The sequence below is a fragment of the Rhinopithecus roxellana genome, chromosome 14, assembly GCF_007565055.1.
Source record: "Rhinopithecus roxellana isolate Shanxi Qingling chromosome 14, ASM756505v1, whole genome shotgun sequence".
NCBI classification, from domain to species: Eukaryota; Metazoa; Chordata; class Mammalia; order Primates; family Cercopithecidae; genus Rhinopithecus; species Rhinopithecus roxellana.
The window spans coordinates 116,835,426-116,907,514 of NC_044562.1; the positions used below are offsets into that span (position 1 = coordinate 116,835,426).

At 38.7% G+C, this 72,089-nt stretch overlaps 1 protein-coding gene across 1 annotated transcript; it reads right to left on the reverse strand.

The window, feature by feature from the left end:
* Positions 1-10,924: 10,924 nt before the first annotated feature.
* On the reverse strand, positions 10,925-30,543 carry RND3 (Rho family GTPase 3). Its single transcript, XM_010368586.1, has 5 exons — positions 30,103-30,543; positions 29,543-29,630; positions 17,701-17,810; positions 14,376-14,510; positions 10,925-12,994 (listed from the first exon to the last, which is right to left on the reverse strand). The coding sequence occupies exons 1-5, from the start codon at positions 30,250-30,252 to the stop codon at positions 12,743-12,745; spliced, it is 735 nt and encodes a 244-aa protein (XP_010366888.1). The 5' UTR covers positions 30,253-30,543; the 3' UTR covers positions 10,925-12,742.
* Between the last annotated feature and the right edge of the window lie 41,546 nt (positions 30,544-72,089).

Here is a 72,089-nt window from a genome sequence, read left to right on the forward strand (position 1 = left end):
AACCGTCTTCTTCACATGGCAGCAGGAACAAAAAGTGCAAAGCAAAATGGGGAAAAGCCCCTTCTAAAACCATCTCATATTGAGATATTTTACTCACTATCACAAGAATAGCATAAGGGCAACCACCTCCCTGATTAAATTACCTCTTACGGGGTCCCTCCCATGACACGTGGGGAATATGGGCACTGCAATTCAAGGTGAGATTTGGGTGGGTGCAAAGAGCCAAACCATATTATATGTAGTATAAATGATTTCCTTATCAATTACCTATAAGGTTTGAGATCAGATTATGATTCATTTGTAGGTTCCATTTGGTGGGAGTAGTGGTCTATGGACCATGAACGTTATAGATTTAGGAGAATTTAAAGAAACATTTTAAAGGTTGGAGCAAAGACCACAAGGAGATGAAGGGAAAGGATGAATGTGGTAAGAGATGAGGCTTGGCTGGTGAACAAGGAGCAGCTAGGGCTGAACCTTATAAGCCATGTGAATGGGTTTGAACATGATTATAAGAGTAATGGGAAGCCACAATTTTAAGCCAATTTCTGTTGTTTAATCTGGAAAAATAGCAGGGGTTGTATTCCTTTCATCCCTTCTTCTCTTATCAAGACCTTTTCTCTAACTTAAACTGTAAATAACAGCAATACAAATGAATTGACATGATATTTTCTCTTATCTCAGTTTTCCAGGGAATAGCCCTGTGATGGTTAATACTGAGTGTCAACTTGGTTGGACTGAAGGATACAAAGTATTGATCCTGAGTGTGTCTTTATGGGTGTTGCCAAAAGAGATTAACATTTGAGACAATGGGCTGGGGAAGGCAGATCCACCCTTAATCTGGGGGGCACAATCTAATCAGCTGCCAGCGATTATAAAGCAGGCAGAAAAACGTGAAAAGGAGAGAGACGGGCCTAGCCTCCCAGCCTACATCTTTCTCCTGTGCTGGATGCTTCCTGCCCTTGAACATAGGACTCCAAGTTCTTCAGTTTTGGGACTCGGACTAGCTCTCCTTTCTCCTCAGCTTTGCAGACAGCCTATTGTGTGTGATCATGTAAGTAAATAAACTCCCATATATATCCATATATATGTATATGGATATATATGTATACACACACACACACACACACACACACACATATATCCTATTAGTTCTGTCCCTTTAAGAGAACACTGACTAATATAAGCCCCATTGATGATTCTAGGTTGTTTAATTTAAACAAAACCATATTTAAATTATCATCAAAAAAATTTTATCAGTATCTAATTGTGGACAGCACTTAAGGGAATAACACATACAAAAACTATAACTATCTAGGGTCTACTATTTAAAAGCTCATCATTTATGGCCAGGTGTGATGGTTCACACCTGTAATCCCAATACTTTGGGAGGCCCAGGCAGGAGGATCACGACGTCAAGAGATCAAGACCATTCTGGACAACATGGTGAAACCCCGTCTCTACTAAAAATACAAAAAAATTAGCTGGGTGTGGTGGCGGGTGCCTGTAGTCCCAGCTACTCAGGAGGCTGAGGCAGGAGGATCACTTGAACCCTGGAGGTGGAGGTTGCAGTGAGCTGAGATCACACCACTGCACTCCAGCCTGGCAACAGAGTGAGACTCCGTAAAACAACAACAACAACAACAACAAAACAAACAAACAAACAAACAAAAAACCTGTGATCCCAGCACTTTGGGAGGCCGAGACGGGCGGATCATGAGGTCAGGAGATCGAGACCATCCTGGCTAACATGGTGAAACCCCGTCTCTACTGAAAAATACAAAAAACTAGCCGGGCGAGGTGGCGGGCGCCTGTAGTCCCAGCTACACGGGAGGCTGAGGCAGGAGAATGGCGTAAACCTGGGAGGCAGAGCTTGCAGTGAGCTGAGATCCAGCCACTTCACTCCAGCCTGGGCAACAGAGAGAGGCTCTGTCTCAAAAAAAAAAAAAAAAAAACAAAAACTTATCACTTACTGTTCTGCCTGTATCTTTCCCAAACTCCAAACTGACATAATTCCTCTGCCTTTCCTCAATCTGTTTTGTCTCATTAGGGAACTGGAAATGCAACCCAATTTTTCTCTTGAGTGATGTCAAGAGATGGCAAGGAAGCTGTTGCAACATTCTAGCCAGAAAGCTATTTTCTTCCCACTTTGGAAGGACCTCAGAGAATGACAGAAGTGGCCATGATATGAAAGGAACAACTGACAGGTTTTGATTTTTCTTGGCTGACAGCTTCATTTTAGGACTTTGTTTGCCAACCATATCAAGACCTTTGCAGCTAGAAGACTGACTTCAACAAATCTGAATGTCTCTTTAAGAGTCAAGGCAATTTATTCCTTTTTTCCCCAAATAACCATTTATCTATAATTAAGTCAGCATTAAAGGGATTTCCCACCAACTTCTATCTAAAGCTGCAGAAAGGACGAATAGCTACTGCCTGAAGTGGGTTTAACAGATCCTTGGGTGAACATTAGGAAAGCCTTCCACAGAAAAATGGCTGGATATGAAATGGGAAGAAAGACGTCATTCACATGGTCCCTCATTACTGAATTGATGATTTCAATTTGAATTTCTGAATCCTGTTCCTTCAGACAGCTCTGTTCCTTAGGATTCTGTTCCTTAGAATAGCAGGTGTTACTGCTATTATGCTCTTGAGGTTAACTGGTCCTACCATATACATACATATGTGTGTGTGTGTGTGTGTGTGTGTGTGTGTGTGTGTATCTCCTTCCTTCCTCACCAGTACACGCTCACACTACAGGGTTGATGTCTTTATTGAGAAAACACGTTACTCCTTTTATCACTAATTATGAAAAGTAATACCCTCCTGCTTCTGCACATGACATTAGGAGAACACCTGAACCTTCTCCCTTTGAATCCCAGGCAGAATGAGAGTTTGCACTTGGAGGACAAAGAAACACATTTTTTTCCATCAGCAGAATTGGACTGTTAATTATTCTCCATAGAATTACAGAGGGAAAAAAATCAACTGAGTGCAATCTCATCTCATCTTGTTCTTTAATCCTTCTAAGAATCTGTCTTTGACATTTAGGACATGAGCAGAGAACAGCAACAACAATAAAATCAGAGGGAGAAGAGGCTGTCTGTTTATACTCCCCCAACATTTCTTATCACTCCGAATTGTGATTTTATTTGTATTTGTCTTTCTCACCCTAGACAGGCCTCCATAGAACAAGGACAGGGTCTAATTCATCTCTCTGTATGCCCAGAACAGAACACAGAATCTGGCACATAGAAAGTACTCAGAGAGTATTTGTTGACTAAGTAAATGACTGGGTCTGCAAAAGCAAAAGGCATCACCCAAACAACTATTTCCATTGTATTATTTTCTAGTCTCAGAAAAATTCCGCTGCACTTGCCAGCAGTGCCACATCTGGATTTGGAGGAAACCACACATTCTAATCCCATCAAATGGCAAATACACAGTGACTGGGCCTCCGCAAGCAACAGCCTCCTCGTTGGCCAGGGCCTGGGAGAACAGAGATTGAGAATCTGAAGGCCTGATTTTAGTCTCTGCCATTAGCTTAGCAACCCTGGGCAAGTCCCTGAATGTAACTAAACTTCCAGGTTCTTCTTTGTAAAATAGAGAAGTTTGACACAGAAATATTTGATCTGGGAACTATAGGTTCATGGATGAATATCAAGGGAAGTCTGTGAACTTCCTGAAATTGTGTGTAAAATGTTATGGCTCTCTGAGTCATATGCATTTTTGCATTTTTAAGGAACAAAGGGTTTATAGCTGTCATTAAGTTTTTTAAAGGAAACTAACTTTTAAAAACAAGAGGTTAAGAAACTCCTGAATAGTTAATTTTGATATATTTTTCTATAAAATGTCTATACTTCTAAGAAAACTTCTAAAACTGCTTTAGCCCACAATATATATTTTTCCTCTGATTGTCATTCTCCCCATGATCAGTCACCACCTCAGGATACTTTAAACATTTATGCAAGACCAGGGTAAAGTTCATCTACCTTAGCTGAATCTGGAGATAGGTCTTTGACTTTTGCAAATTCCATGCAGGAATTACCGTAGTCATGCCCATAGTAAATATTGGATGAAAATTTTCACAGGTTTATTTTATCCCAGAACACTGACTCTTTTCCCTCCAATATTCTATGCCTTTCAGGACCAGGACCGTAATTATCATCTATCTCAAAGGTCCTCAGGAAGCAGATATTAGAGGGAATATTTACCATGAATGTTCTCATAAAAGGCCAACAGAGTGAGGTGATTGTCCAGGAGCTTTGAGGACATTAAGTGAAAGGAGAGTAATTTCTGATCTACCCAGGAATGGCAGGGAGGCCATGCGTGAAGGGAGTTCCCAGGGTCTGTGGTAGCAGCTCCATGAGTAAAAACCATTGCCACATCATCTAAAGAAGCCAAAAGCAAGGGCTGAAGGAAGAAAATAGTTTTGTTAGTGTACCTGTATTTGTTTCCTGTTGTTTCTGTAACTAATTACTACAAATGTAGTGGATTAAAACAATATAAATTAATTATCTTACAGTTCTTGAGGTCAGAAATCTAAACTAGGTCCGCAGGGCTGCAACTCTTCTGGAGGCTCTGGGGGAGAATTCCTTTCCTTGACCACTCCAGCTTCCAGAGGCCAACTGTATCCTTTGACTCATGGCCCCCTTCTTCTGTCTTCAAAGATAGCAGCATAAGTCAGGCATGGTGACTCACACCTGTAATCCCAGCACTATGAGAGGTGGAGGTAAGAGGATCACTTGAGACCAGGAGTTTGAGACCAGCCTGTATAACACAGCAAGAATTCATCTATACAAAAAAAAAAAAATTAAAAATTAGCCAGGTATGGTGACATATACCTGTAGTCTCAGCTATTCAGAAGGCTGAGGCAGGAGGGTCACTTGAGCTCAGGAGTTCAAGACTGCAGTGAGCTATGATCACACTACTGCACTCCAGCCTGAGTGACAGAGAGTGAGACCCTGCCAAAAACAAACAAACAAACAAACAAACAAACAAAAAAAGCCAGCAGCATAGCATCTTCAAATCTCTCTCTGTCCTCCTGCCTGACCCACTGTCATCTTTGTCATCACATTGCCACTGTCTGACTCTGACTCCTCCTACATAATTGTTATAAAGGTCTGTGATCACATGGGCCCTATCTGGATAATCCAGAATAATCTTTCCATCACAAGATCTTTAATTTGATCACATCTGCAAAGTCCTTTTTGCTATATAAGGCAACATTCACAGTTTCTGGGATTAGGAGGTGGACATGCTTGGGGAGCCATAATGCAGCCTACCACAATACCTTATGTTTGCTTGCATCTATTTATTTATATGCCATAGTTATGTAGAAAGAGTCATATTCATGGAGATTATGTTCAGGAAATGAGAAAACAGAAAGGGAATTTATGCAGCCAGTATATGAACAAGTGGTAAGAGGGAAAAACTATGTGCCCAGAGCTGAGAGGAACTTAAAGTTGTAAATAAGTTACCAATTGCCTCTAGGAGACATAAAGAATGAAGGAGCCTCCTCTCACTAGCAATCGATCATCTTCCACTTCTATACTTACGTGAAACACTGAAAAAAAATAGGAGCATTTTAAAACAATAGTAATAATGTAATACTATCACATTATAATATTATAATAATATATTAACTATGCATTGTAGCTAAATGTTTCATAACATTCTCATATGGCAATGTGTTAGTTTGTGCTACTGCAATGTAATACCTGAGACTGGGTAATGTATAAGGAATGGAAATTTATCACAGTTCCCGAGGCTGAGAAGCCCAAGATCAAGACACCAGCATCCAGTTAGTGTCTTCTCACTGTGTCCTCACATGGCAGAAGTCAGATGGGCAGGCAGGGGACAAATGCTGTGTCTTCACATGGCAGAAGAGTAGAGAGAGCAAACCCACTTTCACAAGCCCTTTTCATGATGGTGTTAGTCCAATTCATGAAAGCAGAGCCCTCAACACCTAAACACCTCTCAAAAGGCCCCACTTCCCAACACCACCCCACCATCCCACCACAGGGATCAAGTTTCCAAGACATGAATTTTGGGAGACATATTTAGACCACAGCAGCTCATGTTTTTCCGGGGCAGAGATGTGTTCTGTGCAGAGGGTGCAAAATATAGAGTGGTAGAGAGGACGTGCAAGTACATACGAGAGGAGAGTCACATGAACACAAACCTTTCCTGTGCGCTTGTACCTTCCCCTTAGGGAAATTCCAGGCCTAATAAGCTTCCTGGGGGCTGCTGAAATAGTTCTAAAAGCTCTACTTAATCCAAAGTGTTAGTGGTAATTCAAGTCAGGCTTAGCAATCCTAAGAGCATCTTTGCTTCTAATAGTTCAAGCCATTCATTAACTCACTAATTAACTCATTAATTCCTTAATTAACCTATTATCAACTATAGTAGCTTATGAGTATGTATTGGTAAATTAATTATAGTCCTTTTCTTGTGGAGCTAAGAGTTGGGGTGTTTCAAGACACCCTAGAGATTTCACTGTCTAGGAAGGAGGGGACCTAGATGTCCATACTCATAAATTGGGGAAAATGACCAAAAACATCCAAATCTTTTAAGACTTTTGGATAATGTTTAAAAGACCATAAAAGTTACATTTATGCGATTGCTTCTGGCCTTCTTTTCACAGAATATGTTTGAAGAAAGATGAACAAATGATTAGAAATGATCACTTGGCTCAGCTGGAAAATGAGGGGATGAAAGGCCGGGGCTAAACGGAGTAGGCACTGGATAAGCAAAAGCAATGAAATAAATTTCTTTTCCAGCTGTGTACAATGGCACTTCAAGAAAACACCATGCAGTCCTGAACACAGGTTGCATGTAGCACCTCTCTCAGCTCTGGTGACAGTTAAATCACCCTGATGACCATCAGTTGAATGAAAACCACCGCATTGTTTCAACTGAGTCAAGTTTTCCATGTGCTTCCCTGTTCTCTGGGACTGTGTCAGTCCTCTGCAAGGGAAAGTAACTCTTAGCTACTGTATTAGTCTGTTTTCACACTGCTATAAAGAACTTCCCTGAGATTCAGTAATTTACAAAAGAAAGAGGTTTAATTGACTCACAGTTCCCTCTGGTTGGGGAGGCCTCAGAAAACTTACAACCATGGCAGAAGCACCTTCTTCACAAGGCGGCAGGAGAGAGACGAGCCGGGGAAACCACCACTTATAAAACCATCAGATCTTGTGAGAACTCCCTCAGTATCACAAGAACATCATGGGAGAAATCACCCCCATGATTCAGTCACCTCCCTCCCTCCACATGTGGGGATTACAGTTCCCTCCCTTGACATGTGCAGATTACAAATTGAGATGAGATTTGGTTGGGGACACAGAGACAAACCATATCAGCTGCTCTTCAACACTTTAAACAGCAATTTGATGGTACATTTTGGGGAAACTAAGTGTAATGAAAAACCTCCCCTACCCCCTACAACTGGTTTCCTCAAAATAAGGAATCTGCAATCAGGAGACTGTGGCTAATGTAGCTGCTCATCTTTCATCAGTATTTACACTATCAACTTTACATCTGGCCCACCAAATATAAGACACAACTCACTAGCTGCTCTACAACCACAATGCCAAATCTCTTTCTCTTCTGCAGCTGACTGCTTTTAATGCGGGCATCTACAGCATCCATTTCAGGCTGAAGGTTCTTAAACTATTGCTGTGGAACCTCTTACTTCTAGCACAATTCAAGAGTCCCTGGATTGTGACAGGTCATGTGTGTCAACCATCATTGGTCCTTTCATTGTCCTCTCACAATGATCTCGCCACCCAAGAAGTAGAGCAAACACAGAGGTGAAGGCAGAGGGGAAAAGAGGAGACGGCGGAGTCACAGGATTCAGGAGAAGGTCAGAATCAAAGAAGGACAAGGAAGGTGCAGGGGAGACCAGGGGATGTGGCTACATGGGGGCTCAGACCGTAGGTGTATGGCCATAGAGTTTAGCTCTCATGTGCCTGGGGCACCATGCTACACAAGTGAAGTATTTGTGACAAGATGGTGTTGTGGTAGAGAGCTTGAAATTGCACAGCAGACTGCCTTGCTTGAGTTCCAATCTTTGTTCTTCCACATGACCTTGGAGAAAATATCTGTCTTCTCATCTGCAAAATTGGGAATTTAATGATACTTAACTTACTGCATATGTTTGTAGTGGGAAATATGAGAGTTATGTGAACCATTTAATGCAGTCCCTGGTGCATAATTTGTGCAATTTCAGTGTTAGCTCTTACTTTGACGGCAGGATTGACCATATACTGACCCAATTTCCATTTCTTATCATGGAATGTCTTTTTAAAAATTTAGTTGTTTTGTAGAGGCCCACTGTCAGTACGTCAGTGTTCATGGAGGAAAATCACTATTGATCCCTTAAAAAAAAAAAAAAAAAGTCCAAAAGTAAAGTCCTGAAGAGTGAATTGGCTTTGCCATTTCCGCACATTTTCATTCTGGGGTTCACAAGAATAAAAATTTCCCTGTATTCCCTGTGTTGCCAGTGGGGCAGAGACAAAGAGCCTTAGAATTTATTGCTAGCAAACACTTTTTAAGAGATCTTTTGGACTGCCAAAAATATGTATTTTCAACATTAGATAAATAACGGGTTCTCCATGTTTAACCAGAATGCTTACTTTGTCTTTTTATCATCTCGTAAGAATTAATTTTATTTTTATAACTGAATTTTATATCATTTATTTCAGACATTAGTTTAATTTCTCTTTTTTAATATACTCAGCAATTGAAGATATCACAGCAGAAAGAGAGTACGAATCTATAGTAATGCCAGCATATTTTAAAACAAAGAGATGACTGTTTAAGAGCTGTTCATGCTCTATTGTGGAGGAAAATTTTCTCCTACTGGACTTCTAACCAGCCACAAAAACCTATGCTCATTGTGCAAACACTGCCATGATGACTGGCTACCTTGTCATTCACATTGCCTTGCTACAATCACTATAAATGGGCCACAGGCATTAGGATGCACTAGAAAATTCCTGTTGCAATGATAGCATTACATATGTGGTGTAACATATTTGGCTATTGCATTAACGTGCCTGGCTATGTATTGGAATATTTAGTGCCTACCCATTTTCTATGATTCAGTTAATGTCAATGGAAATGACAACCAGATCTGGTGTACTATAGTTTGGTGGTGGTGACTGTCTTCCCACTACTACATTATAAATTCCCCATGTCAGAAATCGAATTTAATTCATGATAATGTGCCAAACGTAGAAAAGTGTCAGGCATGTAGTAAGCACTCAATAAATATTTGGTGAATAGAAAAATGATAAAAATAAAAACTTTGAGATTAGCAGAATGCTGGTGTCAAAATAACCTAGCAGAAAACGGATAAGCAGTTTTAAGAGTTTCAGGAGGGTTAGAAGATGAGGTCATTTAAAAAAATTCTTTCTAATAAAAATAACTCCCTGAGTTATTTCTAAGTCTGCACCTAAGACAGACTCCCTGCAAGACTAGATTCTGAGAAACTGTTCCTGTAAAAGATTAAAATGAGACACAGTGTAAGTCTTACTCAGAGTTTGAAAACCACCTTTTAGTATTTAAAAAGGCATTAACCAACATCATTAATCAATAGAAAGGAATGTTCACAGAATGCTTAGAAGAAATGTTTGCTAAGGCAAGAAGTCAGAGAAAAGGAAGGCATCCATGCCCAAGGCTGAAGACAAACGTTTTTCTTTCGCTTCAACAAATTAAAGCTCCTAGGAAAGAACAATTGACCAGAGGGGAACATTACTGTACAGCATATAAAATACTGCCAAGGTCAGCAAAACCTCAGCTTTTTACTTTTTTATTTTTCTATGCCAGTGATTGTTGAGAAATTAGTTTCTTGCAAGCCTGACTTAGACATTATGCTCAGAAGTTACTCAACACCAAGGATTTGGAAAGTACTTTTATTTCCTTTACTGTTTGATGACAACAAGAATGAGTTACAGACATTTTCAGTAAATCTCTGTGCTTAAAATTGTTTATAAGGCCATTTCATAATGTCAGTGTGCTTTAATTTGTTCACTCATGCTGGATTCTCTGCTTCCCCCTTTGCTTTGGGCTTCTGAGAATTATTTCCAAGCAAATAACTCTACCTCCAAGATTCCCAAAGCCACTCAGAAAAAAAGAAGCCACAAGGATGCATTTTTTTTTTTTTTTATATGAAGTGGTTTAGCTGTGTAGAAAGAAGCAGTTTTAAAAATCCCACATAGGGTATCTTTGGACACTTATGTAAAACTTATATGTAAGTATTTTAGCTGAAGACTGAGAATCAACTGGATTTATGGGGAGATAGTCCTCTATTTTACGGTAAGTTCCATGCTTACTGTATATCTCCCAGGTCAGTGGGGAAACTTGTATTATGTTGTACTGTGTTATTTAAAGATGCTACTGCCATATGCAAGACAGTTTCTGTTTTGCCTTTTTTAATCCTTCCAATTGTTGCAAAAGCTGTGTGCTGGGTCATCCCCACAACCGCTGTGAACAAGGACATGGACATGCCTTGCGAGGTGGCATGGGTTAAAGACCAAGGCTCAGGACCCCACAGGGCAGAGAGGCAAACTAGGCTCGTATTAGCATTAAACCTGTCACTTGAGACTGCATCATATTGCTTCATTCTTAAATACTTGAAGACTTCCATATTTTCTGCAAGTTAATCTTAGGCAGTATCAGGGCTCTTTTTTGTATATGATCAAATCACTTAATCTAATTATGCCCCATTTTTTTTTCTTGTGATTTGAAAGCATCATGAAAACCTTTTATATATGCAGGTTTATCTGTTACTACTATGAAGAATTAAAAAATTCAAAGCCTTCTCATTCAGAAAATGTTAGGCCAGATTCTGTAATCACCTATGTTAAAGAACAAAGCTAAACAGCGAAATCAGGAGGCAGGTAATAAAAGACAGATCACATTTAGACAAAGACATGGTTACTTTTTTATTTGAAGAAAAAAAAAGTATGTTTTAATAAATACTGCAGAAACATTGACCAAACAAACATACAAAGTGACTTCAACAGTTTAAAAAATGCAACAAAAGTTCTGCTTTATAACAGTTATAACTTATTTTCTTTTTACAATATTTAAATACAGAAAGCACTTGCCAGCTATTTTGTAATACTGCCCAAAGCATAATGCTGCATCAATCAAAGCATATTATGTTGGTAAAATGTCTGTATTTTATGGGAAATGACTGGAATCGTATTTTCTTGCAGAGACAAAACAAAGTGCTTGTAAGACATAGAACTGAGTGTTGTAATTACCTTAATCTCTCCTGCCACAATTTAAGGGGAGCACAGCTTCAACACTTCAAAAACGAAGCATTATCATGGGAAAGAAAGCTCGTTTTCAACAAGCGCCAACAATAAACAGGTCAGATCTGGTTTCTTCTCTGAAATAATCTCTAAAATGAACTGGTCAAAAATATCTGTAAACTATTTTAAATGCTTATTATTTTACGTAACAACAGCGACCAAGTGCTGAACATGGACCTTGGCTGCGTCTGTTCAGTGAGGTTTTAGCAATCATGCTCTAGAAATGCCCTGGTGTTGTGTCAGGACTGAAACTCTATCATATAATCTTCCACTAGGGATTCTCTAAACCTTGGGTAAGTGAGTTCTTCTCTCATCAATGTTCATTTAATGAAAGTGAAATAAACCAACAGATCATCAGATGCTGCCAGTTTTGGAGCTCCAACCCAAAATAATAGTCCTTTTGCTTTGTATTTTTGGTAGCTTAATTCCAGACAGCTTTACTCACAAACTGTGCTTTCCGCTACTATTCTTTCCTTCACTCATTACCTCTTCTGGTGAAAACAGTAACTACCTTTTTTCTCTCCTTGGATCATTCTATGACGTCAAACCAAGACACCTTTTATTTGACTTTGCATTTTTATCAACGATGGCAAAAAAATCACACAACTTCTTTTCTAAACAGCGCACAAAAATATTACATTGAGCAATTTACCACTTTTTAATGACAATCACAATGAAGAACAGAACCATCAGACTGAATAAAAATCAACACTTTTTTTTTCCTATTTGATCTATGCGATCTTTGTAGTGCTGGTCTACAAATCTTGCAAGATTGCAAAGGCTTTCCTTAGAACCATCCTACTCAGCTATCTTCAGGAAGGCAAGATTTCAACGCCTCATGAAGTTTTCCTCTGGATATATCCCCATGGGTCCTGATACAATTTCCATTTTAATGATGAGCTAGAAAGAAATTAGATCACATCCTCTAGAAAACTAAATGCTAAGGTCACAGTGCGAGTTCCCCAGTGAGGACGGTATATTAACATATACTTTTTGTAAAGGAGATTAAAACATTTAAAAATTAAATCAAAGTAGAGATCCATGAATAGATTGTAACAAAAACAAAAACAAACAAACAAAAAAAAACCAACAAAAATGCAAGCACCATTCAGAGTGTGATTTTTCTTCTTGGAGGTACTCGCATCTCCCCTCATCTTCCTCTAGCTCATTTGTATCTCCATTTTTTGGCATATTTTTCAAGTCACACTTCAAAACTCTTCCATGTATTCACTTCTCACCACTTGGTCTACATGCCGAATCTAAGGACAGGATTCCAAAAAGATGAGTATCCTCTCAAACGCCTCCGAAGCCTCTGGTATACATGACTTTAGCTGTGCACTTCATTTAGACTTCACCTTTTTGTTTGCTGTTGTCTTTTACACTAGATTCCTTTGTCCTCATTAAAGATAATGAAAGATTCACATCACAGTGCAGCTCTTCGCTTTGTCCTTTCGTAAGTCCGTAGCAACTGCCGAGAGTTCTGGTCTGCTAGGCATGTGTGAAATCCGCTTTGTGGCTCTCTGTGATTTGTTCCGCTTAACGCTTTTATTTGTCTTATTTACACATGCCAAGGTGGCAACGTGAAAAATGTCTCTGACACTATTTTCCGACTGTAAAGCTGAGCATTCGATATAAGTAGCTGCTCCAATCTGTTTGGCCATATTTGCCCCCTGAGAAGCAAAAGAAGGGATTTTAATCAGCAGTAAGACTTTGGGGGAAAGTTAGCTAGTGTCTTCTAATACTACAAAATAATGCATTGCAAAACGTTTACTGATATGTTAACAGAATTTTCCAAGTGTCACTGCAAAAATAAAAGTTGTTAAAATTTGAACTGCCTTATTTATTACTTCATAAATATTTGCAGTCAAGAGCCAATCGCTAAGATGTCCAACTCTCATGGCTCATTAGAGGTGTTAGAGCTCTGAATAAATGCTAAAGGCTGATCTTAACAAACGAGGACACTCATTATCAAACACTTAATATGAGGTGATTCAAAGAAGTGTAGAGTGGAGCTAACGAGGTGATTCATCTTCACTATCAACCGCAAGCAAGAGTTAACTGGTTACTCAGGCTTTCCAGGGTCACAGCAAGCATGGAATGGCCCAGAGAATCTTACTGGTGAAGTAAGTTAGCTGAAGGTCATGAACATGAACTCCACATTTTCCACACAGCTCTGGCTGTGGCGATGTGGCCTTGAGAACCTGTTCCAGCGTCTCCTGGGGGGACTCCATTTCTCTTTTCTTGAGGGTAAATGGCATTCAAGACTAGTGACTAGGTTGTACCAAAAACAGGCGCAATGAATGAAATTTAAAATCGATTTTGAAATGTACGTGATTGTGTCTTACTTAGGGCCAAAATAAGTTGAGGAAAGGAATAATACTATTGTGACATCTGTTATATCAAACACAAAATACATAATTTCTAAGTGTGAACCATACCACCAATATACGCAACAATAAACATCTGCACATCAACCAAAACTACTCATTTAAAATACCGAATTTTTGCTAATGAGAAATGGAAGACTAAGAAGACTGCAGTATTTAAAATGATGATTCTTAATACAATTTTGGTATTTCAACATGAACTCTCTTTAGATTCTGGTTGTAGGTTTTACGAGAATGAGCTTTTGAAATTGATTCTCATTTCTAAATACTTGGGGGAAATGCCTATATAAATGAAGACCCTCTGAAAGATGGTGTTATGGAGTGCTACAGTTTACTGGCAACAGCCTTATTATTGCGCTGCCGACTGTAAAATCAGATTACCTCTCTTAAAGAGTATTACTGATTTTGACCACATTCTCTGTTAAACCTTTTGAACTTTAAACCTACTGGGAGTTGCAGAAATATACAAGGTTAGCATATCAACTGTTTATATACCCAAATATCATGTAATTACACTAATAAATGACAGCATTTTAAATTTCACAACTGACCACTGGCTGAGCGTTTAGAAAAGAAGCTACTTTTTATTTTATTTATTGTGAGTGATAGTCCATTTCTTTCACTCTTTCTAAAATTCACGTTTGCACATGGGCAACATATATACCTGGTCATAGGACACTGGCGTCTGCCTGTGATTGGAGAGTTCTACTAATGTACTAACATCTGTCCGCAGATCAGACTTGCAGCCGACCAAGAGCATTTTGGTATTTGGACAAAATTCCTGGATTTCACCTTTCCACTATGACAGAAAAAAAAAAAAAAAGATTAAAAATGAACAAAGTAATGGCATCCATATCATAAAAACCATTTCTCCACTGACAGACATTGGAATGAAACTCAAAAAAGATGTTAAAAAAGGAGTGTCCCTTGAGGTGAAGAAGCAAACTTTGCATTTATATCCTGAATAGATGTGAAGTTTTACGAGTTTTTAAGCATTAGAGAATGATTATGTATATTATGATCCATTCTCCCTCTCTGTGACTCATCTGTTGCTACTGAAAGAGATTTGGTAGATGTTGTCCAAAGGTAGCTTCAACAATGTCTTAATTATTGGCATGTCTCTGAAAGATAAATGTGTCTTAAGAATAATTATATATCCTAACAAGTGACCACATCCTTCGATGTGTGGATCTGATCCTCCTTAACTAGAAGGCTGGGGATAAGGCAGAGGCAACACTAGCACAAGTATGCATTCCCTGATCCCATCATGAAACACTGAAGCATGCCACCGCGAGCTGAGGCTCTATTTAAGTACCTGAGATAGTTAATAAAACAGAACATCCTGCCTTGAAGGAGTTTCTGTTCACATGGTTCCATCAACACAGATCATGACATTTGCAAAGGAACATCTCTTGGGTGATTGGGAAGGCAGCCGGTCCTGTAGTTCATATGCCTTCGAATTAGTTTAAAACTATTTCAATCTATTCCAATTTGTCTAGTTGTTTCATGATCTAACAAGAATTATTAGCACCCTCAGCAATGCCTGGCTTGGAATTCCAACTGTCCTCTTTAAGAACAAGCAAGTGGCTTTTTGTGGCTTCATTTCCTCAAGCTTGAGCTCTGCAACAGCATGGGAGTCAAGGGTTCAGGGTGGTCACAGGAGAACTTTGGCCTTTGAGGGCAGGGCCTGGAGAGGCTGAGATGGGGAAGTGGCGCCCGACTCTTCCCACCCACGTTCACAAATATGTAAGTGTTCTACAAAGTACTGTGGCCATGACAATGATGATTAAGACATAGCTGTGTCTTCTGGAAAGAAATTCACAGAATACTGGGGGTGATGAAGTCATGTATTAAGTACAACACAAGATAAGAGGGACATCCTGAAAGAATAACTTAAAAGATCACTAGAGGAGACATCTCCAAATCTAGGGGTGTACTTTGGGTAATGAACTCTAGTGCAAAGTACACCAGTGGATTCAAAGGAGTAATATACTTTCCATAAGAGCCCATAGTGTCCACTTCTTCCTTTTGCCTGCCTGCCTGTCTGCCTGCCTGCCTGCCTGCCTGCCTTCCTTCCTTCCTTCCTTCCTTCCTTCCTTCCTTCCTTCCTTCCTTCCTTCCTTCCTTCCTTCCTTCCCTTCCTCCCTCCCTCCCTCCCTTCCTCCCTCCCTCCTTCCCTCTCTCCCTCACTCCTTTCAGAATTATGTAGGAACACCTACCATATGCTAGGTGGCACTAGCATTAGAAGTGGAAGGTGAACTGGAAAAAAAAAAAAAGAAATTCTTCCTACTTCAAGTCATTCTAACCTCCTCTTTGATAGTGAAGGACTTAAAGGCTTCCATTAATCAAGACAAACCACAGGGGTTATCATGAGCCTTAAACCTCACAGGAATGTAAAACATACTCATTAATATCTATAAGGCCAAAGTCACTATTCATTTGGTCTTAGAAGAAAAAAGCAAAATAAAACAGGAGAAAGGCTTTTCATCATAAATTATGCATAGCCTGATACTACATCAAATAAAATCTCCAGTAAATAAGCAACCCCTTTTATCTCCAGACAGAACTAGACATGTTGTTATGTTGCTCTTCAGCTGTGTAATGACTTTGGCCTCCCTCTGCATGTCTAGCAATTGTTTACAAGCATTAAAGACAGGAAAGGTGTATTCCTGCCTGGATTTGACAAGCATTAGCATTATTTGTGTTAGATATGTATTACTCAAAATTGAAAGGAGCTAAAAAGGGAAAAAGAGCCTTTGATCTATTAAGAAAGTCTTATTTTATTGAACTCTGTTTGTAATATTTAGTAGAGACAGAAGGATGATTATACTTCAAATCCTGCTTTCACAATGACACACAAGCCAAAAAATCAAATATAATAGAGGAATGTAAACTAATAAAAACACACAAAATACAAACAAATTCCACTAAAAATTAAAACCAAAAAAACAAAACCAACCTAGGCACACCTGCATGTTTGTCTTTCTTAAATCCATACCATACTCAGACTGGGCTGCATGGCTCACCCCTCAGCTGACATTGCCTTGCTCTCAGCCACATCCGGTGTCTAAGCCAGTGTTTGGAGGAGAGGGAGTGCTCCACCAAGGGTCTGATCCTGAAGCCCCACAGCACACAGGCCAGGTCTGAGAAAATAGCTAGTGGCTAATAAATGCTGATCCATGGACTTACATGGCACGTGCCTTCTACAACTACCTGGAGGCTTAGTCCCTGCTGCTGGAGGTCAAGAAATGCCCCTTCCTCCCACTGGCCTCCCTACTTCCTGTGACCCATCCTGTAACAGGTCCTCTTCCTCTTGATCTCCCTCTGGTTCCTTCCATCCATAGCTTCCTTAGTTAGGTTCCTTCTTCACCCGCAGAACATGACTAACCTTTGCCTCTATAAATCATGTGTACATTATAATATATAACATGTTTACAAGCACTGCTTCTACATTACTAGAAAGATACCTGATCATAATTACTAGACAGATACCTGATCATCAGACAATTCACATTGGACACATCCCTGGTCCTCCTATACTAGTTCCATTTCTGTTTCTAATAATACCATAACTAAAACACAGCTTATTAAAATAGCCATTATTGCATTCCTTTCACTAACTGACTTGAGGTCAAATGTAAATCTGTAAACTAAGGTGCAATCGGTTGAGTCACTGAAAGAAGGAAGGAAGACATGAATATGATAGTAATCAAATATAACTGTTTTCAGCTGTACCATTTTCTCCCGAAGGACAAACACGCAGGTCCTTGAAAGGTATTCTGTTTCAGAGCTTCATGAAATAAAATTTCAAGCATGTTCGTCATCAAAAAGTGGAAACTCCATTTTGGTGTGAAAGGGTTCTTTCTAGTGTTTAATTATAAATTGTAAGGCAGGGAATTGACTAGAGTCTTTGAGTTCCCCAGCAATCCCCATGTTTCTATTTATATATCACCTAGTACTGAAGTAAGTCATCATTCCCCAGCACTTGCCTTTTTGAGGACGCTGTCCAGGGTCTCTGGTCTACTGATGTCAAAGCAAATCAGCACGGCATCCGAATCAGGGTAAGAGAGGGGGCGGACATTGTCATAGTAAGGAGAACCTGAGAAGGAACAAAGATACACAAATTTTCAGATGAGAGTCCCCTTGTCTGTCATGCATTAACTCTACCCTTTCGGGCTAAGTCCTTTGACTGTCACATCATGACCCGACCCCCACTTCCCCTAATTCTTGGAAAAGAATTCAAACAGACACACAAAAGCCTGCTTAGAAGTATATGATGAATGAAGCCTCACATGTATCTGACATAAATTCAAGAGGAGGGCCTGGATCTTAAGGTGAAATCTGTATGGTTCAGAGACTAGGTCCTGAAGTTACCTGGGTGAAGTAGGGAAGCATCTGGGGCCAGGTGGTCTTGAGTGTAAACCTGCCTCCACCACTAAAGAGGGAGCGGGCAAGGTAGCTTTAGGACTCTGTGCCTCTGATTCTTCACTCATAAAATGAAGATGCTGACAACATACGTATCTGAGATTAAGTAAACCCAGGCAGTGCCTGGCTTTTAGTAAGGGATCAATATGTATTCACTATGGGTATTATGGTTGTATTACCGCTACTGTTAAAAGCTGAGTGGTAAAAAGAATCAGAAACTGAACTACTTCTTGGGAAAGAGACCTAAACTCAAGATAAATCGGACAGCAGGATGGGGGTGAATGAGGGAGAGTGGAAGAGGGAGGGTTCAACTACGCAAAGAGAAACCACAGTGTTACCCCATCTCCAAGTTGTAAGTTTAGATAGGCTATTGACCTTTGAGCTTGCTTATTTTAACTTATTGCCAAACCCTATACAGATTTTCTTCCTGTTACAACCAAGAATGTAATAAATGTCATATAGGATCATGTCACTTTTTTACAGAGTCCCATCTCTGAGAGTGACGCTAAGGCACGATCCAAGGATCTTAACCTGAATTAAATCCAGGGTACCCTAAACATTCAAGGCACCAGCCAATTACGTTAACCATAGAACTCTCTAGTCAATCAAGGACGTTTTTCTATTTCTTTAAGAATTCCAAAGGATGGGCAATTACATGAGGCCAATAGTTATGAAGTGACTGACTAGAAAACTAAATACAGCCTGGCAAATACTGCTTGTTGAAGAAATCGTTTTCCGTATACTGACATTTCACAAGCCTCACATGAAAATGAGTTTACTAGGCAAATATATACACACGTATGTATCTGACTCCAGAGTAGAAAAAGAAAATCTAAACCACCAAACTCTTTTTAAAAGTCTATTTCAATTTGACATCACTTTCCATTTTGAGCAGAAAAACAGGACATGTTGTCCCCTGATAAATCAAAACCTCAACAGGCAAAGTCAGGAAGAGAGACTTAAAAAGCAGCTTTAAAAAATATCACTGTTTATATTTCTATCAAAACAACATTTGCTTGGAAGCTGTTCTTGTGATCTAAAAGGCACTGCAGTCAGGGGGCATCACCCTCTATTCACACAGTACACTCTGGGTCCCTGGCATCCGCTGTGGAACCCCAGGCAACAGTGCAGCTTTTTCTCTAGCTGCTTTATGATGGACAGTGACAACTTCAAGCCACGTGTGTCTGCTAAGCAAGGAAGAAAAGAAAGTTACAAGAATCAGGAAGAAAAGTGTGAATAAATAGAGAATTAAGTCAGAGCTGTTCAAGAGCTGCAGCAGCTGCCTACCCACATCTGGAACCAGAACCCTGGTAGCGCAGAGGCTGACAGCTGAAAGATATTTCTCAAAAGCTTAAAGGGTTTAGAGTTTAAAAAGTCAAGTCATTTTAAGTATGAAGGTATATTAGAATGAGGCTGTCTCTGAAAATGACAAGCTGTGGCTGCCTTTTCAGTCGCTGAAAGAACTCTGAGGTGAAGAGAGTAATTCACAAATAGTTCACTCATTTGAACATTCGAGAGGCATCAGAAACTAGATGGTTGAACACTATTTATGGCTACATTAGTATTTCTGTATTAGCTCTGAGAAGTTCACACTTTTTCAACTAGAACCTTTCCTGTTTCTGTGTCCAAAGTCTAACCCTAGCACAGCGCCTGCTGTAAACATTTGAATGACTCTTTCCAAACAGGGAGTCAGAAAATTATGGATCATAGAGTGGAGCTCCAAATACTGGACACATATATGAGAGTTTCCTCTGCTCCTCAAAGTCAGCAAGAGACGACCTGATCCCAGACCCAGGAAGGCAAAGCTGCCAACAGTTAGGATTGTCAGAAACCTAACGAGGCTTCAGAGATCTCTTTTCCCAGAAGTCACTCACAATAGGAAAAACCGCTCTCTCCCTGTGGAGAGCTTCCAGTATAAGCAGACCTGGTATCTTTAGAGGACATTTTCAGGTACCTACCAGCTCCTTTCAGGATACGATTTGTATGATGTGAGAGTACTCACTGCTAATTCCAGATGTAAGACTACTCTATGACAATGGAGACCATCTTTTCCAAATACAAAAATTAGGAAAAGCGACTGAAGAAATACAAAGAGGATGAAAGAGTTTAATTGAAATTGAGACTGCCAGGAAAATCCTGAGGAATGGTTTCAACATTCAGGTCACCAAGTGACTGCTGGGAATACCACTCCCTTTGTAGACTATGTTTCCCGTCCCCCACCCATTTTATGGCCACAAAGGAGATCTGGCTTTGTGCTCAGCCCTGTGTCACCTGCAGGAGACTGCTACCTACTAAAATCCAGTGGGGCTGGCTTCTGTGCTTAGTGCATATATCCAAGTATTTCCAAAATTTAGATCTCTGGCCTGGTTTTAAAATGAAACAGAGTTCTCCAGTTAAACCAGATTATCAGGGAAGTTTGTATCTGCTTTTGTTTTTACCTGGTTAACAGTACGAGTGAAAATACGTATGTAGTGCAAAGGTTTATAAGAAATAAACCACCATGCTTGTGGAGGTAGACAGGTAATTTTTAAGAGCTTTAACATGATCTAATTAGGGATGACACTTTGATCCCGTTCTATTACTTTTGCTAATGAACAGTGCTGCTTTTAGATCAACACGAGTGTCCAAAGGTAAAACTGATTCCCATATTTTTTAGTTATAAGCATAATTTGACTGGCAATGACAAGAGTAATTTATTTAAAATAACAAGACCATTTATTCACTATATTTTCGATAGGTTAAGTTTATCCTGTCATAGATAGCAGTGTCTATTGTCTCTATTTTTTCATAGTGAAAAATATTTATATAGAATTATCAAAGAACTGTCCCACCAGGAAAGATGTAATTCATCAACTCAGCAGGACTTTCAGGATAAAAAAAAAAACAAAGCAAAACAAAAAACAAACACGCACGCGCACACATGCGCGCACACACACACACACACACACACACCCCTCCTGTGTAACATTACAGTGTTTACTCTGTGTTTAAGCACTTGGAATTCTTCCTTTTCTTCCCCAGAAAGTCCAAGAAACTGCACAAAGGAAGTAAGGCAAGCAAAGCTGGAGAGGGCATGGTGGAATCACAGGCATGCGTGAGATAACACAAGCCAAAAGAAAAGGAAGAGGAATTCCAGAAATGATTCTGTGACGTGAGAAGCAATATAGAGGGGCAGAAAGGACACCAAAGGAAGCAGCTGAAAGTAAGTGGGTAAAGCAGGAACAATACCTGCCCCTAACTCCTATATCCCTCCAGGAAAGTCTTACAACACCCTGTGAAGCCAAACAGGAAAAAAAAAAAAAAAAAAAAAAAAAAAAAAAAAATTAACTTCTATAGGTGTTTCTTAAAGATGCACATGAAAAACTCCCAAGGTGCTAACTACAGAACTAAACACAACACAAGCAGGAGGGCTCAACATTTTTTACTAAGTAAAAAGTATGAAAGTATTCAACTTTCAGTGCAGTACATGGTAGGTGCTGCTATACATAGAGTATGTGCTCTAGTACCGAAGAATGGACTGAAGTCCAGCAACATTTAGGAACTGCGTTTTGCGTGTCAAATAAAACTCTTTCAGCATATGGAATAGCCTAATGCATGTGGAAATTCTCAGATGCAGCATTTCTCTGGTACTGTATGAAACTTTTCTAAGCTCACAACCCTATTCCAAGGTCCTTTTTAAGTAACCTGACAGACCTCTGAAGGGAAAACTTTGGGAAACTCTATATTGTAAAGAAACAACTACACTACATATGCAAAATGTGCGCCCCCCTCACCCAGAAAACCTAGTTGAAAGGCTTTGCTGGGGATAGACTGGAACAAGTGTACACTTGGGGATCTGTGAGTTGCTCAAGTTTGGCAAACATCAGCAAAGTTCTAGAGCGCTTTTGAAATTTCAGATCTACTCATCTTTATATTCAAGATCATTAATTCTGGGTGAGAACAGAATTTCCAGCCAAAGAATAGTCACAACGTGCCTCACCCAGAAACTAATTCTTCAGACACATACCTGCCTGCTGAAGTCACCCTTTCGCAAAGATAGAACACACCATATATGTACATACTTAAATGTATATGTAAGAAGATTCATGCCCAAAAGGGAGGCTTTATGGAACCTTTTGCAAAATACCAGTTTAAACACTGTGAGGCTTTAGAGGAGTCAGAGAACTGAAAACTCTTCTTGTTGAATATTTCATAAATATAATTTATTTAACTTGAACCTTCATTTGAAAAGCTTCCCTTTTCCCCTTAAGAAATTTTTACCAAGAACAGTAAGTTAAAGTTATTGCATATTTTTGGCAGAGAAAAGTAGATTAACTTTTGGTATTTTTAGTGACCACCACGAGCACATCTGAACTCAGCAGCAGCTAACATGTGAGAGGGCCTGATCTGCCCAATTATTACAAGATTGCATTTCCTCATGCCATCTCTAATCACAGTAAAAGGTTTAAATTAGCAGCAATCTCAAGAATGTGAATCAAGTCTGGGCAGAACTTTGGTGTCTGACTTGGTATAAAATTGTTTAGTTCTTGTTTCAAGTAGTCTGCACAACAAACACCATGCCTGCAAATATGCAACAAACACTCCCAGGAAGAATATTTTGTTTGTTTCTTCCATGGATTCAGATAATAGGAACTATGAACAGATCTTATAAAATTTTGTGAGCATTTATGTGTTGCTATTAAGATGGAATAAATATTTTCTATTTCTGGGGGCAATGCAGATACAAAATTGGAAAGTCACACAGATAGACATGTTTGGCCTTTAAATAAAGGTTTAGCTTTAAACTCCTAATCTTATTGAGATACTTAAAAATATGTAAGAATCAAAAAATTTTACTGACAGTGGAACCATGGTTAAGTCAAGAGCTTTAGGGATAAGAGTGTATGTATATGTATATGCCTAAAAGTAAACAGGGATAATGGATTCAAGGTTTTGTTTCATATGATATCTAAGAATCAGATTTCTTGGAGTAGAATCCCATGACTGAATTCATCTTTCCACAAACTATGTCATCAGGCTCATTTTTCAAAACCAAAGTGCACAACACCTGGTCAAACTTCTGAGGCAACTACGTTCCATGTCAATAAAATGTCTGCTTTCCCAAGGGAGACTCTGAGAAAGTGGCCAATATGTAGCAACTGAGAAGTCATTTAAAGGACATCAGAAAATGACTGAGCCACGACTAATTCATTTGGCACAGCCCGCCAGGCACCATGAGCTAACTGGAGAAAGTATTGGTCCTTGGTGTCGTATTTACATGCAAAAGAACTGGATTAATGAGGAAACATCTGGTTATTTCAGGTGGTATCAGAATGACCAATTTGGACGCTTCATTGAAATGTGCAACTTAGCGAGAAACCAGATTGGAAAAAAAATAGCACTAAATGGGGCTAAAAAAAAAAATCTACAGACAGATTTTTAGACATAGAAAGAGCATTCATACTGCCACCTCCCTTTTTTTAGGAGGTTCCATGGTTTAAATGGAAATTATTGCATGGTGGACAAATCTCCAAATGCAGTTTTATGTACTGCTTATTGGAAACCACCATACAAACTATCTGTTTTACCTTAACCCAAGTCTCTTACAGAGTTTCAGTGTGGAAACTCAAGAACTCAAGTTAAGAATTAAACCTAGTGTTGAAACCCTAAGCTCCAATGGATCATTACTACCTGATGAAATGCCTGGTTTCCTGCAATTTCACACTTGATATTCAAATCCCAAGCATCCATGCTTCTCTGGCTCCTTCATAAATTCTTAACCTCTTCCTTTCTCCTGGAAGGTTAATTTAAGTTATAATTCTCAGCTTCCAGAATCTTGTTTTCTCTGAGAGCCTCTATATGTAAGCAAGTTTCCATGTGGGAGGGATGTTAGAAATTTCTTAGAACTTAGTCAACTTCTAGAAAGGAAAGGAATTGTGGTGGGCCTCAATGAGCATTAAGTCATGAGTTAGGGAGCCTGGGCTACCCATGTGACCTTCAACAACTCTTTGGATCTTGTTGCTCCTGGAAAAATCCAGCTTTAGAACCTCCAGGTTCACCCTCCTATAAACAGGTATTACAGCACTAGACAGGAGGGAGTTTTTCTATGTCCTCTGTTTGTCCTGTGGGTATTCGAAGAAGGTTGTCAGGGAAGAAGGATGTCTTTACCCTGTTCAAATCTCAGTCTACAGGCATCTCCTCTCACCTAAACACCTGACACTTAATCTGGGCTCCTCATTTGATTTATTTTGTTCATTTGGGAAAGCCTGAATATTTTAAATGTTATTGTCACTTGTGTTTTCACCATGTCTGTCTTATCACATGGTGAAACTGTGAGTACCTAAGGGCAGAAGCTGCTCTCGCCCAGTTCTGTACCCCTCCCATAGCATCTAGCAGATTGTATGCACACAGAAAGCACTAAACCATGTTTACTGACTTTATAATCATTTTTATGTCTTGTCTAGATGTGTTCATTTATATGCTAAATCACCAAAAAAAAGGGGGAGGGGGAGAGAGAGAGCAGTGATCTCTTTTTAAGCTGCTTTTCTGGATTAATTATATACTAATCTCCAATACTGCTGAACCATTTCCATCCCTATTAAGAAATATTTCATTAGAGAACTTGTCACCAAGACCATTCTTCATACTTGATGTATAATAAGCTAAATATAACAACTTAGATAGACTTCTGTTTATAGAGAAGTTTGTTCTCATATTAAGGCCATTGGGTAATTAAGATATTTTTCCTCCCTTTTTCTCTAAGAAATAAAGGATACTACCTTAACTGTTAATAATGCTAAAAACTAAAATAGGAAGTACTAACTTTAGCACTCAGGGCTTGAAAGAAACTTGGATCATGACAAGATTCAAAAGAGTGTTCATGAGGCAATAGCATAGTTATTGTGGGGAATTTTAACAGCTGAATTGAATATATTAAAAGTAATAATAAGCCTTAAATAAAATGTGCATTAACTTGCCTTGGTTAAAAGCTGGAATGAATGATTATTACTCCCTAAATCACATGTGCTGAAATTACACTGCAATCAAATCTCTTAGGAAAAGATATGGTGATCCTTAAATGACTATGTTTCTATTATTAGTAGGCATTTGGCTTCATGCTACAAATTACTTCTATGCTTGGCAAATGTGGCCAATTTTGAAGCACAAGATATTAGAATTACTTTGGTCTTACTTATTACTTCACAATTGAAACTATTACCCATTGTTTTGCTGAAACTCATTGGGTTAAATTTGAAAATCAATGGGAGCATTTCTGCAACTATTAAGAATGTTCATTTTATAATGAAAAATATTTTTTAGGAAAATGAAGAAGTTATGGGCCTTAAAAATTCCCTCTCGTAGATGATTCCTACAGCATTTTTACAAAGGTTTTATTTACTTTTGTTGGGGGGCTGGAGTACTGTAGCCCTAGGAATCAACTGGCAAAATGCCTTTTTTAGTTGCTTTAACTGGTGTGTGCAATGGGAAGGGGAGGTAGCTGTTTCCTATCTGAAGAGGATCCAGAGGATCTATAAGCCCTAGAATGTTTGAGAAAGGAAAACCATTGCAACCAAGTGGAAAAGGGCACTGGGGTTCAAGGACCTGACAAAATTGGGTACATTATGAGTTGTCAGTGAAATACATGCTAAACTGGAAGAGCTTCTTTTTCTCCATTACCCCACCTGAACTGTATGCTTCTTAGGCGCAGGACCATACTTAATCAACACTGTATCTGTAAGGTCTAACAGAGGGCCTATTTATAGTGGATGTGGAAAAAAAGGAAGAGATGGATGGAGAAAGGGAGAAAGGAAGGAAATATTAAATTACTGTGCCTCAAAAAGCAGGAAATTAATTATTATTATTTTTTTTTTGCTGCAAAGCGACTTCACATATCCTACTTTCACTTGATAATCTTCCCCACATCCAAATTGTCAGAGTTTTGCCTATGCATGATCATGACTGCTGGGGGCAAAAGTAGACCCCTTAGGAGAAGCTGTCCAACTAAAGAGGCCAGATAAGAGAAGAACTACTTCTGTCTTTTAAATGGTTGCCCTGCTGCTAGGAGGGTAAACAGGACAGGAAGTATCATTCAAAGGACAATGTTCACCCCATCTCTCTCCCTATGTAAGAGCAGTCAGGCACACCCAATTTTTCCTATATAAGTCTCTTTCACAAAGTTCTAGCAGGGAAATAAAAAGTGCAATTTATCTGACATTTAGAACTTTATAGACTTGGCTTGGATCTTTTCTCCAGAGTTAAATTGATGGCCTTTGGAAAAAATAGATGTATCAAGAGGCATAAAGCATATGCAATTATTTTTACAATCTGAACTAAATAAATATTTTAGTGGGCAAAGAAAATGTCAAACATTTACCAAAATATAATCCTGTCCAGAAATTTGCCATGAAAAGCTTGGAATTAAATGGAAAAATGTTAAAGATCCTTGAAATAATTAGTTGCTGATGCAATGGTTCCTGCTGTATATAAACAACAAATCACCTTTGATGGAAACAGGCTATTCTTAGAATTTAAGTAAGCAGTGCTTGGTGACTATGTTTAACTAACTAACATTTCTCCTTATGAACAACATAATGGAATTCTAAATAATTCCCTTATGCCTCTTTTTTCCATTTGTTTAAATCGAAATTCTAACTAAGATTTCATTACTGGATAATTTTGCAGTACAAAATTTTCTTAATCACATTTTCAAACCTTTATATTTTAGTTAAACATACATAGGTTTTGGTTTCATTAAATAAAAAGACAAGTGATTATTTCACTACAAACTTCATTTCAGATGATTATCTCTAATTTGGTGAAAGGCAATGTTTATAAAGTTGACATTCTTTGTGCACAGGTAATTCAGTGTGAATAAATGTCAGGTAACCTCATCTCCTTGGAAACTATGCATATCATTACTCATTTATTCATTCATCAGATTGTATTGGATAAGTACTGTGTGCAAGGCATTGTGCTAGGTGTGCAGAGTCTGTAGAGTTTTGATTAAATGCATGAAGATACCTGAAGTGGTATTTATCTGCACATTCGACGGACAGCTTCCAACTATAAACTGCCCACATTTTGTTTTATTTTCTAACCTTTATCAAACAATGTGCCTTTTCTCCCCTAAAAGAATCAATTTAGCCCTTTAGGCATCGAATTCAAAATATCCATTGGTAGTCCTGTGACTCTTGAAGCTTGAGATAGGAAATGTATAGCCCAGCATTCCTATAATCCCACCCGTTCCCCCTCCCTGTCCAAATGGGTTTCATTCCTAAATCCACCAGGAAGCCTGGCTCTGCCCAGAACCTGGCTTGCTTTGTAGGCTGTAAAAACCCCAGCACGGGATGCCAGATCCCCTAAGACTAAGAGCTGAAGCCAGCCAACATCCTGGGAAACAAAAAGACCTGCCTGTCCAGCATAATAAAGCCAAGAAGTGTACAGTGGGAAAGACCCTGCACATCATCTAGCTCAGTGTCTTCTTTTTACAGATGATGAAAATGAGACCCAGGGAGGTAGGGGATTTGCACACAGAAATCCATGGTAACCAGGAGCTAAGATCTAAACACAGCTTTGTATCAACGACTGGATCAGACCCACTGCTCCACCCCGTGCCAAAATAATTTTTATCGTGCATTAGGTCCAAACAGGGCTGCGGGTCGGGGCAGGGAGTACTGGTGCTTATTATTGGTACCACACCAGCTGTGCCATCCAGTAGGCATAACAAATACATACCATGATATGTCTGGGAATCAGAGCCCAGTAAGTATCAGGCTGTATAATAATTCTGATGATGGGAACTACTGAAATAAGGAACCACTTGAATTCTGTCTACCAACACCTTCTCCATAGTTTCGAGTCTGTGTCCAATCCCTAACAGAAAACACGGCGGCAAAGTCCTGATTCTGCTGCCCTTGGAACGGCTGGAGAAAGAGCCTGACTCCAGGGGGAAACAAAATCAGCCCTTCTCACTGCAGCAGTCGGAGCATCTGGCATCGACCGTGAGAGGCGCTCGCTCGTGCGAGACTTCTCGCTTGCCTTTGTGCTGGGACTGCCTCTGGCGACCCTGTCAGTCTGGTTCCTTTCTTGCTCTCTGATCTCCCGCGTCCCCTCAGGGGCTCCAGCGGTTCAAGCTTAGGGTTGTGGGAAGCTCACAGGAACACCTCCACGAGGCCACTCCCCGCTGGGCGCGGCTCCACCTCAGGGCCTCCCCGCCTGACAGCAAACCTGCTTGTTCGCACTTGCGCGTTCCTTCTCACTAGTTTCAACCCGGATTTGGCTCCCTGCTAAATTCCCAGCCCTAAGCGCAGGGGCCTTTACCCAGCCTTCCCAGTGGGTCCTGCTTTTGCACAGCCGACACCCTTCTTGGAATGGCTGGACACCGCTGGTTAGGGCGGCGGGTGCCTGTGTCCCAGTCCAAGACCTCACATGGTGCTCCCCTGCCACTCCCCGGCCTTTGACCTGGCCCAAACCCCTAACTCAGCCAGGGGGCCGGATGCCTTCCCACCGGGAGGGTACCTAGCCCTCCCTACCACCGCGCGGCAGGTAGGTGGGTGGGCGCATGGGAAAGCAATAACCCGGCCTTGAACCTCAGACCAATGAATATAACCCACTGTGGCGCCAATAATTCAAGTAGACTGGAAGGTCAAAGGCGAATAGTGTTGCCTGCGGCCTTGGAGGCAAGCAGAGTGGGGGATGCAATAGAAGTCAGGAGGGACTGGTGTGGTGAAGGGGGAACGGCGTGATCACTGGGATGGAGTGAGGAAAAGGGGAGGCTTGGTACAGGTGGCCACCGAGGCCCCGCGGGCGGCCGGCGGCGCTAAGAGGAGGCCCAGCGGCTGCCCGGCCCCTGCGCCACCAGCGCATTCCTGGCTGTAGGCGTCACGGGCGCCGCGGCTGCCTGCGCTCAGTTTCTCTCCTCCAAGAGCGGCAATTGCACGTAACCGCGTCGCCTCTGGGATTTTCTCCCGCCTCCCATCACCCCCGCGGCGCTCCCCGCCTCCCCGCCAACCAGCAGGTTAGATCTAGGAGGGGCACCCGCCTTGAGCCGGGTGGTTCCGCCGAGGCGCACGCAGCGCCGCTGCAACACCAAGGCGACCAAGGCGACCCAAGGCGACTAGACCACGGCTCCGCGGGCAGATTGCTCCCGACCACCTAGCCACTAGTGGCTCCAACCGCGGGGTCATCCTGCGAGCACACAGCGCCCTCCTCTCCCCACTGCCATCTCCTCGTCCACGCTGTCGTCTGCCGCCCCCGCCAAGAAGGGATACAATTTTCGCCCAACAGGGACCGTGGGAATCCTTTGGGAGAGCCAAAGTTACTGGAGGGGCGCAGACGGCTTGTAGCGCGCGGTTTCCCGAGACCCGCCGCGCATCCCCCAGCGGCTGGAAACCCGCCCCAAGCGCCACGCGGTCCTCCCACTCTTACCCGAAGTGTCCCACAGGCTCAACTCTATTCTTTGTGTGTCGATTTCAAAACTGGCCGTGTAATTCTCAAACACTGTAGGAACATAATTCTGGATAGACAAAATGGGCGAAAGAGGGCAAAGAGGTTATGTTTAAACGCACGACACCCGTTGAACACCCTTCGCCTCCCGGCTCCCCAATTCAGAAAGAAAACCCTCACACATCAGACCACACACTAAGCACATAGACCCTTTCCGAAACCCCTGTCCTACTCCCCACCCACCCGACCCGGCTCTCACAGACGTGCTGACCCGAATCTCCCAACCCCAGGTTATGCACACAGGAACGAACAAGTTTCAGGAGCTAACCAGCCCATGTGCAGGCGCGTCCCAACCCTAAACGTTTACAGCGCACTTTCCCTTTCCCCGCAGTCTAACCAGGGGAAAGTAGTAAGGGCGAGAAAGACTTTTTTTTTTTTTTTTTTTTTAGCAAAAATGGGTGAAAGCGGGGAAGCCCACCTCAGGACTGGGATCCCACTGGCTGGCCGACCCCCTCCTGGAAGCCGCGGCCAGCCACACTCACCTCGGGGAAGCAGTCCTTGGCGAAGACATGGAGCAGCGCAGTTTTTCCACACTGACTGTCTCCCACCACAACTATCTTGCATTTCACGTTCTGATTAGGATCCATGATAGATTTGCTGGATAATTTCTGGCTGGCTCTTCTCTCCTTCATTGATGTTGCCTTATTTTCTCTTGGAACAGGAATTTTCTCTTAAGAAGAAAATATATTTCTCTCTTTATAAAAAGCAGATATAAAAATAAATCACAAGGCTGATGGGCAACCCCTGAAACGCGGCGCAGACGAGGAGGAGAGCGAGAGGAGGAGGTTGGTTACTCCCCTCCAACAAGTTTTAAGCCTGACTCCTCACCGCGCCTCCCAAGTCCAATTCCGAGCCGACTGCTTTGTTTCACGCTCTCTGCGCGGCTTTATACGCCCGGCCTTCCAATCCTCTTCTTTCTCAATGAGAGGAGGAAACTGATCTGCCTCCTCCCCTTTTATGGAGCCTGGGAGTGAGCGCTGTTGCCTTGCTTGCCGAAAATGTAAGCAGTGCGCCCTCTAGGGTGCCCGTTCGGGATCTATTTCAGACCAAGGCTCTGGGACATCATGAAGACCCCAAAGATGCTTTGCTGACAAGTCCACAGGGCAAGGTGGGAAACTGGTATCTGTGCGTATTGATTTGAACTACAATCCCTTTAAATATAGTTTAATATAGGGGCTTATCTGTAGAAGCCTCATGACCTTTTATGAAAACAAACCTTTCCCACCCAAGTTAAAGCACAGTATAAAACATAGGAAGCAAATCTTGGGTGGAGAATGGTTGAGTGGTTCTATTTTTTTTTTTTTTAATGGTTTTTGTCAGGTCCATAGGCCATGGACCAAGAGATTAGCCTCTTTATTCCAGATGCAAGAACTGACTTGGCTGGGTCACAGCAGTACACTGGCTTCTGAAACCTGTCAGGCAGAAAGGTTTTGAGGAGTGGGTATAGGAGGTGGGAGGGGAGAAGAAAGGGAAGTGGAAGATGCCCATCACTGAGTGACAAAGGCCATTGGAAACTCAACCCTAGGGACCCAAACATTTGTCAGCTTAGTTACACCTCCCCACACTTGCAGTGAGGCGACGGGGGTGGGGGCGGGGCAGATTTTGATATTATCTGTTAATTCTTTATAGCCTCCATCTTCCTGGAATCAAAGCACCCTAGGCTGGACTTAGAAGGCACAAATATCTTTAGCTGAAAAATGCAGGTACAACCCTCCACCCTCTCCTCTCCCCTCCTCCACATCCATCTCTCTAGCCCTCCTACTCTTCCCCGCAAGCAAGAGTCTTAGAAAGGACCAGAATAGTCCACACATTTGTTCTTTTTCTATGAGAAGTCTTTTTCTCATCTTCGTCTCCTGCACCCCAAACACTCAGGAGGTTTCAATTGTTACAATGTAGTGGGACATTGGCCAAAACCAACTTATATGGTCCCCTATGGAGACTCCTAGGCTTATAAATGAGAAGAAGATGAGGTGAAAACAAACAAAGCAGAAAGTTCAACATGGGAAGTGAAAAGGCACAATGAAGAGTGGTCAAAAGCACTGATGTAAGTAGTGGACTGGTAGGGCCCCTGAAGCCTAGGGGATCCAGGAATGATGTCCTATTTGGGGCTGAGAAAATTGGAGGCCCCTCAGAGAGCACTGACTCAGACTCGATCGGTGGGTCTGTGTTTACACAAGTGGAGGATTGGCCCACAGACAAGCGGGTTGCTGGTCCTGCTAGGGTTCTTAGAGCAGCCTTTGCCAATGTTTGTTCTTCCAAGCTGTAATTCCCTGCTGACACAAAGGGTGCTGTGGCCCAATTAGTGAGGGTGACACTGTACCCGCATCACCATTGAAGATTCACCAAACACACTGATGTTGCAAACATTTAGAAAACCTAGAGAAAAGCAGACTATGTAACATAGTTTAAACTAGCATTTCCCAAAACTACTTAAACACAGGAAACATTTATTGAATTATTTACATGTTTGTTTGTTTACTTGTTTAAAAAGCAATGGGCATAGTAGTTGGGGCAGATCACAAAGAGGTGTATTTGGGTCTTCAACTTCACATTTTCTGTATGACCTTGGGCGGATTATTTAGCCTCTCTGAGCCTCAATTTCATCATCTGTAAAATAGGAGTCATAATGGTAATTAGGAGGAAATGCAAGTGAAGTTTGTAGAATGGTTTCTGGCACAATACAGAGTCCTTGACCTACGTTGTAGTTTGCATGTAAAATCTTATTTGCACTTTTCAGAACTGTTGAATGTGTCTGGAGAAATTTTACCTTCATTAGTGGACTCACTAATTGGAGCTGGGTCCATCCCATCTTTTGTCTTATTTTTAACTTCCAGAGATATGATTTGATCCTCCATATTTCTGAACTGATGTAGCTTATATGGTTAAATCACTTTAACAGAAATAATTAAGAATGTTTACAAACTGGCTGATCAATGAATAGGGTAACCATATAATTTATCATCTAAGCTGGGATACTTTTGAGAGCAGAAGAGGCACTACCAATGATTGTGGCTGGACAACAGGGGTAAACAGGGTCTATCCCAGGCAAAACAAGATGCATAATCACTTCACCATAGAATCATCTGGAATCATAGTGGATGACTATTTTTGGAAATCAGGTGACCTGAATTTCCAGGAATCTGCCAGTTGCTGAGCAAAATTTAATGGATGTATAATAAAGTAGAAAAACCAACTGCCTGAAGTCACCAGGATTTGAATCCCTCTAGGGTAAAAATTCTTCCTTTTTCTTTTTAAAATCTCTAGTGTTCAGTGTGAAGTGGATACTTAATATATTTTAAAATTCATGTAACATTTAGTTTAACAATGATTTATTCAGCATCTGCTGTAAACCAGGCACTGTTCTAGGAACTGCAGATACAGCAGTAAACAAGACAGACCTGTTTGCTACTCTCAAAAAGCACACATTCCAAGCAGGAGATAGACAATAAATAAAGAAGTAAGACCATCCCATGTTTTCTTCATAGAAAACAGGGCATGGCATGATTAAAGCACAGTAGGGTAGGGATCAGACCCGTGGTCCAGAAAAAGGATGCTCACAGGCAGTGGAAAGGTTATAGGCTAGAGGGAAAGGGATTGGTAGGTTTGAGGAACAGAAGAAAGGCCAGAATGACTGGGGCCCACTGAAGGAGGGAGAGCGTAGATTGGGAAGCAAAAGCAAATAGGCAGTGCTGAATAATTGGCTATAGAATTTGGATTTCATTCTCAGGATAATGTGAAGTCAGTCATGGCAGGACTTGGAACAAGGTAGCAGCATGATTACATGAATGAATGAATGAACGAATGACTCCAGTTCTTGGTCTGCACTGTCACTCACTAGCTGTGAAACCTTGATGAAACTGCTCATCTTCAATGAGAATATGGGATCTAAGTATACCTAAATTCCTGGAAAAGACTAAAATTTTAGACTGCAATAAAAGGTTTACCTTTAAGAAACACATTCATTTAGAAAATGTGACGCCTTACCTGAGAGGATAGTATATTACCTAGTGTCCTTCGTTTTGTGATTCTTGTTTGTCTTCTTTTGTCTTCCGTTTACTCTCTCCTTTTTCTGATTTATCCTTAAGACCAAGAGGACAGAAAACCAATAGTAAATAGTTCTCTATGATTTAGTTAATAGAACACATTCAGTTGCCCTAAAAGGTTTGAGTTTAAAAATTATTTTCTTCATGGCTAACCCTTTACTTGCCAGAGGAAATCTCCCCTCCCATAGAAATAAATCTCCCCTCCCCTTTGACACAAAAAGGGTTGATTCCAGGCCTGGAGAGAGAACTAACTGAGAGAGAGTCCCCATCTAGGGATAGCACGAGACTGATAAACAATTTTTTCTGAGATTTGAGTGACACAGGGACTTGGGTTTTAGTCTAGGCTAAACTAATGAACTATCTGTCCTTGGGCAAGCACTGACTAAATTCTTTTCCGCAGTTTCATCCTTACAGAGGATGATAACATCTGCCTCCTTTAAGTTGCACAATAGCACTGCTTAGAAAATCAAGTGCCCTGCACTTTCCAAAATTCTTCTTTAGAAACACACTACAGGCAACTCCCTTTTCATGTTCAGCTTATTTATGGAGATCTCAGCCCACAGTGGAATATTGTAAGGTGTAATCCTAATTGTTTATTCATGGTCACCTGCCTCTCTTCAGACTCCAGCAGAAGTGTTTGAAGGAGCAAGTGCACAATGAGGAGGAAGCACTGGTCTCTTATGGGCAGCATCAGTGGAGCAGAGAGATGGCTGACATCAAAGCAAGAAAACGTGCAGGATGCCTTCATAGACGTTATGTCACAAAATATGGATATGAGTCATGGGCATTCTCTTTGAGAATTTAATAAGATGATGGGTATTAAATAGCTTCAAATATAGGCATTTCAATACAAAATTAAAGACAAGAACGTAAACTTGTAAACTGTTCTGTACTGAAAGGTGGCAATTTCACAATTGTCTCTTTTTGCGGTGGTCAGAAGAGGCTGATCACTGTTAGTCTTATATAGCATCAACAAAATAGAAGGCATTTATTTTGAAGTGAGGAATTGAGGAAAGAAGATTCATAAAATTTAGTGGATTGAACTGGTTATTTAGGAAGAATTTGTTTTCTTGGAAGAGAATCTTTTCCTTTATTTTCTCTTAAAATTATGCCTATTTGCCCTCTCAAGGACATTGCACTAAGTTCTCTAGGCTGTGTGGTAAGAGCACTCCAGTCTGGGTTGAAACATTCAGCCTTGTTTTTTTCTAATGAATGCTGACTGCGAATATGATTTACTGCTGCTGTGTTGACTTAGTCCTCACTCTTTAGCCAACAGGAAATGACACAACCATGTGAGTACTAAAGAAGAAGTCATTTTGAAATTGATCATCCCTTTCTCTGTTTATGGCTAATTTGACAAATAGTCCATTGCATTCTTTAGAAACCCAGACCACATGATTTCGATTCTGTATATTATAGGGCACGAATAACCCTTTCCACCTGCCCCTCTCAAATTTCAGATCTTTGATGCCTGATGCCGTTTGTTTATACTTCAGTATTTCCTAGGTAAAGAAAACAAACAAACAAAAATACAAAACTATCAGACCCATTGATTACTTTATCTACTAAACACCCAATTATACTTTATGTCAATTTGTCGATGAGATATGAAAAATATTTAAGGAATTGCCCTAAGAAAACATTTTTAAGGATGAGTTCTTTATACATTATTCTCTTGAAGCATGTAGTATGTTCCAAAGATACACCTTTTCCAGTATTTTAGGAGCAGTCAAAGGGAAACAGAGATTATTGCTGAGCACCAATTAGGCCTTCTTTTGGAGATTGCCAGAGCTTCATTGCCAAGCTGATGAGATGTACTGAGCGGAGTTATTTATGGCTATGTGCACAGTCAAGTGGCATTTAATATTTTAATCTAGGCTTAAAAGAGAGATTTAAAGATGTCCTATCAAGTTTCTAGAAAGATCTTATGTGGAAATTGTTGCTCCCTCTGTTGAAATAATAACAACAATAACAACAAAAAAATGTGAAAACTTAGTTGAGGTCAGTGTTAGTTTAATTTAAAAAAGCAGTAATTGTTAGGTCAAGCTTATATAAAAAATCACCTAGTAGCCGCTCTTTTATTATTATTGAACTCAAAGTGAGGAAACAGAAAACAATGGCTAGGATACCTTGAAGAGAGTCATTAGCTCAGGCAAAGGCAAAGGCAGAGAGTAGATTTTAAAGCATTTAACTCAACGTGTTCTGTAGAAGAGTAGTTGTCAAATAGGTTTGGGCCATGGGCTACTACTTTGGCTGGCAAAACTAACCAACCAACAAAGAAAAAATATAGATGATCTATAGGATACTGCACCCAGGATGAGAGGGGAGATTGCAAAAATTTTGATGGCAAACCTATAAAGAGATGTCTAAGCTTCGTACTCTGTCATATTTATTTAAAAGTCAAGTGCCATAGATGGGGTTATATTAGAACTTAAATCCTGAGTAACCTGTGAACAAAGGCTATAATAGCTCACTAGTGTTTCCTGGCACTGAATTTGAAAACCACTACTCTAGACAAGTTTATTATTATTATTATTTATTTATTTATTTTGATACAGAGTCTCTGTCACCCAGGCTGGAGTGCAGTGGCGCAATCTTGGCTCACTGCAAGCTCTGCCTCCCGGGTTCACGCCATTCTCCTGCCTCAACCTCCAGAGTAGCTGGACTACAGGCGCCCACTACCACGCCCAGCTAAATTTTTGTATTTTTAGTAGAGATGGGGTTTCACTGTGTTAGCTAGGATGGTCTTGATCTCCTGACCTCGTGATCTGCCTGCCTCGGCCTCCCAAAGTGCTGGGATTACAGGCGTGAGCCACCGCGTCCGGCCAGTTTATTATACTTTTGGTGGGCAGAGGGTAATGTTTCCTTTTGACACAACTGATTTGACTTCAGCAGAGTGGATTCAGTAATTCAGATCATAGTTTCAACTAAATTGGTCACAGCCAACTACACTTACCAATCAGTTTATGACTTACCTGATAAAGACAGTAGAAATATGACAGTATTGATTCTTTTTGTCACAGAAATGGGAACAAAATTATTTTATTCTTTTATTATTAAAATACTTTGTTTTCATTTTAAATGATCTAGTTAAATTTTCTTTATATCCAGGCTATATAATAAAACCCCAAATCTTATTCTTTCCTTTGAAGGACACCAGTTTGGGGGAAGAGGGCATCATGGAAAATATACCCAAATGCTCAAAATAGCACTCAAGAATATCTAAGGTAACGTAGATCCAGATAAGGTCTTGAAACCAGTTATTTTTGAAAAAGTATGTCAGAAAGAAGAAAAGTACTCTTTCATCAGTGACCGACAATAATCTTGCGTTCTATAAACATCTTCTAGTCCTGGGGGTCTGCTGGGCGCTTTTCCATCACAAGCTCCTAGTAATGCTCTCTGAAAGGCTGTGTTGACTTAGTCCTCACTGCTTTTTACAGTGCTAGCTGAGGTACTACTTATTGATAACTGTTGGATATGATTATGAACTGTTAACACCTTAACACTGGCCACATAAGCAGAGGTCAAATGATTTATCACAATCTGATTCTGGCTCTTGTCTAAGACATTTCTATAGGTCACATCATTGATACCAAACCATGGCAGACTGGCCATAAAGGAGTATGAAAGCATTTTGATGCCATTTCTAGTGACTAGGAAGGTATATAAGTTATATGAGAGAAAAAAAAAAAAAAAACCTACTGTCCTGTGCTTTGAAAGCAAAGAGGAGGCCCTAATACATCAATAATATAATTTATCTTAATTCTAACAGAGCAAAAAGCTATCGTCAGCACATCGTATGAAGCCATTGATCTTAATAAATATTTACTGAGGATTTATGCCAGTACATTTTGTTCGGGCTTATATAGCCTTCATGCTGCCTCTGAAAATGCCCCATCGTGCTTCCACACTGTCACAGGTACACTATGGAATCAATCAAATGACTGCTTTCCCGAGTACCCCATGTCATCAAGTGCCACATATAGAAGTCTAAGTTAGTAATAGATGAAGTCATTAATGGCTCTTAACACATTGGCACCAGGGCACATACGCTGGTTCATGTAGAATTAAGACAGACTTATGAAACTGGGTTTTGTGGTACATCAGAAATCTTGGCATGGTGGGGAAAGGAAAAAACCAAGAAATGTGAATGCATTTATTTTTTCATTAGAAAATAAGAATTAAAAAGCATAGCAAATATTAGCCTTCCAAAAGAGAGGTTTATTTATTATAAAGTACAACGGAAGTCATTCAACTTTGATGCATTTTCCAAAAAAGCTAACTAGCTGTTGCTCAATTAATATTTCTTGGGAACTTTCCAAGAATGGCACTTTCCAGAAAAGTCTGAAATACATGAATTTGTGGTTTAATTTCCCCCCCAGACTTTTCAGTTTGCATTTTCAATAGTCTTGTTGAATGCTTCCTGGCCTATATTTCTCGGTCCTCGTTCTACTCCCCGGCTATTCCCTGCTAAGCCTCTCTCTGTTTATGTGCCTTCCTCACAACACCTGCTTGCAGAAAATTAACATGGAGGGCCTGGAAAACCCTTCGATGTTAATTAACATGGAAGGTGAGGTCAAAAAGAATTGCAAAAAAAGAGAATCAGAAGACTTTGCAGTTTTCTGGAGCTTACCTACCTGAAGTTGCCTATGGACTGTAAGACACCTTGAGTCCTCCACAACTGACCGATGTGGATAGAATTTTTCACAGGGCTCTCAAACATTCCCTGGTGAATAAATAAACTCTGGAAACTGCAATTCTAACCATAAAAGTCTCTTTCTGTAACAGTCCAGAATGGCTGGGGCATAGGCTAGGGCATGGGTGCAAGAATAACAGAAATCCTTTGGACAGCAAATTATTTGGGTAATTCCAGGTCCCTGATGTTCACTGTTCCCATATACACAACAGCTCTGAAGGCCTTCACTACTGTGGAAAAAAAATTAGTTTGCATTAAAATATAAACAGAGTATTAGACTGCAAATTCAGTCTTCCACAGGCAATTTGGGATATAAACAAGATCTCTACATTTTCTAAAATTACACAATGACTGCAAAAAATAAGGTTATAATTTGGAGAGTAAAATTTTGCTTGTATCTTGAAAACGTAAATGATCCTTAAATTCCTTCCAGAAAAAGAAAAAGAAAAAGTCAGCCTTATTACAATGAGTACGTAATTGTAAATGAATTTTTGTGCTCACGTCATGGAATAGATGCATGCCAGTTGTATTCAGTGATGCAGTGCATTCCACTCTCTAATCTTAAAACCTCTGTAGGGAAGTTGCTGTAAGAAACTGAAATGCAATTTCCTTGCAATAAAATTCTTTCTTAGGCATGACGCAGCCCTAAAGGATTATGGGCTCGGGCAAGCAGTTAGTTAGTCACTCTCTTCTTTCTGGTCTAAATCGGGTTGGAATATATATCAAAGGAAGCCGTAAAGTGGTTGGGGAGATTAAAAGAAAACAACAACAATGTTTAGACTGAATGCTTGATAGTCCATCCATTCCCTTCTGCTTTGAAAATGGTGAGTAATTTACAGCTGTAAGAGGCATACAGCTACAGTGACTTCACGTGGTGTTGGGAATAAGGATATTTGGATTTTAGCCTGAGATTTCCACTAACAAGCTGTGTGTTCCTAGGCAAATATTTAACCTCTCTGGGTGTCAAGTTCTCCACCTGTACAGTTAGTGGGCTGACCTGGAAGACCTCTGAGACCTTATATGGCTCTCATATGCCATGGGGTATTACTTAGTTTTTAGCTCAGTTGAAGTAACTGTATCCTCTATTGCCTGCCTTCCCAAAGCCTGCAGCATGCAGGCTCCCAAATGCAAGATTTGGGGCACCTGCTTCATTTTCCTAGGCCCCAGATTCTCTGCAAGCAGTTCTGTATTTGGGCTTATGAATTCAACTGCATGACATGTTGAGATCATTGATCAAAAGGCATTGGATTTCTGTCTCATCTAGATAATATTTATAAGGCATTGAAAAAATTCATTCAAATCCAATTCAAAAGAGTAGATTTTAACATGAGCAAGCAAACTGGTTTCTTCATATGCGCACACACAAATATATCTGCATAAATATGACATATCATACATGCCAGATTTGAGGGTTTGAGGAGCTTCTTTTTATGCTTTATGTCATTGAGGTACAGATCTTGAGTGTACCAACGAATGAATTTTGACAAATGTATATGCTCCTGTTATCAATATCCCAAGCAAGATACAAAGCGCTGCCCAGAAAGTTTTCTCATGCTCCTTTCTAATCAAACTGTCTTCTTCCAGAAACAATTATTATCCCCACGAATTAGTTTTGCCTATTCTTTTCCTTTTTTTTTTTTTTTTTTTTTTTTTTTTTTTTTTTTTTTTTTTTTTTTTTTTGAGACGGCGTCTCGCTCTGTCTCACAGGCTGGAGTGCAGTGGCGTGGTGTGACCTTGGCTCACCGCAAGCTCCGCCTCCTGGGTTCACGTCATTCTTCTGTCTGAGCCCCACGAGTAGCTGGGACTACGGGCGCCCGCCACCACGCCCAGCTAATTTTTTTTTTTTTTTTTTTTTTTGTATTTTTTAGTAGAGATGGGGTTTAACCGTCTTAGCCAGGATGGTCTCAATCTTCTGATCTCGTGATCCACCTGCCTCGGCCTCCCAAAGAGCTGGGATTACAGGCGTGAGCCACCGCGTCCTGCCCAATTTTGCCTATTCTTGAACTGGATGTATTGCATGATATAAATATCTTGTGTAGCTGCATTCATGTGATTGCATGTATTTGTAGTTTGTTCCTTTTTTGCTGAGTAGTATTTCATTGTGTGAACATAGCACAATTTGCTTATCTATGCTTCTGTTGAAATTCGGATTAATTCCAAGTTTTTATGTTTATAAATTAAGTGGAGTGACCATTTCTTTTACACAACTTTTTGGACATCTTTTTACCTTTGCATGTAAATACCTAAAATTAGAATTGCTAGGTCAAAGGTTATGTATGTTTAACTTTAGGAGAAATTGCCGGTTTTCCAAAGTGGTTGTACTATTTTACTTTCCACCAGCAATATGTGAGTAATCCATAGCTCTACCTTCTCTCTGACATTAAGTAGTTTTAATCTTAGGAATTCTAATGGATATATGATTTTTTTTGTACTTTTAATTTGCATTTCCCTAATGTATTCAATATATTTTCATGTGTTTATTGGCTATCACGAATATTTTATCCTGGTATGTTGCTTGACTTTTTTTTTTATTCATGTCTTGAATTTTTTTTTTTTTTTTATTTGAGACAAAGTCTTGCTCTGTTGCCAGTCTGGAGTACAGTAGCACGATCTTGTCTCACTGCAGCCTTCTGCCTCCCGGGTTCCAGCGATTCTCCTGCCTCAGCCTCCTGGGTAGCTGGGATAACAGGTGCATGTCACCATGCCAGGCTAATTTTTGTATTTTTAGGAGAGACAGGGTTTCACCATGTTGGCCAGGCTGGTCTCAAACTCCTGACCTCTGGTGATCCACTCGCCTCGGCCTCCCAAAGTGCTGGGATTACAGGCATGAGCCACCGTATCCGGCCAATGTTTTGAATTTTGATAAGTTCTGTTTATCCACTTTTCCCTTTATAGTCAGTACTCTTTGCATTTTGTCTATAAATTGTTGCCAGATCATAAGTTCACAAAGATAGTCTCCAGTTGTTTATTTTATAGATTTAACTTTTACATTATGTCTGTAATACTTCTCTGCTTAATTTTTGTGTATAATATAATAAGTTAGTCATATCTCTCACTTTTTCTTGATATAGATATCCACTTTATTCACCCTCTTTTGTCGAAAAAAATAATCATTTTACCAATAAATTTTATTGGCAGTTTGTAAAAAAAAAAATGTTTTGACTATAAATGGATGGGACTGTTTCTGGGCTTTGTATATTATACCATTAATCTATTATCTAGCCTTCTATGAATACCACATTCTCTTGATTGCTATAGCATTATACTACGTCTTGAAATTATGTAAAGTACTCCAACTTTGTTATTCTTTTGCAAGAGTGTTTTACTGATTCCAGGCCTTTTACATTTCCATTTAAATGTTAGTTTTAAAAAATATTCCTGCTGGGTATGTGATTGGAATTGCATTGAATCTATAGATTAATTTGAGGACAGTTGGGATATTAACAATATTGAGTCTTGTAATCCATGTATATGGTATATCCCTCCATTTATTTATTTTTAATTGAAAAAGTATGTTTGTTTGGGTGAAATCAAAGTATTTATCAGTAAAGTCTTCTGAGGTGCTAATATAGAAAGACACTATAGACACATAAAATATCATTATTGTTATTATTATCATTAATAGCTAGCCTGGAACTTTAATGATTTTCTTTTTTTCTCTCTCTTTGTTCTCTCTCTTTTTCTTTTTTTAATTTCCATAGGTTTTTGAGGAACAGGCGGTGTTTGGTTACATGAGTAAGTTCTTTAGTGGTGACTCGTGATATTTTGGTGCACCTATCACCCAAGCAGTATACACTGAACCCAATTTGTAGTCTTTTATCCTTCACCTGCCTCCCACCCTTTCCCCTGAGTCCCCAGCGTCCATTGTATCATTTTTATGCCTTTCCATCTTCTCAGCAATACTGTGTAGTTTCCAATGTACACATCTTGCACATATATTGTTAAACATACCCCTAAAGTATGTTATGTTTTGTGCTATTGTGTTTTAATTTCCAATTGTTGATTGATAACACATAGAAATAGAATTGATATTTGTATATTTGTCTTGAATTCCTAAACTTTAATCAAATCATGTCATCACTTCTTATCTAGTAGATCTAGTAGATATTATCGGGTTTTTTTGGCTTTTTTTATGGGGGTAGATTCCTTAGGATTTTCTTCATATACAATCATGTCAAAAATGAAAACAATTTTAATTCCTCTTTTCTAACTTTTATGTCTTGCAATGATTAAGGCAAGTACAATGTTGAATCAAATTAGTGAAATAAACATACTTTTTATTTGACTTAGTGGAAAATGTTTAGTATTTCACCATTAAGTATAATGTTAGATGGAGATCTTTCATAGATTCCTTTTATTGTATTGAGGAAATTATCCTTTATCCCAAGTTCACTGCGACTTTGTTTAATTTTGTTAAATGTTCTTTCTATGTCTATTGAAATGACCATGGGATTTTTTCCTTTGAGATTTACATGCAAAAATCAACAAAAATGTTTTTTCAAAAAGTTAATGAAATTGGCTCACGCCTGTAATCCCAGCACTTTGGGAGGCATCCTGGCTAGCACGGTGAAACCCAATCTCTACTAAAAATACAAAAAAAAAAAAAAAAAAAAAAAAAAACCAAAAAAAAAAACTTAGCCAGGTGTGGTGGCAGGTGCCTGTAGTCCCAGCTACCTGGGAGGCTGAGGCAGGAGAATGACATGAACTCAGGAGGCAGAGCTTGCAGTGGGGTGAGATCGCACCACTGCACTCCAGCCTGGGTGACAGAGTGAGATTTTGTCTCAAAAAAAAAAAAAAAAAAAAAAAAGTTAATGAAATTAATAAACCTCTAGCAAGATTAAGAAAAAACAAAGAAATCACAAAATATCAAAGTCAAGAATAAAACAGGAACTACCACCACAGATCCTACAGACATTATTAGAAGGATAATTTAAAAATATGAACAGGTCTGTGCCAACGATTTTGACAACATAGATGATTTACATTGATTGATGTTTGAATGTAAACCAATATTGTATTTTTTTTTTTCTTGACACAGTCTTGCTCCAGGTTGAAGTACAGTAGCATGATCTCAGCTCACTGCAACCTCTGCCTCCTGGGTTCAAGTGATTCTCCTGCCTCAGCCTCCTAAGTAGCTGGGATTACAGGTGTGCACCACCACACCCAGTTAATTTTTGTATTTTTAGTAAAGACGAGGTTTCACCATGTTGGCCAGGCTGTTCTTGAACTCCTTACTTTAGATGGTCCACCCACCTCGGCTTCTCAAAGTGCTGGGATTACCAGCACGAGCCACCATACCCAGCCCTATATTGTATTAAGATAAGCATTATTTGGTCGTGATGTAAGTCTTTTGTAAGAATTTACAAAAGAATGCCGTTTCAGATTTTGGTATTAGGGTTATATGGCCTCATTAAACTAATTGATATGTGTGCACTGCCTGTCACCACCACCCCCGACCCCTGCCCACCGTCTATTTTCTAGAAAAGTTTGTGTAAGGTTGATTTTTGTTTCTTTTTTCTTAAATGTTTGGTAGAATTCACTCCCAAAGGCATCTGGCCCAGGACTATTTTTTCGGGGGGAGGGTTATAAATTACAAGTTCAATTTTTAAAATATGTACACTATTATATAGATTGTATATTCCTTCTTTTATCACTTTGGAAATTTTATATATACATATTTTTTGAGACGGAGTCTTGCTCTGTCGCCTAGTCTGGAGTGCAGTTGCGCAATCTCGGCTCACTGCAAGCTCCGCCTCCCGGGTTCACGCCATTCTCCTGCCCAGCCTCCCTAGTAGCTGGGACTACAGGCGCCGGCCATCATGCCCGGCTAATTTTTTGTATTTTTAGTAGAGACGGGGTTTCTCCGTGTTAGCCAGGATGGTCTCCATCTCCTGACCTTGTGCTCTGCCCGCCTTGGTCTCCCAAAGTGCTGGGATTACAGGCGTGAGCAATGGCGCCCGACCGGAAGTCTTGCTCCCTCTCCCAGGTTTGAGTGCAATGAATGGCGCGAATCTCGGTTCACTGCTACCTTGGCTTCCCAGGTCAAGCGACTCTCCTGCTTCAGCCTCCTGAGTAGCTGGGATTACAGGCCTGTGCTGCCACACCTGGCTAAATTTTGTATTTTTAGTAGAGACGGGGTTTCACTATGTTGGCCAGGCTGGTCTAGAACTCCTGACCTCGTGATCCACCTGCCTTAGCCTCCCAAAGTGCTGGGATTACAGGTGTGAGCCACTACACCCAGCCGGAAATTATATTTTTCAAGGTATCTGTCCTTTTCATCTATATGGTCAAAATTGTTGACATAGAGCTGTTCATATTTTTTAATTATCCTTCTAATGTCTGTAGGATCTATGGTGATAGTTCCTCTTTTATTCTTGACTTTGATATTTTGTGATTTCTTTATTTTTTCTAAACCTTGCTAGAGGTTTATTACTTTTATTAACTTTTTGAAAAAACTTAATTTGTTGATTTTTGTATTATTTGAGATTAATTTATTTATGTTCTTGTCTTTACTTCCTTTCAATTACTTAAAACAATTTGCATTTCTTCTTATGGATTTTTAAGGTGGAAGAAATTATTGATTTTAGAACTTACTGTATGCTAATATAAGCATTAAAAGCTATGAATTTCCTTTTAAGTTCTGTTTTAGCTGCGTCTTACAAATTCTAATTTGTTGTATTTTTTTATTGCTCAGGTCAAACTAGTTTCTAATTTCTTTTGTGATTTCCTGTTTGACCAATGGATTGTTTAGAAATATGTTGCTTAGTTTCCAAATATTTGGAAATTTATTGATATCTTTTTATTACTAATTTTTACTTTAATTCTGTTGGGGGTCAGATAAAATATTCTGTGATTTCAATACATTTGAATTTATTGAAACTTTTTAATATTGTCTTTTTTGTTAATATTATATGCATGCTTGAAAAGAAAGTATATTCTGCATTTCTTGGATAACAGACTAGACAAAAGTCCATTAGATCACATGTTGATGGTGCTGTTCAAATGTAATATAATGCTATTGGCTTTAAAAAAAGTACTTGTTTTATCATTTGCTACAAATAAGCTGTTGAAGTCTCCAATAATGATTGTGAATTTGTCTATTTCTCCCTTCAGTTTTGTCAATTTTGTTTTATGTATTTTGAGGCTCTGTTATCAGATGAAAATTTAAATTTACACATTTAAATTCTTTTTGAATAAATTCAACCTTTTATTATCACAAAATATGTCTCTTTATCTTGGATATTGACTCTTGTTTGAAGACTATTTTCTCTGATATAAATGAAGTCACAATGGCTTTCTTGTGATTAGTATTCACATGATGTGTATTTTTTTCTTTTTACTTTTATACTGTTTGTGTCTTTATAGTTAAAGTGGTTTTCTTATTGACCGCATATAGTTGTCTTGTGTTGTTACGCATTCTGATAATCTCTGTTTATAATTGGAGTTTTTGATCTTTCTATATTTAATGTGGATTGACAGAGTTTAGCTGGCTATAGTTTTTATTGCCTTTTTTTCCTCTTCCATGGGAAGATTTCTTTTGTCATATATTGTCTAAATAGATTCCTAGGTGTCATACTCTCAGCTTGAGTTGCTTTCTATCTCTCAAGGAAAGGAGATCAATGGAACATATTGCTCTAAATAGAAGCAAATAAACTGGGAAGTGGAAAATAAGTCAGTTGGGTACATAGGTTCTAGGGTGGATCACACAATTCATGGTCATTTTAAAGAGAGGACTTATCAGAGGATCAGTGTCAACACTGGTGGTTCTTTTCCAGGGCCAGCACCACCCCTGACAATGCTAAATATTTTCTTTGGTGATTTGTGGGAATAATAATTAAGGGAGTAAATGATGCATTGTCAGATGGAAAGGTTAGCCAATTGTTGTCCAGATGATGTATATAATTATATGTTGGAGGAATAGCCATTAGTAAACAAAAGGCATGCCAATACATATATCTTCAGCTGATACATTGAAAAACAAAGTTAAACATTTCAGAACTCATAAAGATGAGCAAGATTAGCAGAAACAAAACATCTTGAAGTCAACATGGATAATAAAATTATTATTTCGCTGCAGGAGTCCAATAATTTGAAAACATTATTTTGAGACTACAATTCAGATATAGTAGTAAAATATGTCAGAATAATGACATTACTTATATACTTAGCACCAGCATACTGTGTCCAGTTCCGGATTCCCTGATTAATGTGGGGGAACTACATGAATTTCAGAGAAGAATTAGAACTTTGATTTTAGATGCACAAGAATAATTACAGATAACTGTCAAAACTTCACATTTAACTGATATTAAGCCTCAGAAAGCTTGAAGCAAGTTATTGGAAGCCACCTAGTTAATATATGGCAGAATTGTGACCACAGCCTTGACCTCTTAATCTCTTGTCTATTGATCCTTCCAGTTCTCAATGTCAACTACTAATTCTGAAATTAAAGGAGATAAGAAAGTATGCACAGTAGTGAGATCATTTATATTAGAAAGAAAATGACAGTTCAAATACAGTATCTATCATTGTATTAGTTTGTTCTCATGCTGCTATTAAGAAGTACCCGAAGCAGTGTAATTTATAAAGGAAAGATGTTTAATTGATTCACAATTCCACAAGGCTAGAGAGGCCTCAGGAAACTTACAATCATTGTGGAAGGGGAACCAAACACGTCCTTCTTCACATGGCAGCAGGAGAGAGAAGTGCCAAGCAAAGGGGGAAGAGCTCCTTATAATACCATCAGATCTCATGAGAACTCACTGTCATGAGAACAGCATTGAGGTAACCACTCCCATGATTAAATTTCTTCCAATTGAATCCCTGCCATGACATGTGGGGATTATGGGAACTACAATTCAAGATGAGATTTGGATGGGGACACAACTAAACATTATCAATTATCAAGCCTATGAGATATTCTAATTTAAAAGATAGTGACTAGACATTCTTCGTCTTCTTTAACAAAGAACTTCATTTCCACTGAGGACTAAACAAGAGGAAATGCACAAAAATGTGCAAGAGGCAGAATTTAGGAAACACATGAAAGAACTATTCCAAATAGGAATTATTACTAATTAGTATGGTAGGGTATAATATCTGGCCCTCAGAGGTCTGATTCTTTTAAAAATTAGGATATAATTTCACCTATCTAAGATGGTAAAACTTACAGATGAGAGAAGTAAATGAAATATTTGTTAAAGATCCCTAAAATTTCATACTAGATATTTTTATTTGCTCTTATTTTTTGCTTGTTTCTATTTTTCTTGCAAGATCATTCCAAGAAAGAGAAACAAAACTTGAGGTCAATTGAATGTTCTTGGTCTTAGTACTATCTAATGCCATTCCTAGAGTGAGCTGATTTCCTGCTAAGCCTTTATTGTGATATTACTGCTTCTATCTTTTATTGTAAACTATAGAGTTGTGGTGTTAGATGGGACAATTTACTTAAGCACTCATCCTGGCTGACCAAAATGTCACAAGATTTATTAGACAGTATGCTATCGCTTGTCAATGGCAAATTGAATTTTTGATAAATACTGTAGCAAAATTTTAAATTGTCAGATTGTTAATTGTTCAAAACAATAACGTATTATTAGTTTATGGGAGAAATAAGATCCTCATGCCACAAACTACATAAAAAACTAAAGCCAAATTACTTGTAGTGACTTTTGCTTACGTGACAGTTTTAAAATGAAAAGCAAATTCAAGTAACATTAAAATTTGTATTACATAATTTAAAAGATATATAAACTGGAACAACTTCAATGATCTTAGAAATTAAATATTTCTTTTTGTTATTTATTTTTTCCCAGAAAGAGTCCCTAGCATGAATAAAACAATATAGCATTTTTGATAATTAAAATTAAATTTAAGTTCTTTTTTTTTTGTTTTGTTTTTTGAGATGGAGTCTCCCTTGGTCACCCAGGCTGGAGTGCAGTGGTGCGATCTTGGCTCACCGCAACCTCCACCTCCCAGGTTCAAGTGATTCTCCTGCCTCAGCCTCCCGAGTAGCTCGGACTACAGGCACATGCCACCATGCCTGGCTAATTTTTTTGTATTTTTAGTAGAGACGGGGTTTCACTATGTTGGCCAGGCTGGTCTTAAACTCCTGACCTCATGATCCGCCTGCCTTGGCCTCCCAAAGTGCTGGGATTTCAGGCGTGAGCCACCGTGCCCGCCTGAAGTTCTTTTTTAGACAAATACTTTCAACCAAGAAAAGTAACTGTGTTTTAGTTCATTTCAAGGTTGATTCTTTTCTATTAGAGTGTTTACAGATGATTCTGACAAAGGTCACACAACAAAAGCACTATTTTTCTTCCAAGAATGCACCTCTGTAAGAGATAATAACAAAATGAGTATCAACCAAGGGAAAAAAAAGTTTGTTTTCTTGAATATATGTGGGGTCCATATGTTACCAAATTTGTAAAGAAAGAAAAACATTCACTCTATAACATCTGGTTGTTTGGAGTGGCATAAGTGTTTTTAAAAATATCTAATATTTTAATTTTTTTCCATTGAGGAAATGTGCGTCCATTATAGTATTTTCTAAAATATTTTGCTATGTCATAGATCTGTGGCATTCATGTTTTAGGCCTCTCCATATAAAGAGAGGGATTATGTATAGTTGACTGGACAAAAGCTTGAACAATGGAGTGAATATTTGATGGAGAGCTGGTTTCAGATTTTGACTCTTTCTGTGAATGAGCACTGTGGGCGAGTCATTTCACCTTTCTCTTCTTTGTGCTTGTGGACAATGACTCAATTACATTCTTTTGATTCTAGTAACAAGGAAAGTAACATTCATCTCTGACTTACCTGATATCTTTGCTTGTCCCTATGGTTACTCACTGTGAGAGAGGGCAGAACACCCTGGCAAATGCAGGAAAGCTTGGAGTGACCACATGGCAGCCCTGTAGGATGTCCACAGTAGTCTTCCACCCTACAGGGGACACTTACACCCCTCTCTATTTTGGACAAAATGAATCTTAAGAGATCATCTTTAATGGTTGTAAATAGATGAATATTGCCATTGTTCAGTTTAAAACTACACATGTGGTAAACATTATCTGAATATTAATTCCACAATGTCTTACGATAATTAGAACTACACCAGAGTAAGATCTTACCTCCTGAAACCTAATAGAGTAAATTTTTTAAGAGGGTACTCTTTCCAGACAAACATTTCAGACAGAATAGCACCGGATCTATTTTGAGGACTCCTGTGAACTTCCACAGCATAATATTTTATTTACTTCTGATACTTTTAATAAATATGGAGAATGTCTTAGCTCAGACTGCCATAATAAAATACCATAGACTGCATGGTTTAAATGACAGAAATTGATCTCACAGTTCTAGAGGTTGGAAATTCAAAATTGAGATCTGGCAAGATCTCAGTTTTTGGTAAGGTCTATTTTCCTGGCTTGTAGTTGGCCACCTTGTTAACGTGTCCTCACATGGCCTGTCCTCTGTCCATGTGCTAGAAGATATTTCTCTCTCTCTTCCTCTTCTTAGAAGGCCACCAGTTTTATTGGATTAGGGCCCCACCCTCGTAACCTCATTTAACCTTAATTACCTCCTAAAGACATTATCTCTAAATATGGTCACATTAGGGGTTAGAGCTTCATTCAGCATACGAACTTGGGATAGAGGAGGGCACAGTTCAGTCTATAACAGAAAATAAATATGGAGATTTATTGGCAGTGTCTCAACTGCTGATTTTTTTTTTTTTTTTTTGAGATAGAAAATTACTTAAATGTGTAACTAAATGTGACTTGATTTTTAAATTTTGGTAGTATTTTTAAAGATAAAATACTTTTGTGTCTTTGCCCAGCTTTGACAGACTTTTATATTTATAAAATACATTCAGACATTTCATAGCTTAGAAAACAACCTTTGTTACATTACTACCTTTTGGGTTCAGAAAATCACCACAGCATTAGAGTGCCTTTATAAGAACTATGTGAGGTGCGTGAAACATCAACATGATATAAAGCTGGAGAGACTGAGTTCTGTACCTTCACTATAAAAATTATAAAACCAAGGTGTAAAGAAAGCCACAGGCAAATTAGCAACTAAGGTACTTATGCAACCTTGACCAGCCTTCTGACACTCAACTTCACCTTGCTTTCCTCAGTACTCCATCCAGCAATCTTTCTTGCTTCTATCCAGGTTTTTTTAAAGTCCAGAATTAAATTTAAAACTCTGCTGCAGGGTGCATGCTAGCGTAACCTGAGTCTACAGCTGAGCAGATTTTTATGTCTGTGAAGTGGTGGCACAACTTTGACCTTATATATTGATCCAATAAATCTGAATTTCAAAGTAAATAGAGATTCTTAGGAATTAAAAAGGTCATAAGATGACCTTATTCAGAAGAATTATGTAATAAATATGACATTATTGTTGGCAGGTTTAATGCTCATCAGATGGACTAGAATATTGATAACATATTATATAGGTTATTTTATGAAATACATTGATAGAAGTTAAGTAATCAACAATGATTGTCATTTATTCAGTACCTATCAGGAACACAGCATTAAATAGAAAAATGACACAATGACTCTGCTTCCCAAATTGCAAACAACCTTCCAATGGCACTTAAAGTATTTTAAACTAATATGAAATATATTCATTGTCTCATAAACAAAGGATGTTTATAACAAGAACATAATTAAAATTGAAAATAAAATCACAAATATTGTAAAACTAGTGAAAATTTTATTATATCCCAAACCATTGTAGTGAAAACTGCCAATTTACTACTCAGTACAAGTCAGACATAGGGGTGAGGTGGAACCAAAGGGAAGGGAAAGAGGGATGCTAAATAAATGCTTATCCTTTGGGATGCTAAAATCCACCTGATGTTAGCCTATTAATTTGCTTAACCACTACTGGTCTCTTGCCCCAGCCTGAGTGCCTCAGTGAGATAGTAGAGAAAGGTAACTCTCTGCTTTCACAGTGAGTTGTAAAATACTTTTGCTAATAATAGTGTAGGTAAGTGCCTGGTTCAGATGGGATTAGAGCAAGGGCATGGAACATTCCTGCTTTGGGTGGAAAAAAAATCTCAGTGGTGTTACTGAGCCCAAGTGTCATATAAACTGCTGAAAAGCAATAATTAAACTTACACCTTTAACTTTGTTAAATCAATTATCTAAAAAGCTCCACCCCTGTGGAAAAAAATAAACCAGTGTGAGTCTGCTGTTGACAACTACAGTGATTACATGGGACATGTGGTTTGAGATTATTTGGATTAAGAACAAATTGTATGTATGCAGTGTTCAACTACTCAGGAAATATTGTGATTCTTCTAGACATGTTCACTATTATATGATATCAACATATCTCAGATAAAGCCAAAGGTGTCCCCAGAAGGGCATCAAATCATAGTTTATAGGTCTATGTGTTTATAGGTCTATGTGTGTGTTTTTTTTAATTAAGGTGCTTTATTTTAGATCTTTTAAAAACTATTTAATTTTTATTTTATTTTATGATGATGATTATTTTTCAGAGACCGTGTCTCACTCTGTTACCCAGTCTGGAGTACAATGGCACCACTATAACTGACTACAGCCTCAAACTTCTAGGCTCAAGCAATCCTCCCACTTCAGCATCCCAACCAGGTGGGTAGATGTTAAAATAAAAAGTTCTGAATTATAAAACTTTCCTAAATGCTACTTATAAGGAAAATATTGTCATATAGGGCAAGTGGAGGATAGAATGGACTGTATTGAAAACATGAAGATTTTCATAGTCCACGGGAACAAACCTCAATATAGCAACTATTTAAGAAACCAGAGACCTCATTCAGTCTTGAAGAAAGAAGACTAATGGATAAAACAGCCAGGTGTTAAATTCAGCACCTCCTGTTGAGGTTATGGAGATTGTAAAGAAGAATCTATGTCCCTGTGCTTTTCTTTGATTTGTCTAATAAGTGTGTGTGTATGTGTGCACATGTTTGAAGTCTTCCTTTTTCTTATACCTCAGAGTCAGCACCTGCCTCTTTTCTCTATATGGGTTTGTCTTTTAATGTGGATTATAAGATTCTCTAAGGCATACGCCTGCTGTGATACAAACCTATGATGAGTGCTCAACATATTAGAACAGCCTATCAATTATTAGCCTCCTCTCTGGAAGCAAGAGTGGCATTTACCAACTGATTTTTACCAGACAGCTGAAGAGTCATCTTCCTAGGAAAATTGATGATTTTTATCTAGAAGAGAATATTTTTCTAAAGAAGAGTTCACTCTGCGTTTGCTCTGATGAATTGGCACTAAGAATTATTTAAGTCCAAAACATAACTAGTCTCCAGTCACCTCAAGTTCTGTAGATATACCACACAATTACCTAGAGGCATCTCAATTAAGTGAGCATGACTGTCCCAATTAGGCAAGAGTCCTAACTATTAAATATCATTAGACTTAATTTGATGCCCTGGGAAACCTCTTGATGAAACCCATCCCACTAAGGGCAGAGCACTGTCTGCTTAAATCCAAAGCAACATGCTCAGAACACACTTCTACAGTGAGGTTTATCAAGCCTCAGATAATATCATTGAGGATCACATTCTCTAGGTTTATAGAAATATAAAACATGAATGCTGAAAAGAAATTTGAAAATATTATTGCATTTGACTGTCTTATTTTAAGATGAGGAAATAAAAGCCTGTGAAGTTGTGGTTAATTAGTTCAGAGGAATGAGACTAGATTTTAAGCCTCCTGACTCCTCCAGACAAGGGCTCTTTATGTGATACTATCGTTCATCCTAAACAATGTCAGCAACTGAGGCACATCTCTAAAGTGATGACCTCTTAACATAGTTAAGTTGTTGGCCATGGTACCAAAATCATAAAATTACAATACTTTGAGTTCTAATTAATGTTTTAACCTTAAGGAAGCCAGTCTTACTGCACCTGATTTTTATTATTTGTAAATTAGAGATAATTTTGTCTATCTCATGAGGTTGTGAAGATTAAAGAAAATGTTGCTTGACAAGGTGCTTGCAAAAGGTAAAGATTTCTGTAACTATAATGCTAAACCGGAGGTGAAAATTTGTCTTTAGAAGCTTATCTGTGATTTTTGGTTCCAAATGGGAGATCACGTACACGTGTTTATCTCTCTCCTATCACTCTCCCTCACCCCAGGAAACCTCACTAAAATAGTAGTAGAGAATAAAGAAGATAAAATCCCGAACAGTAAAATACAATACAATACAATACAATACAATACAATACAATACAATACAATACAATACAATACAATACAATACAATACAATAGTAGTAGAGAATAAAGAAGATAAAATCTGAAACCGTAAAAAAAAATAAAATAAAAAGGTAGGGGTAGATATCAACAGATAAGAACTTGTAACAGATTTCTGAAGGCAAACAGGAAATGAAGGACTGGTGATGCAGTTGGCCAGTGGACAACACAGTCATGAGTTCACGTGGAGAGATCCATGACTCTGGCTGGAGTTTATCCTCACTTAAGAACTCTGAAAAAGATTAGGCCTCAGAAATAGAAGACACTATTAAAGGTAAAGAAAAAGCTGTGGAAATAGCAAAAGAAAAATTAAATTCTGAGCATAACCCAGTTGATCTCCAGTAACAAAATGCCTGGCATCAAGGTATCTATCCACTGTCATTACCACTGCCACTGCAACCACAGCAACCAAAGGACATTTTTCTAAAGAAGCTGAAGTAACTATTTGGGAGAAATTAGGGTAGATGGTGTGGGAGTTGGAAATCCATATCAAAACTCTCTGTATTCTGATATTTAGGGACACCAACGCATGATAGCTCATTCCTTGTTAGTTCTTCCTGGAGAGAAGATTGTTGGTTATGGAGATTGTAAAGAAGATCCCTGCTTCCATACTACCACCCAGAGTGAAATTTTATGTTGCCTTATTCATTGGTATTATAATAATATTCATTAATATAATAATAATGTATATTATTAATCTAATAGATAACAAAGAAAGAAAGTTTTTGTGGAAATCTTATAGCATGAAAGGGAAATAAATAAAAATATTAACCTCAGAGAAAATAAAATAATCCAGGAAACTGAAGAGGATAAAACATAAATCTCTAAATAGTATTCTTAGATAGATTTAAGAAGATGATATTATGTCCATCAAAAAACACAAGGATAAGAAAATGGACAGAGAAAAAGAGCTTCTGGAATTTAAAAATTAGTGCTGAAAGGAAAAGAAAAAACAAAGTAAAATTTATAAAAGAAGTATTTAAGTAAATAAAATCTTTTATAAAATAGTCAAATGACTATAGATGAAAAAGAAAGAAGATATGTGAAAAGATTAAAAAAAGATAACCAATCCAGCAGATATATTATCCAAATAATGAGTTTCAGAAAGAAAGAATAATAAAATCAGATGAGAAGATATATTTTCAAAAAAATTAAAAACATTTCTTGTAGAGGAGGACATAGACATTCATATTGAAGGAACTCAACATCTACACAACATCAGTGAAAACCACATATGTAGGAACATCTGCTGGAAATTTCAGAACACTTAAGATTAAAAAGAAGTATCTAAAAGATTCCAGAGAAAATATATATAAATTTAAGTATATATTTTATATATACATTCATACACACACACACACACACACACACACACGGTTGACTCTGAAACATAAGGGTTAGGAGCACTGGCCTGCATGCAGTTAAAAATCGGCATATAATTTTTGACTCCCCCAAAACTTAACTGCTCATGCCCTACTGTTGACTCTGCAGAAGCCTTATTTATAAACAGTTGATTAACACATATTGTGTATATTATATGTATTATATACTGTATTCTTACAATAAAGTAAGCTATAGAAAAGAAAATATTAAGAATATCATAAGGAAAATATGATTCATGTATTCACTATTCATTAAGTGGAAGTGGATTATCATAGAGATCTTCATCCTTGTTATTTTCATGTAGAGTAGGCTGAGGAGGAAGAGGAGGTTTTGGTCTTGTCTGAGGGATGGCAAAGGTAGAAGAAAATCCACATGTAAGTGGACTCATGCAATTCAAAATCATGTTGTTCAAGGGTCAACAGCACATACATATATATACATATACATATATCTAGATAGATAGATAGATGATAAATAGATAGATAGATCACTCTGGATATGATAAGCCAACAAAACAATGCCTTGCAAGCTGGAAATGTGATATACAAACCAGCCAAACTAGCAAACATGGTATCAGAATAAACCTCTGAAGAGAGTCAACCTTCCAAGCAAACTTTCCTAGGAGGCTTTTTTGTTGTTGTTGTTGTTTGTTTGTTTTTTAAGACGGAGTCTCGCTCTGTCGCCCAGAGCGACAGAGTGCAGTGGCTGGAGTGCAATGGCGAGATCTCGGCTCACTGCAGCCTCCGCCTCCCGGGTTCAAGTAATTCTCCTGCCTCAGCCTCCTGAGTAGCTGGGACTACAGGCACGCGCTGCCATGCCCAGCTAATTTCTGTATTTTTAGTAGAGACAGGGTTTCACTATGTTGGCCAGGATGGTCTTGATCTCCTGACCTCACAATCCACCCGCCTCGGCCTCCCAAAGTGCTAGGATTACATCCGTGAGCCACTGTGCCCAGCCTTTTCTAGGTTTTTGAGGATATTCTTCAGCAAAAGGAGGGAATGGACAGAGAAAAAGAGGTGGGAACTCAAGTAAATTATCTATCCAAAGCAAGGAAACTGTTGAAGGAAGTCAAAGAAGGACAGCTGCCCAGCAGCCCCACAGAGCAACCAGGACAGAGGGAAGGAGGAAAGAACTCTTATTAGGATCACTCCGACAAGGGCAGACATGAAACTACAGCGAATAAATGATAAAGGAAGAGTCTGATAACAACTGAAAATATGGTAAAAGCAAATGGTTCAAGAACAAAAAAAGCAAAAGTATCAATAGAAAAGCTTACGCAAAAGGAAATTCCAATGAAACATGTAATTGTGCTAATAGAAATAACTATGACTGATTTTCAACCTTTAGAGAAAACCTAGAGTCACAGCACAGAAAACTGAACTATGCTTATAGAATATAAATTTCCCTGTGCTTATGGGATATTATGGGCATGTCAATGTAAGAATAAAATTATAAATGATAGAAACTGGAAAGTTTGTAGCCAGGGAAAAAAGCTATAGGAGATGGTGGAAATGAGTAATGCCTCAGCTGAGAAAGTGTGGAGTCATAAGATACTTACTGTCTTTGGTTGAATAAGAAATAAAAAATGTAAATATAATCTTTCTTAGAGTTGCAAAGTACTGTTTAGAGGAAGCAAAATTAGTGATGTAATTACATTTGGGAGAAGATCAACAGTGGTGGTGGAGAATGTAAATAAACTAAATTCTTTTTAAATTCTGCAGATAAACCCTAAACTTAATAAATCAAGTTATAACAGTATAAGCATATTGCTTAGAAATACAAGGTTAACTAGCTAAGGAATACAGGAGTTAAAAGTTGTTCCTTCATGAGAGATTAGAGAAGGAAGTGATGAAGCAAAAAAAGGCTGTTCCTTTTCATAATGTACTTTAATGGACATTGTTGGTTGACTATCTAGCATCTATCCACCCCTTCTTCCCTCCTAAGAGAACCCTGATTTTGTTTTTATTCATGGAGCTCAAGGGAGGCCAGTTCTACCTAAAACTCAAAGGATGATCCTACTTCTTTTGACTAGGATGCTGGTTTGCCCAGTGGAATGCAAAAGGAAGGGTTCTGGGGTATGGAAGGGGATGTTTTTGAGAAAGGTGCCCCTCGCTACTGAGAGAGAACTATAGGGAGATATATATGCTTTACTCTCTTCTTGATGGTGTTGCCATATCCAGATAGGACACCGAGAACCACTGCAGCCATTTAAGGGTGAGATTCACACTGAGAATAACAAAACAGAGAACTGGAAAGAACTCAGGCTTCCTGACATCTGTGAGCTGCTGAATCAACCAACCCTGCCCTCCCTTTAGCATACTGTAAACTGAGATCATAATTGCCTTTTTTTTTTCTCTGTTGATCAAGCCTTTTGTTCCTTATAGCCAAAACCATCCAAACCTATATGTAAAGTCCACCTGTATGGCTTGATTTTCTAAAGTACATGCAAGTATTATATTCATTAAAAACACTTAAGATAAAAACATCATATTTAATGTTACAAATTTTACTCCAGGCATACAAAGTCCTAGCTCTGCCTATCACATCTTTAAAACATTGTGTTTTAAATGATTATCAAGTGGCAACTAAAGTCATTGCAAAAATTTGTAAAAGTAAAATGAACGTCTCTGGTTGTCTCTTGTCTCTGTTACAGGAGTCGATAGCCATTGACATTATGCACCTTTCCAGATAACTAGCATGCATAGTTTTGTGATTATGTATTTTACTAAAAAATTAGAGCATACTATAGATACTCATCTACAACTTTCTTTTTCATACATTATGTCATATACACACTTTCTTGTCTATTAACACATAGTCAACTTATTCTTTTTTGTGACTGTGCAGAATTCGGCAGATAGGCCACAATTTATTACAGCTGCATCTTATTAATGGATATTTAGCTTGCCTCCAACTTTTCACTAATACAACAGCAAAAATGCTACCAGAAGCATTCAGGCACATGCTTTTTTGTGCAAATTTATTTCTAACATTGATTCCAAGATGTCAAATTGCTGGTTTAAAGGATATATGTGTTTTCAGTTTTAATAGATAGAATGGAAAACCTCAACCCCTGAAATGGGTGTTACCATTTTACATGCCCACTAACAATATATGAGTAGCTATTTCCCTGTATCTTTACCAACCACTGATCTTATCGATCTTTTAAAATTTTACTTGATGAAATGGGCAAACATGCTAGTTCACTGGTGTTTTAATTTGACTTTCTCTAATAATTCCCTCTTCTTTTCATATGTTTGTTAGTCGTTTATATATTTTATTTGTACCTCTCCATTATTATGACTTTTCTATTTAGCTATTAGTCCTTTTCTTGTTATTGTGTAGTTACTTGTCTCTTTGGGATATTCCTTTCATTATATATCATGCCAGTATTTTCTCCCAGGCTATTGTTTGTTTTAGGTTTTTAATTTATAAGTATTTCAATATTACCCTCCAGGGCCTTAAACACTTGGGTAAGATTATTTATTTGTATGACCTTTCTCTTTACATTAAAAATAAATCAAAGTAATACCAAGCTACTGAGCTAATTCATATTGAATGCTCACTCTGTCCAGTAATCACAGAAGACACTAAGGTGAAAAGACAATCCTCATTGCAAATGGCATCTAGTACAAGAAGCAGACAGACCCATAAAGAAACAGTTCTACTCCAGTAAGTTTATAACATAATGTACGTTGGGGATAGGACAGAAAGAACACCTAAAACTACCTATGGATTATCAGGGAAGAACTCACAGAGAAAAAATAATTTTTATTTCTATGAGTTCTTAACTTTTTGAACACATTGATTTGACTGTTGCATTCTTAGTATATACCTGTATTGTGTGAGTCAAATATAATTCACAACTCCTTCGTAGACTTTTCTTTTAAAAAAATTTATTCTCAAAATTTTTAATAAATTCTTTAAAATCTGTGTATCTTATTGCCATTAAATTATATATTTTTAAGGAGCAATTGAAGGATGAATGTTACGAATATGAGAAAGATAGTTCCTTTGTTTGCTTTTCTTTTTTTTTTTTGTTTGTTTGTTTTCTGTTTTCTGTTTTCTGAGATGGAGTCTTGCTCTGTCGCCCAGGCTGGAGTGCAGTGACACAATCTCGGCTCACTGCAAGCTCCGCCTCCTGCGTTCACACCATTCTCCTGCCTCAGCCTCCCGAGTAGCTGGGACTGCAGGCACCCACCACCACGTCCAGCTAATTTTTTGTATTTTTAGTAGAGAGGGGGTTTCACCATGTTGGCCAGGATGGTCTGGATCTCTTGACCTCATGATCCGCCCACCTCGGCCTCCCAAAGTGTTGGGATTACAGGCATAAGCCACCGCGCTCAACCTTTTCTGTTTCCTTAAAGCATTCATTCTAATATTTCTACTCTGATTTTTCAATAATCTGAAATTTTTTCATATTTACAGAAATATGAAACACCTAGCAACTTTCTAGAAACAATTATATTCAATTTTCAAGACTAATTTATAAATTATGTGATTATGAAAAATAACACTTCTCCCCAATTGCCTACACAGTCTCTTCATCCAAACACACTGACTTTTAAAGAAGGAAAGCATATTAGAATGTTTCTTTTAAATCTTTAAAAACTTCCTTTGATTGGTTTCTCCTTTTTTTTGACTTTGACATTTGCCTAGTCTTGCATCAGCTATCCTACAGACAACTTAAAATAAAATGGTGAACACACTGCTTATAGTGTCTCAATACCTCTTTCACTGTTTAAGTTATTCAGTAAAATTGGTAGGCTAGCTTACTATCAACAAGAAACCATGGGGTCTTGAAATACTTGTAACATACCAGTCCTCAGCCCAGTTCTGTTACTATGACCTTGATAGCATCTGTCATTCTTCTCCACCCATTCCTTAGTCAGGCCAGTCTTTTATCAATATTTATCTGCAAAACACAACTTTAGTCTCCAAGCATCTATTACTACATCCCAATAAAGACAGAACATAACCTTTGAATGCCCTGAATTTTCTACTTAAAAAAAAGTCTAAGTAAATTGGCTCTACCTGTAGTTCTAAGCAATCAGAGATTTGTTTATAAATAGCTCTGGGGGATTTCACCATATGACTCCTATTAATGGAACTTGTTGAGCTAATCTCTCCATGTGACATTACAAATACTAGCTTCCCGTCCAACTTTGTTTGGAACTTTTCTGTATTTCTTTTACTGTTAGAATAAGAATTGTAAATCTGGAAAGGATTTTCAAGATCAATCAATTCAGCCTTCTAATATTACAGATGAAAAAATAGGTTTCTAGGGATTGTTACTGACCATTAAATAGCTACATTTGAATAATTTAATCCATTGACTTTACAAACTGACATGGAATTTAGGGAAGATGTTTATAGACATAATCTACATAAAAGATATGAAGTAGCAAGCAAAACTGGAGCATGACCCAGGTTACTGAATTCAGTGCTTCAAAGATTTTCTGTTACCCTATAAGCATTATTATTAATGGTTGTGTCAGTATTTAGAAGTTGCCCAGTTAAAAGATTATATTATAGAGTATATGTTAAGGCTCATCAGAGAAGTCAACTAAAGGTTCGTTATTATTCATAGGGTTAACATGGTAGAATCATCTCTCTAGAGTGTTTTTTTTTTTTTGCCATGGCTTCCAAAATGTAAAGTCTTAAAATTTCAGTAACATCATAAAAATTAGATGTTACAAGTTTTAGCTGAGTGGGTTCCTACTGCAGAGGTTATAATAAACTCCTTTTGGATTTTTAGTGAAGTTAAAACAATTCCAAATAGCTTTTGAATAGATGATGGCCAAGCCACAAGATATGCAAACAGCCTTGCTTGTATCTGGCATGCCAATGATTCTCCCGCTGTGGTAACATTTCAGTACTTCTTAGTCATTTGCAGAAATTAAAATTCTTTATAGGTTCAGTCAGTTTAATTAGCAAAAAAATGAGATTCCTGTGTTTCTTTTAGGATTTTTTTTTATTTTTTCATTTTCATTTCTGGTATGGAAGAAATTGGCTTAAAAAAAACTTTTAGTAATTTTTTTTATAAATGATATTTTAACACATTACTAGGATTACACAGGCACATGGTGTACTTTGCAAGCCGTTGTTGCCCTTTCAAATGTCTCGTCGGTGGAGAAGCAGCATTTGGCATTCATTCATGTGTGATTCAGGATCTTTTGAGTTTATATTTGCGGTGGCCATAGTGACCTCGGTTTTAGCAAAGGCCATACTATTTCAATTGGTATCTTTCTTTTATCATTATCTCTTTAGCTTCTACTCCAATTAAGGTAGACTGTTTTGAAAACCAACAGTTTATATAGTCTGTTTCTTCTCAGGAAGGGGCAAATATGTGACTAAGTAAAAGAAATTCATCAGTATTGGTATTACATGTTCAAACCTGAAATTTTCTCAGAAAAGAAGTTCTTTCTTAATGTATATATTTCTATCTGGAAAATTGTTTTTTCATCAAAAGTGTTTTTAAGAAATGAATAATCGTGTATTTAGATTCACAAACACTACAATTGTATATGTGGGAGTTTCTTGTTTTTTTCTGTTACTTCAATGGATTTTAATTTCTCTCATTGCCTACACAACAGATGACTTTCATTTCACCATATATTGGGTTTTATCATGGTGGAATGATGATTTAATGATTTAATGATTGCAGCGTAACTATTCATGTTATTTTTACTTTGTACTTCCTCAGGAATGTCTCATTAAATGACATCAAAGCCTGATTCTGCAATTAGAAAAGCATTTATATTAACTGGATTTTGAAAAGAGAAAAGAACAATAAAACCACCCCCAAATTCTTCAAACAACAAAAGAGAAAACATAGCAATTCCCCCTCCCCAAATTTTGGCATTTGTTCACCTCTTTTAACCCTTGCTTTTTTGTAAAATAAAAACATATTGGAGAAATTATTGTGAACAAAAGGTCTTAATTGCAAAAAAAATTCTTTTAGGAGTGTTTAAAATAAAATGACAGAGTAGATTTATGGAGCCTGGACAATGTATCCTTTTCTCATATTTTCCAGTTTTGTAATGCCTAAGTACTCATCTAGAATCTGAATTTAGTAATGCCAATGTTGGACTCTTTCAGATACATTCTATGAGGATATTAGTAAACTCATGACAAGCAACTAACCAACCAGGCAAACAAAAACATATTTAGAAACCCAAGCTGTAAGGCACAGCTCATGCACAGACACAAAAAAATTTCATCCCAAGGTATGTGTTAGCTTTGAGGGAAGAATCAGCACTCTAAAGCAGCCAAACCCCCTGCACAGTTAGGAATGAGCGGGGCTTCTGGCAGTGCCTTTTAAAAAGGCACAGAGATTTGTGTATGAGACATATTTCCGGTGCATCGATGACAGGTGGCTCTTCCCCATCTAAGCAGGATGGATGGAGGCAGATAGGTACAATAGCTTACAATTTTCAAATACTGTAAATTTTTTATAAAGATGGAAACCATTATTTTTAAAAGCATGTGGTTTCAATAGTGCATATTTGATTTATGACTAAAAATTCTTTTTCTCCATACCATGTTAGTACCCTCGTGTAATTAAATAGTTTTCCTTCGGAAACTTAGATTGGACGGAAATCTGTTCTACCAAGGTAGTGAACATGGCTTTGTCAAAATCTCTGTGTGTTTGTGAGTGTGTATGTTGAAATAAGTGCAGAACTGTGATAATGATGTGGACAACTTGGGTTTACAAAACCTAAAAAATATGGAAAATAGGACATTTTCTTTCTTGAAGTTGAGGTAAAAATCTCTGTCCTTCCTCTCCACTTGGCAGACTGAGAAAGAATGCTGGTCTGAACAACTCAGAGAATCCTGAGTTTCATCTGTACCTCAGTCTTGTCAAAATGACATGGGTGTGTGAGCTTAGCTGGATTTAACTGGATGTGAACCCGAGTACGTATTACAAATGCAAATCAAGTCTTCATTTTTTTCACCATAAAAGGTATGAACATAAATTCCAAAGCTGATTTCACATGAAATGACATGGGATAACACTATTACTTCCTTTTGTGGACCTGTTTCTCCTCCCACAGGACGTAAAACTTCTTTACCTCTCTCGAAGCTTGTCAGTGCAAGCCCATCAGCATTTACCTGTATAAACTTATAATTAAAAAATATACCCTAATCCTTTAGCAACTAATTCTATTGAGTATTATTCACCCTTAGAAGAAATCCCTTAAAGATCTAAAGAGTGACAGCCTCATTAAATTTTCATTGCCCACCTTGATGCTTTTCCATTTTTGGAAGTATCCTCTCACTTTTCCCTTTACATACAGGAACACAAAAAGAAATTCAAAGGAAGGTACCTTGAAAGAAGAATTTCATTAAACAATTATCAAATTAGAAAATTACATACTTAAATATCACACACACATAATAAAATGAGATATGCATGTGTTTGCATGTTTATATGAGGCTATACATATTCTGATATATATAAATATGCATAATTTTCTCATGCAACACAATTATAGAAAATTATGTATCTAGCCAATTCGTCATCAGAACCATTTTCTTCGTATTTTCTTTCTCCTTAGCTAGAATGACCTATGATAACCCTACCTTCATCTTCTGTAGTTTCTCTCTCACTCACTGCCCTCCTCTGACTCTCCCCTACCGTCCTTCACATTTTATGCCTTCCTTGCAGTGCCAGCTCCTTCCTCCTGTTCTGATTCTGTTCACTCTCACCTTCTTCCCGAGTCTCAGATACTGGGCAAGACTCCAACTGTTTATGGATGGACAAAACAATTACATAGAAACTCTAATAGAAACAAAGAAGATTCCATCTGAGGTTGTGAATGGTCCTAGACCACGACTGGTTCTTTCCACCTGTTTATCATTCAGCCACGAAGGGGAGAATATGGCATCACTCTAAGCAGCATTTGGTTGCCAAAGTGTGCTTCCATGCCAGTCCAATGGCTTACCAAAAGTCCAGTGTAGTCAAAACACTTCCCTTTAGAGCACCTCCACAGTCCACAAGAAGGGAGAGACTTCCAGGCCTTGGGGAGACAGCATTAAGGCTAAGCTCAGCCTTGCAAATGTGTTCTGGAGTGCAAAGCAATACTCGGGGAACTCCAGCTCTGTCTCTACAAGCCTGAGCGCTAAGGAAGGCCATGGGAAATCCCCACCCTCAAGCTTAATGCACCATGCTGAAGCTGGCAGAGCCTGCCTCTTCCTCTGCTGCCACTCTCTCTCTACCCTGGCTCTCTCTCTACCCTGGCAAGACCTGCCAATCTCATATTCTTTCATCAGCTCTCTGGATAGCTACCTTTAGCCTGTCAGAGTGAATGCTGAAGTATTCAAACAGTTCCACCTTGGCTCATGGCATAAAAAGTCAAGGTGGGGTTTCCTCAGAGATTTTCTTTTCCCTCCCCCTCTCCACTTCCCCTGTAAACCCACCGGGGCAAGGTTGAGGCTCCTATGACAGCATTTCTCAACCTTTTTTCTCACCATTGCTCTGAGCCTTTTTAGACATGTTTTTCCTAACACATTAGGACCAAGTTAACATTTCCCTGTAACAATTTAATACCACAGATGTATTGTATATCTGCTTATGTACTATATGTATAATCTGTTTTATACATAACCCAAGTTAGACATTTTGACCCCTTCAAGAACCAATCTTCACCTCTTGGAAGTGATATCATCCCCACTAAATGCATGGTCTATGGATGTTTTGGTATGGCTAAGGTAAGACTGACACTGAATTTGGTATAACCAAGGTCCCTAGCCTTTAGGCCCTTACCTGAGATATTCTTCTGTACACACCATCTCACTGTACTCTTAACAGCTCTAGTGTATTTCAGTTTGTATCCTCAACATTGGGAAGCACCAGGGATATCCATAGGGCTGCCTGCGTCCAGAGGTAGGGCTGTAGTGGAGATGAGAGTGGTGCAAAAATAACGGGTGTACAACATTATTGTGGAGTTAACCACCATACTATCCCAAAAGCCTTCTCCTGACCTCAGGCCGATTGTTGCCTGGTTCTTTATCCAAATACTTAGGGATACAGAGACATTGCACACCATATGCAGTGTTCCCAATATAACAAGGATTGATGATGAAGTGAGCTTACCTGGATTCCCAGCACAAGAAAGTTGGGGGAGAGTGGGGAGGAATGAAATGTTGTGGGCAGACCCAGTGAAGAGTCGAGAGACGATAGTCTCAGCATGATGGTAATAGGCATCACTGGCTTTTCTGGAAACCACAGACCATGTGATATGGTTTGGCTCTGTCCCCACCCAAACCTCATCCTGAAATGTAGTTCCCATAATCCCCATATGTCATGGGAGGAAACCAGTGGGAGGTAATTTAATCATGAGAGCAGTTACCCACATGCTGTTCTTGTGATTGTGTGTTCTCACAAGATCTGATGGTTTTTTTATGGGGCTTTTCCCCCTTTTGCTCTGCACTTCCCTTTCCTGCTGCCATGTGAAAAAGGACATTTTTGCTTTGCATTCCACTATGATTGTAAGTTTCCTAAGGCCTCCCCAGCTTTGTGGAACTGTGAGTCAATTACGCCTCTTTCTTTATAAATTACCCAGTCTCAGGTATTTCTACATAGCAGTGTGAGAACAGACTAATACAGTAAATTATTACCAATAGAGTGGGGTGCTGCTATAAATAGGATACCCAAAAATGAAGCAACTTTGGAACTGGGTAATAGGCAGAGGTTGGAACAGGTTAGAGGACTCAGAAGAAGACGGGAAATGTGGGAAAGTTGGGAACTTCCAAGAGACTTGGAAAGCTCATAAGACAGGAAGATGCGGGAAAGTTTGGAACTTTCTAGAGACTTGTTGAATGGCTTTGACCAAAATCTGACAGTGACATGGATAATGAAGTCTAGGCTGAGGTGGTCTCAGATGGAGATGAGGAACTTGTTGGAAATTGGAACAAAAGTGACTCTTGCTATGCTTTAGCAAACAGACTGGTGGCTTTTTGACCTTGCTCTAAGATCTGTGGAACTTTGAAATTGAGAGAGATGATTTGGGGTACCTGGTGGAAGAAATTTCTAGGCAGCAAATTTTTCAAGAGGAAGCAGAGCATAAAAGTTTAGAAAATTTGCAGCCTGATGCTGCAATAGAAAAGAAAAATCTATTTTCTGGGGGAGAAATTCAAACCTGCTGCAGAAATTTGCATAAGTAATGAGGAGCCAAATGTTAATCACCAAGACAATGGGGAAAATGTCTCCAGGGTATGTCAGAGACATTCACAGCAGTCATTCCCATCACAGGCCTGAAGGGCTAGGAGGGAAAAATGGTTTCCTGGGCCAGGTCCTACTACTGCTGTGTGCAGCCTCAGCACTGTGTCCTAGCTACTGCAGCCGTGGCTAAAAGGGGCCAAGATACAGCTCAGGATGTTGTATCATAGGGTGAAAGCCCCCAGCATTGGCAGCTTCCATGTGGTGTTGGTCCTGTGGGTGTGCAGGAGACAAGATTTGAGGTTTGAGAACCTCCGCCTAGATTTCAGAGGATGTATAGAAATGCCTGGATGTCCAGGCAGAAGTTTGCTGCAGGGGCAGAGCTCTCATGGAGAACCACTGCTAGGGCAGTGTGAAAGGGAAATGTGAGGCTGGAGCCCCAACACAGAGTCCCCACTGGGGCACTGCCTGGTGGAGCTGTGAGAAGAGGGCCACCGTCCTCCAGACTCCAGAATGGTAGATAATCTCTTGCATCAGCTTGACCTGGATGTGAGATATAGAATCAAAGGAGATTATTTTGGAACTTTAAGGTTTAATGACTGCCCTGTTAGATTTCAGACTTGCATGGGGACTGTAGCCCCGTTGTTTTGGCCAATTTATCCCATGTGGAACAGGTGTATTTACCCAATGCCTGTTCCCCCATTGTATCTAGAAAGTAATTAACTTGCTTTTGATTTTACAGGATCATAGGTCAAAGGGACTTGCCTTGTCTCAGATGACACTTTGGTCTTGAACTTTTTGAGTTAATGCTGGAATGAGTTAAGACTTTGGGGGACTGTTGGAAGGACATGATTGTGTTTTGAAATGTGAGGACATGAGATTTGGGAGGGACCAGGGGCAGAATGATATGGTTTGGCTGTATCCCCAACCACATCTCATCTGGAATTATAGTTCCCATAATCCCTATATGTCATGGGAGGGAGCTGGTGGGAGATAATTTAATCATGGGGGTTGTTACTCTCGTGCTGTTTCCATGATAGTAACTGAGTTCTCATGAGATCTGGTGCTTTTATAAGGGGGTTTTTCCCCCTTTTGCTTGGCACTCCTTGCTGCCACCAGGTGAAGAAGGATGTGTTTGCATCCCCTTCCATAAACCTCTTTCCTTTATAAATTACCCAGTCTCGGGTATTTCTTCATGGCAGTGTGAGAACTAATACACCATGTTTCCTTTTAAATATGTCTCCTCCTTGCACTTGGTCTGTACAATGCTTCAAGGGATGGATATGGTCAGAACTGCACTTTAGGCAGCTCAACCACTATTTTTTAAATATATATATTTAATGACTTCCAATTGTCTACAAGGTGAAGTTAATTTTTATTAAACTAGCATTTTAGGACTGACATAGAATGATCCTACTTACTTATCTGCTACTGCTCTCTGCCCTGCAGTCTATATCCTCCTTGTAATATGAATTCTAAACTAATTATGACTGAAATACAACTTAACATGCCTTTCCTGATGGTACGTTCTCTACATGCAATAATCTTCCCTTCAGTTGCCACCTATTCAAATCCTGCCCTTTTTACACATTCACAGTCAGCCTCTAGAAAGTAATTTCTGAATCCAAAGAGATATTAATTCTTCCTCCTTTGAACTCTCATTTCATTTCCTTGTACAAGCACAAAAGAGGAAATCAAATTATAATAAAAGGTAAAATTAGGTGTTTAGCTTCCTCACTAGACTGTAAGTTCACTGAGAACAAGAATTGGAGTATCTGTGAATCTTATTTAGTGTCCAGGGCTCATACTGAGAACACAATGAAAGTACTGAATTTCTTGTGTTCATTCTGTTGTGTTGTTGCTTCTGGACAAGAATAGGAAAGAACTTTGCTGGAAACACCACTCTCAGATCATCTCCTCTATGACTGATAACGAGTCTTGAGCTGACTCTAATACTAAAGACTACAGATTTATTTAGATAAGCAGAAGCAAGATACATGTTTCATTGCTGTTGCAGTCTGTCGACAAAAAGAGCCAAACTCCAGTCAAATATTTAGAGAGATTTATTCTGTGCCAAATATGAGCGGCCATGACAAAGCCCTCAGGAGGTCCTGAGAACATGTGCCCAAGGTGGCTGGGGTGCAGCTTGGTTTTATACATTTTAGAGAGACATGAGACTTCAATCAAACACATTTAAGAAATACATTGGTTTAGCTGGGTGTGGTGGCTTGTGCCTGTAATCCAGCACTTTGGGAGGCCGAGGCAGGTGGATCACTTGAGGTCAGGAGTTCAAGACCAGCCTGGTCAACACGGTGAAACCACATCTCTAGTAAACATATCTAAAAAAAAAATTAGCTAGACATGGTGGCACGTGCTTGTAGTCCCAGCTACTCAGGAGGCTGAGGCAGGAGAAGCACTTGAACCTGGGAGGCAGAGGTTGCAGTGAGCCAAGATCGCCTCACTATACTCCAGCCTGGGTGACAGAACAAGACTCCTTTTTAAAAAATAAATAAATAAATAAATAGGTTCTGTTCAGAAAGGTGGGACAACTTGAAGCTGGTTGTAAGTTGAGGGTGGAGCGGGGGTTTCCAGCTTACAGGTAGACTTAAAAATTTCCTGGTTGACAATTGGTTGAGTTCATCTAAAGACCTGGTATCAGTAGAAAGGAATGTCTGGGTTAAGATAAGAGGTTGTGGAGACCAAAGTTGAATCATGCAGATACAGTCTCTCCAGGTAGCAGGCTTCAGAGAGAATAGACTGTAAATGCTTCTTATGAGACTTAAGGTCTTGTGTTAATGTGTTGTGTTGATGTGGATGCTGGAGAGGTGTAATGAGACATGTCCAACTCCCATTTCCCTTCATGGCCTGAAACAGTCTCTCAGGTTTAATTTTAAAAGAGCAGCCTGCTGAGGAGACAGTCCATTCAGATGGTTGAGGGGGCCTTAGAATTTTATTTTTGTTTTACAAGTGTTTTTGTTTCATTTTGCTTGCTTGCTTTCTTATATTTCCTTGAGGAAAAAGGAGCTGGTAGGACTGATGAGCCATGTAACCTGGATGGTTTGTCCTTTTGTATCTTAATACAAAGACTACAGATTTATTTAGATAAACAGAAGCAAGATACATGTTTCACTGCTGTTGCAGTCTGTCGACAAAAAGAGCCAAACTCCAGTCAAATATTTAGAGAGATTTATTCTGAGCCCAACATGAGCGACCATGACAAAGCCCGCAGGAGGTCCTGAGAACATGTGCCCAAGGTGGCTGGGGTTTTTTAACTCCTATTTACTACAAAGCTTAAAATAGCCCCTTTAACTGGAGCTAAAGGGAATCCTTCACATGGGTTACTGGGCCCAACAACCCAACTCAAAGAATCATTTGTTTCATCTTTCCATTTTGCTTTGTTTATAAAATTTTGCCAGATGATAGTTTTCTGGGTTATTTCCTTGCTGTCCAGGCCCCTCAGATTATTTAAAGTTAAGCAGTGTAGCTGGATGCAAAACTCTAGCTTTTATTATGTGTATAGAAGATAGATGTTGTTGTTGTTTGTTTGGGATATTTTTACATTGTTTTCAAAGGGACGGGTCATATCCAAATCAATTGGAAAAATAAACTTTCTAGGAGACAGTGTTCAGATGAAAGTCACTTTGTGCTTGGGATTGAACAGCAAAGCAGTTGAAATTTGAAGTGTATTGTTTTTGTCTCCCCTTTCGGTAACCATGGGAATAGCAGAGTAACTTATATACAAAGCTTGTGGGAAGGAATAACCTTGGAAATTCTTCTACTGAAGAATGATTTAAACCTTGTTGTGACACATGAATCACTGGGTGGTGCTTTCTGTCAACATTCTTTGCTCTCCTGAACCAGAAAAGCCAGTATCTGCCTGGTTACTGGTGGTGCCACTGCTGCTGGGAAACAGAACTGTGACAGTGGAATTCTTCTGAAATCATTTTGAAATAGTTGCATGCACTTAGCAAATCCCCTATAATATTTTTCATCACAGGTATCTTTTGGACATATTATTGATATTCTGCACTATAAAAAATGACATTCTGAACAACTTAATTTTTATTAACTCAGAGAAAGAAAAAATATTTCAAGAAATTATTTTAACACCAGAACAATATCTAGGTATTGTATGTGATGGAATATTGTATTTCTTTCAGTTAATTTTAATTCATTATCTTCAGTCTGCATCTCCTAGAGAAGATATATATATATATCTCATTTTTTAATTCAAGTGATTTGAAGTGTTCTTCTTTTCTTCTGTGGAAATTATTGCTTTGTATTATACCTTCTCTTCAAAAACAAGATTAAATGTAAAAATATATTAAAGATGTTCTAGAGTTTATTAAAGTAGGTCTCTGTAATGGCTTTTGCCTATTAAATAGGAAGATGAGGGTCTGAGAAAAATATGTGGCTAGAACATGCAGTCAAACTAATTTTTTTGTTTTCTTATCTGAATATTTTATCAAAAATCATTTTGTATTTTGTTTGCTGGTTGTATTCTTTGCATAAGAACTTGCACATCACACTTCAGATTACATTTATTGATACAACTTTACTATAAATCATTCCTCTGACAATTCCACAAGCACAGTGGCTCACACCTATAATCCCAGAACTTTGGAAGGCCAAGGCGGGAGGATTACTTGAGGCCAGGAATTCTAGACCAGTCTGGGCAACATAACGAGAGTCTGTCTCCACCAAAAACAAACAAACAAAAAAGCAAAAATAACTTTAGAAATATTTTTATACATTAATAGGTTATATTAGCTTTTCCTTCACTGGCTCTTTTATTTTTATCATTCCTGCACCAGCTTTTTATTTTTTTGCTAAAATGCTAATACGTGTTCATCTAAGACAGCACGTTAAAATAAATGTCTAAACTCAGAGGGCACCTTTAACCCCACTTTCCCCATGCCCAAGCAAAGTTTCCAAACATCATCACCTTGTGCTATGATACTCAGTCATAGGAAATCTCCTAATATACACACACACATACTCACACACATACACACACACACGTAGAGAGAACATGAGCATGTTGAATTAAGAAAACTAGGAGTTTATATATATGTATAAATATACATATATATAATACATAATATATACACATACATTTATACTATATATAAATATAGTGTGTGTGTGTACATATATATAGAGAGAGAGCGCTAAAGAGAGAGCTAATAACTGGCTTTAGTCTTTTGCACTTAGATGTGTCTTATTTTGTTCTCATGTCCAATCTCCTTTAGCTTGAGAAATGTTTTGGCTTGTCTCTTTTGCCCACTCTTGCCCTTTCAGCACATTTGCATGCATGAGCTGGAGCTACTTGACTTTGGGACCCAGATCCTAGGACCTCACATGTAATCAGGATGTGAATGCAGACATTCCTTGCTATTGATGCATCTAGATAATCTTCCATTGTCACTAGTCAGTCATTGCAACACCACTGGATTTTATGAATCCACTTGGCCTGTGAATATTGAATATTGGAAAAAGTTTCTACCACCTAAACAAATTTTCAATTGACCTTGCTTGTTTGCACCACGCACAACCTGCAAGAACATCTGCAATACCGACAAGACTGTGATTTCCTAGGAGACAACAATTGATTTATCATTGTTTGTTGCGCTGTGCTTTGATCAGTGCACAGTGTATTACATATGCCCAGTAACTGACAAATGAAGAGCTTCCTCTCCTCTACCTGGTTTGATTAAAAAAAACCCTGTTTCTGTAATCACAACTGTGAGCTTATAACAGGAAGTCTCTAACTTCTACCCTGATTCTATTACAGAAATCACTTCTGGGGTTATGTGAACAGAAACCCATAAACCATCTATGGAGATGAAGTCACCACAGTGCTGTGTTGGACTTCATCCTGTGAGTGTAGGGTAGGGAATTGTCTTCTAGGAGCAGGTGGT

Excerpts from the sequence above, each read along its gene's own strand:
- RND3 (XM_010368586.1), bottom strand. The coding sequence starts at position 30,252 with ATGAAGGAGAGAAGAGCCAGCCAGAAATTATCCAGCAAATCTATCATG. Across the intron at positions 29,631-30,102 it reads CCAAGGACTGCTTCCCCGAG|AATTATGTTCCTACAGTGTT; the intron begins GTGAGTGTGGCT and ends TTGTCTATCCAG. Across the intron at positions 14,511-17,700 it reads TGGACAGCGTCCTCAAAAAG|TGGAAAGGTGAAATCCAGGA; the intron begins GCAAGTGCTGGG and ends TTTCTGTCATAG.